Raw genomic sequence first — 72,089 nt, forward strand, 5'->3', positions numbered from 1 at the left:
GTCACGTTGCATAGACCGACCAATTTGATCAACTCCACTTAATCAATCTAATCAATCTTTTAAATCCTTTAACAAGGGCACTTCCGTATTCGCATATTCGAGTCGACCAATAACTAAACGATAACTTAATCAATCTCGTTTCGTCAAACATGTAAGTCTGAGGGTGTCAAAACCTATTTTATTTATTGTGCTTTTATTTTGTATCACTAATGTAAGGCCTATATCAAGAGCACGTTCAAAATCGCCTTAAAAAACCATCTTTTAAAACCGTTTTCACAAAACAGCGGGGATCTGACGTCGAGAATAAACGCAGCAGTAGTTGCGCCTCTTCGAAGAGTCGCAGTACATGCTGCGCCTCTTCCTGAGGCTGCCGCTACTCCTGCTCTTCTTCTTCCTCTTCCTCGATCTTTTGCAATTTTATAATTTCTCTTATTTCTTTCGTGTCTTCGTTCGTTTCAGTATATAATCGTGTTTTATTAACTCTTTTAAATTATCACGTATAATTTTGACCTAAATCCCTTATAATTCGATATTTGCAGGTTTTCGTCATCTATTTCAAACCCGGGTTTTAGAGGTTCGATTCGTTCATATCAATTGTCTGGAATTCACCTTTTGTATATGATTTCAATTCATTCAATTTATTTCGCTTTCGAGTTCAAGTTTGTTCCTTTATTAAATCCGACACGAGTTAGACATAATTATGCAAAATGCTGTAAATTATCACCTTTAATTCGTTTTATGACGGTTCTAGATGCATGTAATATGCTAAATCACTTCAACTTGAGTCATATATCAATAATCGACTTTAAAATTACCAATGAATGATAACAACCTGCGATTCTGACTTCACAGCTAGAGTCCAACTTGAGAACATACGTAGGAAGTGTTGCGCCTCTTCCAGAGGATGCAGCAGGTGCTGTGCCTGTTCTGGGTTGGCCTCTGTCCCTGAACTATTTCTCGCTTTGACGTAGTTCCTAATTACGTAATTAATCAACTATTAATCGTATTATCACCTTTAATATGCCATATTTTATTTTTCTTCTTCAAAATCCCGTTTTGAGCGTGCTTTGGACGTAGATCAACTAATCCTTTGTAATTATTGTAGTTCTAATTATTGTAATTTATTCATCGCATTTATTTATCTTGTATGATTTATTTGCTTGGTTTCCACATGTAATGAATCTAACATCTACTTCGACCCATATTGAGTGCTAAATTACGTGTTAAACGACATAGTCTAATTTCACATGCTAAGATTAATCCGTGTTTGTTGCATTGCATGCATTACATCGACAACATATCAAATATGAACGATTTCCCTAATCATTAGTAGAGGCCGCTATCGAGGCGGGCAGGATTAGGTGTTCGATTAAAGAGCTTCCTAATACGTACTCTTACCCCTTACTCCAGATCTCTGTGAACATTCGTGTTCATTGGCAGCACGAGAGTCATTCTAGACATAGAATGCTAAGGGTAACGAGTTCTTAGTGTCTATGTCATTACTTTGTGTCTTGACTTGACATGAGGTATTCGAACGATTCCAATTTCCCATAAAATTGGTGGCGACTCCACAAATGCAGGCTCATTCAAGCCCTTCCGCGCGCGCCGCTGGTGGCCCATGTCCACAGTTTTGCGACTCCGCTGGGGATGATACACTTACGTGTTACCCAGGGTGAAACTTAAACGAGGTTAGGGAATATTTTATATGAGAGAGTTGTCGGATTTCATTACTCGACTTTCTTAGGTCGTTTTATTCGGCCTTCCTAGGCTTAACCCAACCCATTCATCCAATCGTCCCATTTGGACGGTCCAAATTCTTATCTAGGCCTAAGGATATATAGCGATTGACGTCAACCATACCATGGTACATACTCATGTTTGTATCAAGGGCTTTCACTACTCGAGGGAATGGAATAGGAATCGACCTTACTCATGTTTCGCACGGACCTTTCCACACACCAGGGTTTGATTGCTTGGTATGGCTGTAGATACCCGGTATCTGCTGAGACTCCAACAAACACCCGATGATTATCGGACTACAACATGTTTTGGAATCGCAGCGTTTGATCGACAGTTTGTGTACAACTTTATGTCGGAAAACTTAAAACGATTTCGAAAACAAAACTTTTCAAAACATTTCAAAAATACCTGGAGTGTTTAATGCACGGCGACGGGGTCGCAATGACACTAACTAGAGTCAAAACCGACATCGGACCAAAAACCGACTCGAAAATTCAAATCCCGACTCCAACAACGAGTCAAACCGAGTCAAACACAAAAACCAAAACATTTAAACCTTCTATGCTAAGATTTCCCGGATTTATGAATGGTCAAGTACCAAACATATGACTACAAATCCTAGGATAGAACAAATCATGATTGCGTTTGTTGTGAAAGCGACAACACAGCTCGAAGACCCGCGACGTGGCTCGCGCCTCTTTGAGCAGCCCAAGTGGCCACGTCACTCAAAACTCACACAACCACTCATTCTCCTATAAATACCCCTCAAATACCACCCATTTGAGACTTACGCGAGTGTCCGCCCCCTCTTTTCTCCCTTAAAATTCTCGACTCGACTTCTAAAGTCACAATCCGACGCGTATTTATGACCTACCGATCGTAAACACGAGCCTTACACATTGTTTGGTACCGTCATCGTGTATTAAACCACTTGACCGACCACTTCGACCACTACACCATCACTAAACATTTAAAACACTCTTTTACTTACCAAAACGGTTTTAAACCGAGTTTTTTCTGATCAAACGAGTTGTTACACTTACGTCGGTCACTCGCCATAACCAAACATGTAAGTATGAGGGTGTAAAAATCCTCTTTTATTATGTTTTCATTTGTTTCATGACTCTAACATGCTAAAACATGCATAACATGAACCAAAACATGGAATAAACGAGCCAAAACTAATTTTTGGTCTGAGGCAGAAGCCCCTTAGGTCGCCAACTGGCTCGCGCCTAAATGGGGTACTCAGACCATAAATCAACCGTGTTTGTTCTCGTCATTTCCCTTAATCCATTTTTCATATTTGTAATCGGTTTTCACCATTTCAAGTATTTTCGAAACCTTTTTGTTTCATTTCACATGTTTTAACCATAAATTATTTTTCACCCTTGGTTCTTCATACCATGGCGGTTAAATTCGTGTTTTGGTGATAATATTTGGTTAATGACATTTAGAAGGTATTTTAAAGCCTTTTATTTCATTTCTTCACATTTTCAAACAAACATACTAGTCACCAACACAAAATCATCCTTGGTTCTACATACCATGCCGGATTTTAACCCGGGTACGATGACGAGTATCGACTAATTACATTCAAAGTGGACTTAAAACAATTAGTCCATAATCATTTTCAAAACTATTCATGTCAAGTTTGTCAAACCGAACCCGACACCGAATATTATCAAATAATGATGATTATTCGAGTCTAGTTCTTCAAATCAACAAATGCGGTCTAAACGACCCCTTCAAATCAAACCGGGTTCAAATACCCAATTTTAACACGTTTTATAACGTTTTCTAAAAGGTCAGAACACGGCATATAAACCGTGGGCTAACCCGCGCCTAAACAGGCTCCCAATTTCTCATTTTTAAAACCAGAGGGAGGCCCCTTACACCGCCGGCTGGCTCGTGCCTTTTATAACCGTCTGGTACAGGGCCTGTTCCCTTCCAGCATTAGTCTAGGACGATCCCGACTCCGGTTAACCCGGATATAGGACGGATCAGATGACTATTCAAACCATATTTGCAAAATGCCTTACTAAGACAAATGGATCATGTTATGCACCCTAAACCTAATACGGTAAATGGATGTTTAATTTCCGTCTTGCATGCAAATCAATCATTAATCCAACTCGACATCTTATACTTGATACTTGGATTAAATCAACCGACTTAGAAAGCTCTCACATGTTAGGTTTAAATTATTAGATGCGCATTCATGCATTTAAACCGTTTTATCAACTTTTGCATTCAACCAACCAAGATCGATCAGTAGAGGCCGCTAAACGCGGGCGGGATTGGGTGTCTGATTAAAGGGCTTCCCAATACGTACCTTCACCTCTTACTCAGAAACTTTGGATAGTGGACGACCTTATCCAGGGCGTACGAGAGTCATCCTAGAGATAGGATGCTAAAGAGGGACGATTTCCTTATCTTTAGTACCTATGTCAAACGCTGCTTTGTGCTTCGATTTGACCGAGGTATAAAGTGGAATTCGAACGGGTTCCAGGCATCCCACAAATGCTTGGTGGCGACTCCGAACATCTCTAATCGTTTCGAGACCCTTACCGAGACGAAACCGACCGATCTAAAACGATCCGGTCGAAAGCACCTTTACGCCGCCGAGCGTGGCTTTCAAAAAAGACCGCTGTCATTGTCTACAGATCGGCTGGGCATACGCAGGTGGGCCCATGTCCACAGATTGGCGACTCCGCTGGGGAAAACTAGGACACTTACGTCTTTGTGATCCCTAGATGGTGAGAGTCGAACGAGGTCTTGGTTGGAATGCATTAATTGATATTACGGTCACGGTCGGGTTTTTTGTCCGGGCCCACAACCTAACCCTTTTCGACCAATTGGCTCGTCTCGTCGGCGTGAGTTTTGTCATCCCCGCGTTTCAAATCCCGATTGAGTCAAGCATACCATTGACGTTACACATTTCTGTTTCGTCAAAGAGCTTTCATCACTTTCGAGCACGAGGCTAGGGCACCCTCATTACACATTTTGTTTGGACTGGTATCCCTCTCGCAAATCGGGGTTTGATTGCTTGGTGTGTAACCCACCCTTTTAAGCCAAAACCCGTGTCAGCATAATGCATAATATAATGAACTGTGAGTGCTTATGTGCTATCTGATCATAAGTCCTTCTGTGTCATTTTTAAAACTTTCAAAAACCCCTTTTCGCGCCGTTATAATGGTCATTTCAAATCTCGGTCTTTCGCCGACCGATGCACGCCTTTCTAGGCCGTCGTAATGACGATTTTCAAACCTGGTTTTGTATAACCATGTCAACACGCCTTTCTAGGCCGTCGTAATGACGATTTTCAAACCCGGTTTTGTATAACCATTTCAACCCGCCTTTCTAGGCCATCGTAATGACGATTTTCAAACCCGGTTTTGTATAAACATTTCAACACGCCTTTCTAGGCCGTCGTAATGACGATTTTTAAAACCCGGTTTTGTATAACCATTTCAACACGCCTTTCTAGGCCGTCGTAATGACGATTTTCAAACCTGGTTTTGTATAACCATTTCAACACGCCTTTCTAGGCCGTCGTAATGATTATTTTCAAACCCGGTTTTGTATAACCATTTCAACACGCCTTTCTAAGCCATCGTAATGACGATTTTCAAACCTGGTTTTGTATAACCATTTCAACACGCCTTTCTAGGCCGTCCTAATGACGATTTTCAAACCTGTTTTTGTATAACCATTTCAAATCACCTTTTTACGCCGTTATAATCGCCGCGTCTAGACACGGATTTTAACCCATTTCGCGCCGACAATGGCTTTCTTTCAAAACCCGAGAAAAGCACACACCCTTTTCTCGAGACACTTTCGGGATCCCGAGGACCACGCACCGTCCCCGAGACCTTTTCAAACATTTCAAACTCGATTTTCAAAACATACAATTTTGAATTTCAAAACCGTCTTGGGAAACAATGCACTGTTTTCCGAGCCGACTCAAACTCAAACCGTCTTTTGCAAATAAACTTAAGACAACCCCTTTCAACTGATCAACTTACGAAGATTTCTATCTTCGGAAGCCGCCCATTAAAGCGACAAATGAATCTTTTTGGAAATTCCTATTTTCGAAAACTTCAGTCCAACATTCCAATTCCGCCTCGTGTCTATCGAGTCAAAGCAAACATACTTATGGGTCTTTAATTATGAGTCGTCTCGCCACGAGACCCGTCCAATGGCGTCACGCCGTCATGTTGGACTCGTGTCAAAGGTTCGGTCAAACACCGTCACGTCATAAATCGAGTCAGCACCGAGGGACCACACACGGTCACCCCGTCTTGTTGAGTCGATCTTTGTCTCGTCCTTTGTGTTATCTGCGTTCAGTCTTGGAACCGTGTCGGATTGAGTTGTAATGTGAGCCGTTTTTCTGCCTCAGAGCCATGGCCCCGTCTTCAACTTCGTCTGTCAACCACAACAACAATGATAACAACAGAGATGTCACAACTGATCAGCTAGCCAGCCTGCTTACCGCTCTTAAGGTCACCCTGGATCGCGTTGAGACCCGTATCGACGCCCTCGAGAACAAGGAAATTGGGGAACATAATACCCCACCTCTGACTGAAACTGATGCTGAAACTCTTGGAAGAACAACTCCTAGCCCGGGGTAATAATATCCACCTTGAAAATAACCGAAGGTTCGAACCTATTGGGGACCAGTTACCTGACAACTTCACCCTGACTGATGTGCCTAATTTCAAGGGAGTGGAGGACCCACTCAACCACATCCGTGCTTTCAAAGACTACATGGCCATTAAAGGGGTCAAACAGGAGCTTTTTACCAGGATCTTCCCATCCTCTTTGGAGCCGATTCCTCGCCAATGGTACTACTCCTTGGACCCGAAAAACCTTACCACTTGGGATGAGATCGCAGTTGAGTTTGCCAGACAGTATGTCGACAATGTCGAGATCCAGGCCAACACCCGTACTCTCGAAGCGCTAACCCAAAATGACAAGGAAGGATTCACTGAGTTCCTAACCCGTTGGAGGAGGGTGAGCACTCAGTTGGTCAGTAAGCCGAGTGAATCAACTCTGGTGGAAAAATTTGTCAACAACCTCCGCCCGGTTTATGCCAACCTACTGAGGTATCAGAATATCAAAACTTTTCAAGATCTGCAGATTCTGGGGACACGTATTGAGGACGACCTCCGAAAGGGTGTCTTAGCAAAGACCACTGGCAGGGGTTATCAAGGATCCACCTCAACCGGATCTCGCCCTTACGGTCAGACAAACAAGATTGATGAGGTTAACCTCGTTGAACCATCTACCAAGAAAACTGAACGCCCCCAGAGAGTGTTCACCAACATAGGGTCGACTTATGCAAGTGCCCTGAAAAGGCTCATGGACCAAGGGAAGCTACAATCGATCGGGCCCACCCCGGACCCGGCCGACGCCAAGAAGTCCCGATTTTGGAACCCCAACGCCTACTGCCAGTATCATCGAGGGAAAGGGCATGATACCGAAAATTGCTTCAAACTCAAGCACCTCATTCAAGACATGATTGAGAAAGGATATTTGTCTATACCCCCATCAACTAAGCCGAACAACAAAACGAACCCCCTGGGAATTCACGCCATCTCTGACAATGAGCCGACCCTGGACTGCTCTCATCTCATCTTGCCGATTGACGACGAGGTGAACGTTCTGGAAAAGGATACTTCAGACGGAGTGTTTGTGTTCAGTGCTGCCACCATGCTCACTATGTTTCAGCAAGTTGAAGAGGCCATAGCCAGCCTCTCTGAGAGAATCACCCGACTCGACGACGCCTACCGTCGACTCATCTTCAATCCACCAACACCGCGTCCAAGGGAGAATTCCCCAAGCATTCAAAACTACCCGCCCCAGGATGGATTGCTCCCGCGACCATTCTGGCATAGACCTCACGAGAATCACCTTCAAAATAACTACCCTCAAAATAACTACCCTCATAAAATCGCCCTCACAAAAATATTCCCCACAAGAACTACCCGCCGAGGAATACCCCTCCAAGGTATCCTCGAGACCCTGAAATTAACGGCATATGGCGGGATGATGTTGAGGATGTCTATGTCATCCCGGGGAAGGAAAAGCGGACGAAGGAAATCGGACATCTCACCCGATCCGGACGTCCCTATCAGAATCCGAGCAACCCAGCGGTCGTTCCAACAACGAATGACCAAATCGTCCCAGAGGTGGATACTCAACCAAAGGCTCCCGAGAACTCAATCCTGAAACAGCTCCAGAAAGCAAAAGCCGAAATCTCAATTTGGCAGCTGATCGCAACGTCTTTTGAGCATCGACAGGCCTTGCTGCATGCCTTGGGAAAATTAACCGTGACCTCCACCTCCTCCCCAGAAGAAATAGTGGCACACATGACGAGAGACGCCCCTGATCTGAGTAACCCGGTCGTCTTCTCCGACGAGGATATTCCCCTGTTCGGAGCCAATCATAACCTGGCCTTGTACATCACCGTACAATGCCTCTAAAAGAATATACCAATGGTCCTCGTGGATGACGGTTCCGCCGTGAATGTCATTCCTCTCAAAACTGCCCACAGGCTGGGTATTAAGGAATCTGATTTAATCCCAACGAATCAAGGAGTACGCGCCTACGACGGCACTCGTCGCAAGGTCGCTGGGCTTGTCACTTTGACCGTCGCAACCGAGCTACTAGAAAGACAAACCAGTTTTCAAGTGGTCGACATCGATGCATCCTTCAACATGCTCCTGGGACGTCCCTGGATTCACGCCGTCAAGGCAGTCACAACAACGCTCCACCAAAAGATCAGGGTCTCCTTCAACGGGAAAACGATCACGATACCCGCTTCCCCAATCAAAGCAGTTATGAGAAGAGGGGTAGCCTCCCAAGCCATTGAGGAGGACGACAATGAAATGTGGGATTTCCAAGCCGTGAATGCCATAACTGATGAATTGACAACCTCTGAGGGTGACCCGTTCGCCAACCTCACAATCAACCGTATCATGATGCGTCAGGGTTATTTCCCGGGTTTGCCGCTCAATCCACTAAAGGACCCATTGCCTCCCTTGAAACAGGCTAAGGTCCCCAACATTCCCTTTGGGCTGGGATACGAACCTACCAATGAAGACATCCAGGAGATGAACCTCCTAATCCGAAAACGCAAAAAGCACGGAGTCATCCTCCGTCCATACCACCTGACTCTCAACGGATACTTTGTCCCCGAGGGAGAGTCCGAGCTCTACCACGGTTTTCTGGAACCAATCTATGACTCTGTCGCCAAGGCTAGATACCCGGGAGTGGAGGTCTTCCAGGACTGCTACTTTATCCCCGACAACATCGAAGCTGCGTCAACTGAGTCCAAACCATCACCATGCCTTGACGGACAAGCTATCACACTCCTATTTGGGGAAGATAACGTCAAACACCTCGACTATGAGGACATTATCAACATCGCCCTGAAAGACAAACAATGTTATACAACCGCCTTGATCTCCGATACTGACCCGGAGAAGGCTACCCAGGGCTGGAGGAAAACCATCAAGTGGACCGATCGCCAAGGCCGCATTCTCAAGATAACAACTGGAGAAGGCCCTATGTTCAAGGAGGGAAGTGAGGAAGGATCTGAGTCTGAGTCTGAGTCGAAGTCAGAGTCTGTCATAGCTCCTAACACTCCTGATGTCCCAGTCAAGGTCCCCTTCCCACTGTTTTATCACAAAGTCGTGGCTGATTCAGAGGCTGAGTCTACTAGGGTCTCCCCTACTCCCATGAAAGGTGACAACCTGGAGTCTGTTCCAGGGGCCACTTCCTCTATTGTGTCGCCTCTGACTGACCACGAAATGTCTGTCTTTTCCGAGATTTTCGCTCGTGTCAACTTAATGAACGCTAAGTTTGCTTATGACTCGTCTCAATTTAACTGCAATGCAATTCTGAATGACTATGAGGAATTTGACTTAAGTGACTACCCACCTCACTTAGCCAAAGAACTTGACAAGCGGGAAACCAGAACCCCCATCATTGAGGAAACCGAGCCTATTAACGTAGGAACCGATAATACACCTCAAGAACTTAGGATAGGGACAACCCTGGACCCCTCGGAAAGACAATAGTTCATTGACCTCCTCCACGAATACAATGACATATTCGCCTGGTCTTACAGAGACATGCCTGGGATTGACAGAGAAATTGCAGAGCACCGGATACCCATTAAACCCGGGGCTAAACCTGTGAAACAGAAGCTACGCCGGATGCGTCCTGAATGGGCCCTAAAAATCAAGGAAGAAGTGGACAAACAGTTCAAGGCTGGGTTCATCAAAATGTCTGAATACTCGGATTGGGTGGCCAACATTGTGCCCGTGCCAAAGAAAGACGGAAGAATTCGGGTTTGCGTCGACTTCAGGGATCTGAACAAGGCGAGTCCAAAAGACGACTTCCCTTTGCCACATGCTGACATTCTGGTGGACAACACCGCCGAACATGCTCTCCTATCGTTCATGGACGGGTATGCCGGGTACAACCAGATTAAAATGGCTGAGGAAGGTATGCACAAAACTGCGTTCCCTACACAATGGGGTACATATTGCTACACGGTCATGCCTTTCGGCCTCATCAATGCCGGAGATGTAACACCCCCATACTCCAAGTGCCTTACCAGGACCACTCAGGTATGAAGACATTACTATCTCGGTTACCCGAGACAATGATAATCAAATAAACAATGAAGAAACAACGTTTAAATATAAATACTTAGCGAAGAGTTACAATACTCAAAACCAAACCAAATGTATAATACATGTCCTCAAACTGACTGTTCTAACTGAAATATAAATAACTAATAAGCTACAGCGGAAGACTCCTATCATCAAGTCGTGGCAATCCCAGCTATCCCAGTACTCATCTCAATACCTGCTCAATATCTGCTCACCATCCCCGAATGGATCACCGCAGGTTTACAAAACAACACCGGGGTCAGTACTAATCACATAATTCAATATATACTAACAATAAGATAAACAGATGACTTAAGCGTCACACACACACAATCACGCCAAAAAATCATCTCAATCACGATGTCGATTGGACCACCCCGCCAGTGGGGGACCGCAGCCGTACCCACCAAATCCCCGCTCCACATAGTGAGCGATAACCCTGTCCATTAATGTGCACATCCCTTCTGTGGCGGGTTCCACAGAAGGCGAAACTAGGGCGTGAAGCCACTCCCGCAAGTGACCCCACTCAGCCGAGGGACTAATACTGAGTAGGAAATCCTACCTGGTGACCCCACAACGATCACAACCACAATCACAATACAATTACTTTATCAAACAACCAAACACAACACATCAACCAATATCCCATTATGGGACTAATACTGAGTAGGAAATCCTACCTGGTAAGCACACAATCAGACGGTCTCTACTGCTGAATCAAAAGGCTTCCTCTATGAACCCTCCTCCTATCATACAACATATAAAGGCTACCAAATCACATACTACACATAAACCCCCAAATCTCTAAATTAGGGTTTAACAAAAATAAAGGAAATACAACAAAAAGGGTACATAGATCTTACCCTCGACGCAAGGAACTCAACGGTATAGTCAACGCTAAGAACTGACCTTCCAAACTCCGGGTATTGCTAATAATGCGATTAGGATGAAGAACTTGCTTGCTTTCTCTCTTAAACAGTAATTTAGGTTTTGCAAAAGTGATTTAGAATAATGACGACAAAGCTTATATACCTTAATCGCATAATTAACAAAACCCGAGAAAACTCCCCGTAAAACCGGACACTCGATCGAGTACCCGAGGTACTCGATCGAGTACCCCCTTACTCGATCGAGTACCCTAGTTACTCGATCGAGTACCCAACAGGTCAGAAACTTTTCTAAAACGCCACTTACCCTTACTCGACAGAGTAAGGCCTACTCGATAGAGTACCTCAAGACTTATAAATACGGAGTATTACAGTCTTCCCTCCTTAAAAGGAACTTTGTTCCCGAAGTTCAAACCACTACTAAACAAAGGTACTCCCATACATTCCCGACTCAACAACCAAAACAAAATTCAACATAAAACGTGTTACCAACCCAACTCATCCCAACACACATACCGACACAACATACAAAGGGTATGCAACTCTTAAAAACTGTTCGCGATCATCTCCTACCCCCCTAAAAGAAACAAGGTTACGTCCCCATAACCATACATACCAGATCAAAAAGGAAAGGGTAACGCTCTTTCATAGCCTCCTCTGGCTCCCATGTAGCTTCCTCGGTCTCGTGGTTAGACCAAAGGATCTTGAGCAGAACTGTCTCACCACTCCTAGTCTTTCTAACCTTTCGGTCTAGAACCTGCTTAGGCACCTCAAGATATGATAAGGACTCATCTAGCTCTAAATTTTTGGCCTCTAACACATGTGACGGATCACTCACATACTTCCGCAGCTGCGACACATGAAACACGTTATGCACTCTCTCTAATGCAGCTGGTAAAGCCAGACGATATGCAACTTCCCCAACTCGCTCTAAGATCTCATAAGGCCCTATAAACTACTGAATTAGCTTGCCTTTCTTCCCAAATCTCATAACCCCACGCATAGGAGACACTTTCAGAAGAACCTTATCCCCAACCTGAAACTCTATATCCCGGCGATGTAGATCTGCATAACTCTTTTGTCGATCTGATTTTGCTCTCATCCGTTCCCGATCATCTTAATCTATTCCACCATCTCATGCACCATCTCTGGTCCTAAAACCCTTTGCCTCAAAGACTATCGTCCCAACAGATTGGACTCCTACATCTTCTCCCATACAAAGCCTCAAACGGTGCCATACCAATACTAGTGTGATAGCTGTTATTATAAGAAAATTCTATCAAGTCCAACCTCTGTTCCCAGCTACCACCAAAGTCCATCACACAAGCTCGCAACATATCATCAAGAGTCTTGATTGTTCTCTCGTCATCCGTCGTCTGTCGCAGGATGAAATCTGTACTCATCTACAAAGTTGTTCCCAACGATTCCTGCAACTCTTTCCAAAACCTCGATATAAACCTCGCATCTCTGTCAGACACTATGTCCTTAGGGACTCCATGTAACTTAAGCACGTTCTTTCGATAGGCCATAGCCAGTTGTGCCTTAGTCCATGTATCTTTCATTGGAACAAAGTGAGTGACTTGGTCGATCTATCCACTATTACCCAAATCATGTTGTTACCTTGTTGACTCTTTGGCAAACCCACAATGAAATCCATGGAAATGGATTCCCACTTCCACTCAGGTACCTCTAAAGACTGAATCTTACCTTGTGGTCATCGCTGTTCCCCTTTAACTCTCTTGCATGTCAAACAACGGGACACAAACTCAGCTGTCTCTTTCTTCATCCCAGGCCACCAAAACGTTTTCTTCAAATCCTTGTACAGTTTGTCACCACCCGGATGTACTGAGTATGGTGTACAATGGGCCTCTGTCATGATAGTCTTTTTCAACTCCTCATCATTAGAAACACACCACCTACCATCGAACCTCAAACTACCATTAGTATGAATAGAAAACTGGGACACTGTCCCTTTCTCTACTCCAGCTCTCCACTCCACTATCTTAGGATCCAACGCCTGTTTACCTCGAATGTCATCATAAAACTCAAGATGTACTGTCATATCACCCATGGCGTCTCCTTTCTGCATCATATGTATCCCAAACCTTGCTACCTCATCTCTCAGCTTCATCAAAGATAGAGCTGTACACAGAGAATGTACACTCTTCCTACTCAAAGCATCAGCTACAACATTGGCCTTCCCTTCATGGTAGATGATTTCCATGTCATAATCGCAAATCAGCTCCATCCACCTCCTCTGTCTCATGTTCAACTCCTTCTGAGTGAAGATGTACTTGAGACTCTTGTGATCAGAAAATACCTTAAAGATTGCTCCATAAAGGTAATGTCTCCAAATCTTGAGAGCAAACACCACCGCACCCAACTCCAGATCATGAGTAGGGTAGTTCTCCTCATAAGGCTTCAATTGCCTAGAAGCATAGGCAATCACTTTACCGTTCTCAATCAACACACATCCCAGCCCATTCTTTGAGGCATCTGTATAAACCTCAAAGTTCTCGGTCCCTTCAGGCAATGCTAAGACAGGAGCTGTGGTCAAACACTCCTTTAATGTTTGGAACGCCGTCTCACAACTCTCATCCCAACGAAACCTGTTCTCTTTCCTCATCAACGCTGTCATAGGTCTAGCTATCTTGGAGAAATCTTTCACGAACCGCCTGTAGTATCCAGCTAAACCCAAGAAACTCCTAACCTCAGCAACATTCTTCGGTGCTTCCCACTTTGTCATTGCCTCAATCTTCGCCGGATCCACAGCTACCCCATCTTTAGAGATCACGTGCCCCAAAAAAGCAACTTTCTCTAACCAGAATTCGCACTTGGATAGCTTAGCATACAACTCATGGTCCCTCAAAGTTTGCAACACGATCCTTAGATGCTCCTCATGCTCCTCCCTAGTCTTGGAGTAGATTAAGATATCGTCGATAAACACCACTACGAACTTATCCAAGCGCCTAAAGATCCTATTCATCAAATCCATAAATCGTAGGTGCATTAGACAACCCAAACGGCATCACCACATACTCATAATGGCCATACCTCGACATGAAAGCTGTCTTTGGTATGTCCACCTCTCTAATCTTCACCTGATGGTACCCCGACCTCAAATCAATCTTAGAAAAGACTGATGCGCCACTCAACTGATCAAACAGGTCATCTATCCTTGGCAAAGGATACTTGTTCTTCACGGTCACTCGGTTCAGCTCTCTGTAGTCTATGCACAACCTCAGACTCCCATCTTTCTTCTTTACAAAAAGAACTGGTGCTCCCCACGGCGATACACTAGGTCTAATGTACCCCTTGTCTATCAGATCATCCAACTGCTTTCTAAGCTCCTCCATCTCCTTAGGACCCATGCGGTACGGTGCCTTAGAAATTGGCCCCGTCCCTGGTTTCAACTCTACTGTGAAATCTATCTCTCTTCCCGGCGGCAACCCCGGAATCTCCTCTGGAAAAACATCGGCAAACTCTCCCACCACTGGTATCTCATCCACTGCCGGACTCTCTATCCGGTCATCTCTCACATGGCACAAGATCAAAGGACATCCCTTCCTCAGATAAGACTTCAAAGTAACAGCGGTGATAACGTGAGCATCCTCCTCAGCTGCTTTCTTCTCCATCATGAATAACTTTCCACTGGTCTTCTGCCCACCTCCCTGGACAGTATTGGCTGAGGTGGTCGGCTTAGCACCCGACCCTTGATTGTTGTTGTTGTTCGACGGTGGTTTCTGATAAGAATTACCGCCGTTGCGGTTGCCTCCACTCTGGTAACTCTGACTTCCCCGGTTTGGCCATGATCCAGCCGGTCTGTTGCTCGCGTAGCTCTGCGCAGGTCTCTGGTTGTGGTTGCCTTTCTTGTGATTAGATTGGCCACTACCCTCGCTCTCAGACTTCCTCTTCTCATCACCTGACCTCTCCTGAGCCATCTCCACCAACCTCTCAGCTCTCCCAGCCCTCTCATAAGCTTCCTTAACATCAGTAAGGACACCCACGGGTAACTTATCCATAATCTTAGGGGTCAACCCTCTCTCAAACCTCAGTGCCAAATTCTCCTCACTCAAACCCATGTCCTCAGCATACCTAGACTTATCATTGAACTGCCTGTAGTACTCGGCCACAGACATCTCAGCGGTCATCTTAAAACTGTCAAACTCTTCTCTCAACTTACTCCTCACATGCTTCGGTACAAACTCCTTTCTCACAGCCCAACGAAACTCCTCCCAAGGTATAGCAGGTAAACCTTGGTTTGTATATATCTCCTTAGCACTCACTTTCACTGTATCCCACCACTTGCCAGCTGCCTCCCTCAGATAGAACGCAGCCTGTTCCACTCTCATCTCATCAGGACAGTGAACCAAATCTAGTATGTTCTCCATCTCTCTAAGCCAACTATCGAGAAGGTTAGGCTCCCCAACTCCCTTATACTCTTTCGGGTTAAACCTCGCTATATAGAGGCTGATTTTAGAATGATCAACCTCCTTCTCCTTATCCTTATCCTTATCTTTCCCCACAGTCTTTAAAGCCTCAGAGAGAGCATCCTGATGCTCCAACATCTTAATGATGTCATCTATGTTCATAAGCTCAGCTCTCGCATACAAAGCAGTCTTCTTGGGCGGCATCTTGAAACTATATATAAGAAAGGGTAGACATAAACACACGTACTAAACCTCAAAACACGAAAACACGCTGCCCAGAACCTACTCGATCGAGTTCCCACACACACTCGATCGAGTAACGGCTACTCGATCGAGTGCCCAACATACTCGATCGAGTACCCAAACATCAGACCCCAAACAGACCTTCTGATCTTTTATATACTCGACCGAGTGACCCCCTACTCGATCGAGTACCCCTAGTTACTCGATCGAGTACCCAAAAACGCGATTCTGGACTCAAAATCGTCAAAAACCCACCCGATCGAGTCAGTCCCACTCGATCGAGTCATGCTAACTCATAAACGCTACCCGCATGCTATATCATATGCTAACATGCTAAAAACTTTATAAACCACATATTATATCATAACTAAGCATAAAATGCTACGCATCCTTTCGTACGATCTACGAGATCATTATATCATGCTATTAAATGCCACCTTATAAACATCCAACATGTTATCACTCCAACAACGAGTCTACATATATCATTAATCTTTCTTTCACATCTCAACCTTCTACTTCAATCATCCAACAATTAACACACTTCATCACATTCTTACACAAGCTAACCAAGCAACACATACGACCTTGACATACACCCCCCATGTGACCGGTTCAAAATTGTAGGGCAAGTTCGCGACTTTAGGACGTCTCCCAAGCCTTTGCATTAGCTCCTACAACTTTTACCCCGGGTTCATTTTAATTGACTCCCTATGTTCATTAGGTTCATTGGTTACAGGTTTCAGGATCGTCGCTCTGATACCATTTGTAACACCCCCATACTCCAAGTGCCTTACCAGGACCACTCAGGTATGAAGACATTACCATCTCGGTTACCCGAGGCAATGATAATCAAATAAACAATGAAGAAACAACGTTTAAATATAAATACTTAGCGAAGAGTTACAATACTCAAAACCAAACCAAATGTATAATACATGTCCTCAAACTGACTGTTCTAACTGAAATATAAATAACTAATAAGCTACAGCGGAAGACTCCTATCATCAAGTCGTGGGAATCCCAGCTATCCCAATACTCATCTCAATACCTGCTCAATATCTGCTCACCATCCCCAAATGGATCACCGCAGGTTTACAAAACTAGGGCGTGAAGCCACTCCCGCAAGTGACCCCACTCAGCCGAGGCCACGCCTCGCGAACCATAGACAACGATCACAACCACAATCACAATACAATTACTTTATCAAACAACCAAACATAACACATCAACCAATATCCCATTATGGGACTAATACTGAGTAGGAAATCCTACCTGGTAAGCACACAATCAGACGGTCTCTACTGCTGAATCAAAAGGCTTCCTCTATGAACCCTCCTCCTATCATACAACATATAAAGGCTACCAAATCACATACTACACATAAACCCCCAAATCTCTAAATTAGGGTTTAACCAAAATAAAGGAAATACAACAAAAAGGGTACATAGATCTTACCCTCGACGCAAGGAACTCAACGGTATAGTCAACGCTAAGAACTGACCTTCCAAACTCCGGGTATTGCTAATAATGCGATTAGGATGAAGAACTTGCTTGCTTTCTCTCTTAAACAGTAATTTAGGTTTTGCAAAAGTGATTTAGAATAATGACGACAAAGCTTATATACCTTAATCGCATAATTAACAAAACCCGAGAAAACTCCCCGTAAAACCGGACACTCGATCGAGTACCCGAGGTACTCGATCGAGTACCCCCTTACTCGATCGAGTACCCTAGTTACTCGATCGAGTACCCAACAGGTCAGAAACTTTTCTAAAACGCCACTTACCCTTACTCGACAGAGTAAGGCCTACTCGATAGAGTACCTAAAGACTTATAAATACGGAGTATTACAGGAGCAACCTATCAAAGAACCACTACCACTCTCCTACATGATATGATGCACAAGGAGGTAGAGGTATATGTCGATGACATGATCGTCAAATGAAAAGAACGGGACGGCCACATCAATGCCCTCCGGAAATTCTTCGCTCGTCTGCGGAAATATAACATGAGACTAAATCCTCAGAAGTGTGAATTCGGGGTCACCTCCGGGAAACTCTTGGGACATGTCGTTAGCAAAAGAGGCATTGAGATTGATCCAACCAAAATCAAAGCCCTTCAACAAATGCCTCGGCCTAGGAACGAGAAGGAGATTCGGGGATTTATCGGTCAGTTTCAATACATCAGCCGATTCATTGCCAAGCTCACTATGATCTGTGAACCGATATTCAAGAAGCTTCGCACCTCCGATCACACCGATTGGGACGACGACTGTCAGAAGGCATTCGACAGGATAAAGGAAATCCTATCCAAACCTCCTGTCCTCATGCCACCTCAACCCGGGATTCCTCTATCCCTATACCTGACTGTTACCAACACAGCCATGTGAGCAATGCTAGCACAAACAGTTGCCAACGAGGAGCGAGCCATCTACTACATCAGCAAAAAGTTCATTGAATACGAGACGAGGTATACCCAACTGGAAAAGATATGCCTTGCCCTAGTATGGTCAACAAAGAAGCTGCGGCATTACATGCTCAGCAACACGGTCCACATCTACTCCAAGATGGACCCGGTTAAATACATCTTCGAAAAACCCGTACTAAACGGAAGGCTGTCTAGATGGACACTCATGCTCTCCGAATTTAACCTCAAGTTTGTATCCCTCAAGGTTATCAAGGGAAGAGCAGTCGCTGATTTCCTAGCAGAAAATCCCGTCAACGAGGATCTAGCGACCGACACATGGTCACTTCCTGACGAAGACATCCTTTGTGCCGACTCCGACGCATGGGACCTATACTTTGATGGTGCATCTAATCTGAGGGGCTTCAGAGTAGGAATCCTTCTAATATCACCAGAGGGAGAACATGTTCCGATCTCGGTCAAGCTAGACTTCGTCGTCACCAACAATGCCGCTGAATATGAAGCATGCCTCATCGGCCTACAAGCAGCCATCACACTTGGCATCAAGAGATTGAGGGTCCATGGTGATTCCTCACTCATCATAAATCAGGTATTCGGATCATGGAAAATCTGATCTGACAGCTTAGCTCCCTACCGAGCAAAGATCAATCAAGAGGTCGAGTTCTTCGACCAAGTCGACTACTTCCACTTGCCGCGAGAGGAAAATCAATTTGCTGATGCCCTGGCAAAACTTGCCGCACTCGTCAACATACCTGACGACATGACATCGATGCCCCTGTGTGTCGAGAGAAGGAGCGAGCCAGCTCACATTTGTGCCATTATCGACGACGAGGAAAACCATGATGAACCTTGGTACCAAGCCATCCTCAATTACAAAACCAAAAACGAATTTCCTCCCAACTCAGATCAAAGAGGACAAAGAGTCATCCATTTACTCGCATCACAATTCGTGATAAACCAAAATCAACTCTACAAAAGAACACCCCAAGGAATTCTCCTCCTTTGCATTGACCATCACAAAGCCAAGAAAGTCATGGGAGAGGTTCACGACGGAGAATGTGGCCCTCACATGAGTGCAATGATGCTTACACGGAAAATCATGCGGCTAGGTTACTACTGGACCACCATGGAAGCCTATTGCCGTAACTCCGTCAAACATTGCCATAATTGCCAAATCTTCGCCAACATACAACACATACCACCATCCCTTTTATACACCATGACATCACCCTGGCCATTCTCAACCTGGGGCATCGACATCATCGGGAAAGTCAACCCGATAGGCACAAAGGGGCATTGCTTCGTCCTCGTCGCCATCGACTACTTCACCAAATGGGTGGAAGCACAGTCATATGCAGTCTTGACCGCCAAACAAGTGGCCAAGTTCATTCAAAACAACATCATCTGCCAGACGGGTACCCCATGAAATCATCGGCGATCAAGGCTCTCACTTAGGGGCGGAAACTTAAGCTTTCTTTGGACAAATACAAGATCAAACGACATCGATCATCCCCCTACCGTCCCCAAACTAACGGAGCGGTGGAGGCAGCGAACAAAACTCTTGTTACCATTATCAAGAAAATGCAAGACAACTACCGCGATTGGCCGAGCAAACTCCCATTCGCACTCTGGGGATACCAAACCTCCATTCGAACACCGACAGGCGCCACACCCTTCTACCTAGAATACGGTATGGAGGCGGTTCAACCGTTAGAGTTAGAGGTCCCATCTCTACGCATCCTACTGGAGAGTCAAGTCCCTGAGGCGGAATGGATCCGTCGAAGGTACGAACAACTCACTCTTCTAGACGAACGGCGACTCAACGCCTTGCACAATGTCCAGCCATACCAACGACGTATACAACGGGCATTCAACAAGAAGGTCAAACCCAGAAACATCCAGGAGGGCGACTTGGTCCTCAAGTCAGTTCGAGCACCATTACCCGTCGATCCGAGGGGAAAATTCAAACCCAACTGGGCCGGGCCATACCTGGTCAAGAAAATACTTTCGGGGGGCGCAGTGAGACTGAGTGACCTAGACGGGGACGACTTTACAAACCCGACCAACCTAGACCAACTCAAGAAATACTACCCTTGAACCCTATCAACCAACAACCTAGCCTAGTTTTGCAACTAGCAAACACCTCAACCCTTTTCAAGTCAAGTTCCTCAATATGTTCTGATTTGAAATTGCATGTTTTATCGAGTCTAAGCTGCGGCACCTTGCCCGTTTCAAATGTCCTTTAATCCGTCAAAGGCAACGTCCATTTGCACTAAAACAAAAACAAACCCCCTGAACTACGAGCATGGTTTGATTTCACCTCTTCAGGTGGATACGTACGCAGTCCCTCTTATGCCTGAGGGATACAACCACAAAACCCAATTCAAATTCACAAAACATTCTGAACTACGAGCATGGTTTGATTTCACCTCTTTAGGTGGATACGTAGGCTGTCCTTTCTTACACAAGAAGGATACAACCATTCCCACAATCAAGTACAACCATTCCCCACATACAAAAAAAACATCCCAAAAAAAAAGAAAAGGGAAAACCATTCCCTTTCCCCACAAAAATACAAAAATGAGCCTTTCTCCCTTTCTACAAAATACCACTTTCCCAAGTGCAAATGTTTAAGATGATTCAAATCGAATTACCTTTACCAAAACGGATGGAAGAAACAAGCGTTCACAATTTTCGACACGAGCAATCCTCTTATTTAATTAATAATGGGAGGGATTACAATTCCAACAACAAATAAAGCTCGACGAGTCTACAACTTGTCGTAGCTAAGGTGTCAACTAACACACCTCACATAGTAAAACTAGCACAAAACACACAACAACTAGCTAGTACAACATAATAAAAGCCTACAACAATAATACAACATAATAATAAAGTGGGTAATGGAGGTCTTCACTCTTCCATTCTACCCTTGCCTCAAGACCCCATGTTCGACCCAAGACAAGCCAATGCACGGCCCACCATATTCTTGGGACCGGAACTCCTCCTCTTCGGTGGTCTCATCATATCGGAAGTAGCTCCATCAACATACTCTTCAAAGAAGGCACGGTTGGCCTTGCCAACCTCTCGATATTTCAAGTGGACAACCTCGTCCTTACGAAACTTGGACCTCTCTTCCAATGACGGAGCACGTGATCACTTGACATAAGCGGGAGTCACCCATGTCGTGGCAACGGGGTTTGGCACCTCCCAAAGTGGCCGAGTGGCCCACCACCTTTCAAAGAATTCCACAAGCTCGGAGTTCCGGAAAACATTCTCTTGGACAAGAGTATCTTGAGCGGGCACCTTTTGTTGATGCCCCATTTGCCTCATGAGCCTTTCGGGATAAATGAAGGAAACAACCTTCAAGCCCACCACCATCAAAGAACGAGGACTAGCACCCGAAGCGGGCAACCCCGTGATGGACCTCAAGTGCCACCAGGGCACCACCCAACGGATATGAGGACCACCCTCCTCCGCCAATCTTGTGGCCGAATAAGCCTCGGTGGAAGCGAAACTATCCGGGTACAACTTCTTCCTCATGGTAAGATGACAGAAGGAATAAGAAGAAGGATTAACCGGAGGCTCTACATACCTTAGCCTCTCCAATAGCCACACTTGGAGGATCCTTGGCGATCCAAAAGAGGGAGCTTCTCCACAATAACTTTCCTTGTCCAAAGCTTGGATAATCTCTCCAAGCACCAACCATGATGGATCTCTACCATGCTCCATTTGCTCAATCACATGGATGAGGGTCATGCTACCATGACATCTTGGCCCCTCCTTCTTCAAGACATCAACAAAGAGGTACACATGGTCAAGGCAAAATGCAAGAGCCCTTCTCCTAGCAACCTCCGATACATTAGCATCTAACCGATTCGAGAAGATGTTGATAAGAGCCAACATATCCACACCATGTGGAGCAAGAAGGAAGTTGACTTGGCTTGTTGACAAGCCCAACATGGAACGGAATTTCTCCTTGTAGCACAACCGAGTCGGAGGAAGCACCGGAGCACAACCCGGCCACCCACCAATGACTCCAACTTCTTCGGCAAGAGGACAAATTTCACCTTTCGGGAAAACGAAAACATGATGTTTCGAATCCCAAAACCGAGAACATGCTTCAAGAAACGAAGGTTGTACCTTGACTTGACGAAGCACCAATAATTGACCAACTCCCATGCAATCGAGTTGATACTTTTCGGGAGGCGACAAATCCCGACACCATTGTCGCAATGAGTTCTCAAAAGCATCCATGAAATATTTTTGTGGAAGAAGAAGAGGTTTTGTAGAGATGTTTTTCGTGTTTCGGATGATGAAACAATGAAGCGCAAACGTCCCTATTTATACAAAATGATCAGCGCATTTTTCAGAGAAAGGGGAGAGTCGGCTTCCATCGCCGAGCTGCTCGCGCCTCTTTGAGGCTTCCCCAGGATTCCCGCTGTTGACTTGTCCCTTTCAACATTTTTTTTCTCCTGACACCTCAAACCTCCCGCCAGGAACCTCGCGCCTCTTCGGGATGATCCGGGAAATTTTGTGTTTCTTCACACTCACATTTCCTTGTTTTCGTGTTTTACGAAATCCGACACGGTTTCCATGACGCAGCTTTAAACATACGGTTTTTTTCTTTCTTTTTTTAAGGGGAGGGCTAGTCGCCCCGATCCGCGACGGATCGTTTCCACGTCAGTCGAAATTCCGAAAATTTTTCGCTTTTTCGCAAATCAAAAATCAAAATCGAAAATTGATAACACGACATCAATTTTCCTCAAAAATTCAAGCACTCACAAATTCGAGTCTTGACCTCTAAAACCAAACATACTCGCAAATATCCTTTTCTAAAAATTCTTTCCTGACGGTCTGAGTTTGAATTTTTCGAGTCAATTTTCAATAATTTCGATGCAATTTAATTCACGACACGAGTTAATTGCTCAAATTTTCAAATCAATTCCTTTTGAATTCCAAACGCGAGGATTTGTCACGGAGTTTTCAAAATTTTAAATTTTAACTTCAAGTCATCTTGGTTAATTTTGGTTTTCAATCAAATGCTTTTACGTGTTTACGTTTACGCGTGTATGCTATCTGTTGCCTGTTTTCTACACTAACGATGCAGGAACTGGTACAAAGCAAATGGAGAATCAACAGCCGACAGCGCTCCTCCGAAACACAACACAAAAAGCCAAAAATCACAAAACAAACTACAATCCAAAAACACATATATACAAACCGCCTTATGCAAAATACGTCGACAAACGTCTATCATACAGACACTGGCCTAAAACAAACGTCTATCATACAGACACTGGCCTAAGACAACGAACTGACGGCTATCTGCCACCTACCGAACTAAGCACCTCTATCCTCTCAAACGGAAAAGAAAGAGAGCAACATAGGGAACAGGGGAGCAACAGCAAAAGTAGAGGTGGTTACCATGACGGTAACACCTCGTTCCTGCTCCACGACAAAACGAAAAATGGTGCCTGGCAGATTTTGGACGACGCGATGATCGAGGCTCGTAGCTCAGCGCGCTACCCCGACGTTGGCCTCCAATCATCAGAATTCGAGGATGAAAAGGGATCAGGGCAACGGATACTACCCCGATGTTGAACCCCACTCAGCTGAATTCAACAACGACCGAAAGCAACAACGTGGGATAACACACTCGTGCTGAACCCCACTCATCGGACGTCCGGACCTCCGCAGGCAACGACCAACGATCGATACCCGATCATTGGCCGGGCAAAGGCCGCCAGGCAGAAACACAACCAAGCCTGTAACAAAAAACAGTCGTCTCTTCCCCCCCGGGATCGTGTTCCTCCTCCAAAACCTCAACAACGGACCCCATCGGTGTTGGGAAATGTGTCCTCAACAATAGTGCGATCACATGATTTAATTATCATTATTAAATCTCATTACAAGAATACGTAAGGGATGATGCATAATATATATAGTCAACTGGTCCACACATATCGGTAATGATTAGCTGGCTAGAGTTTGACATTACTGTCGTGCGACGGTGGTGACCAGTTGATCCCTTGAGGTCACACCTAAAGGACGATTCCCTTAATTGAAAAGGTTAATTAATTGTATACCGATACAGATTAATTAATTCCTTAAAATTGAACAAATTATTATCATAAGTGAGAAAAGTGACATCTTATTATAATGTGATTAAATGAGATTTTATTTAGTAATTTAAGAAGTTATATTACTAATATTAATCGGTGTTTGCGAAACACGCGAGATGAGAATGATAAGTTAGTTATAATTATAAGATATTGTGAATTATACTAACTAGTAATTAAATGACCATTTTATGAGAAAGTAATTTTATATTACTAGTCAATTTGTTAAATATGATTTATTTAATTTGTAAATGATATTTAATTTGTTAAATATGCATTTTAAATTAAAACATGACATAAGACATGTCACATGACATACAATTGTACAATTGACAAAAATAAAATGGACTCCATATTACAACATGTAAATCGAAATATGGGTGAGCTTGTGAGAAATTTTGTCTTGTTCATTTGTCTATGACACTTGATGGTGACTTGACCATGCAAAAGCCTTACACCAATTTGTCTTGTGAAGACAAAAAGAAAAAAGAAAAATTGGTCCATATACTCCACACCAACCGGTTTTGGTGGAAATTGTAAGAGGATTTTTCTTATTTTTATCATTCTCTCATGTTTTATGAAAAACAACTACTTCTCTCCCTTGTTCTTCATGAAAATTCATTTTTGTGAATCAAATTTGTTTAAATCAAACACTAATAATACTAGAAGTAGTATATGAGTATTAGTAATAGATTTTAAGGTAAACTACATTACAAACATCTAGTACATGTTAGTTTGTGGGATTAAGGGATAGTCTTGGGTGCTACTAATTGGAGGGCATCTATTTTGAAGTCATATATGTTCATCCATTTTGGAAAGCTCAAGAACTAACAAGAAGGAGATCTTGTTGGTGCCCATTTGACCGAAATTTATTTGGTGAGAAATTGATTTTCTTATCTCTTTTGTTTTAGTTTGCATGCATAAGATTTGTAATTAATTTTATGACTAAATTAATTTGAAACATATATGAATATGTTAAATAATGAGATATAGATTTCTAACAAGCGGTATCAGAGAGCACAAGGTTGTTTGCATGCTAATCGGTTATAGTTTTTCCGAGTTATACGATTAGCATATAAAACTTGTAAATTTGTGTTATTATGATATATCACGAAATTAATTTATGCATGTTAAAGTTTCTGATCCTAAAATGTATTTAGGAAATTTTGGTTAAATTTATGGATTTTATTGTTCATTTTATATAATATTGGCATTAAAATGTGATTTTTATGATAAAAATGTCATTTTTGGACGAAAATTAGCTAAACTTCGAATTTTCCAGTAGTTTTTGGATATGTTTTCACATATATTATTTTTAGATGATCTGGAAATTTTAATAATTTTATGAGTTCTTATGCTCGAAATATGGATTTTTCATGATAAAAATCGAATTTAAATGAAAAATAGGTTAATATGAGAAATATTTCGAATCTGGTCATAGAAATTTAGTATGTTGTCACATGCAATTGTACAAGATGTGTGTAAAATAATAGGCTATAATGAAGTCTTCATGCATGATTTATGGATTGTTGATGAAAAATAGCATAAATAGTGACTTAATTAGTGAATAATTGCTAAAACATACTTCATGACTAAGGAAAAACGTCACATGTTGCATTTTATTATCGTTTTCAGATCTAAAATTGAAAAGTTGATGAATATAATTTTTCTCATGTTTTTATGATTTTTATTGATAAATCTGATAAACCGCAACATTGTTTTTCCCGATAACTTTCGAAATTTTTAACCTAAGTTTTTGAACATTATGAGTGTCATGGTATTTTTTCGAGAATGTTCATGAGTTTAAATTTCAAATTTTGAATTTATTTGAGATTTTTGTGATTTATTTGAAGTTTATGGCATTTTATTGTAATTTTGAGTCCATTAATGAACAATTTTAAGAAATATAAGTTAATTATAGTCAAATAGTTAGTGGAGACTAATTTTGAGTCCTAAGAGGTTAGGGTAATTAACTTGTGCATAAATAAATATGAATTTATTTAATTATCGTGATTATAAAACGTTGAATCACGCAAATCCGTAAAAACCGTGTAATATACGATATTGGCTCCTTAAAGGCGATTTAGCATAAAATTGGGCATGTTCATACATATTATAATGCTGCATTTTATTTATGATAGTCATAATTTTATTTTATGTAATTTTTGAATTATGTAATTTTTACTTAGTATGGCCTTAGTTTTTAATTGGTATTACCCGAAATGTATGGGAATATCGATTCGGTTGTAATTTATTGTGATCTCGTATCACCGTTTTGTAATTTAATAGATTTATTTTATTTTAATTACAAATGTATAATAGGAAATTATGTAATTTGTTATGTAATTTTATTATTTCGGAGTTCCTTGAAGACGGTGTCACTCAAGGAAGACGATACATAAAGACGGTGTTACCTCGAGATGCGTGCCTCAACCGAATTTCAAGGGACCAATGGAGTTGGTTTCCGAATATGTAATAGTTAAATAGTTTTTTCTATTTTAGGAAGGCCATACTAGGATTTTTTTTTTTTTTTATGCTTTGCATTTTATTTATATGTCGCATGCATCGCTAAATCGCCATAACTAAAACATGTATTGTCATTTTAATCAAGTTTATCGACCGTGTCAATTAGAATTATCGTAGTTCACCGCTTTAGTTCACTTAAAACGTGATAGATAATAAATTGACATGACCTCTCGCTAAAATAATCAATTGAGACATAGCCTTACCAAGTAGTAGAAACCATGAAAACCTATTTCGCGAGGGAGTGCACTCGGCCCTACCGGGGTACAAACCTTGTTACGTAGGGGAAGTGGGTGATAAATGTCTATCCACCGAATTCATGTTGATGAGGGTTTCTTCGGCCATACCGTGCCCAAGTTGATGTGGATTTGGATCATGGACACATTTTTTCGAAATTTGGATTGAGCTCAACGGAAGTATTCGTGACCGTAGTCGCATGTGTTTCGGGCTAAAGATAAATGTTAATGTAATTTTATCGACCAAGAGTTCAAGAAGTAGAATCGATTAAAGCGTTAATCCACCGAGTTATATTGATAAGGGTTTCATCGGCCCTACCGTGCCCAAGTTAATATGAATTTGGATCTTGGAATCATTTATCATAGTTGGGTTGAGGTCACTATATAAATGTTTTACTTGTTATTTACACGTATTAATAAAACGATAAATGTTAAGTTTTCCACTATTCCGTTATTATATTGTTCTATTTCTTTACCACAATTCATATACGATATCATTTCGATTTTTGATTCAAATCTCCATTAAAACATCGTAACTAAAGACAAATATGAATTTGCTTCTAAAACCTCAAATGAACCATTGCTAAGGATCTCTTGTAAAGAGTATAGATAAAAGTTATTCATTATCAAACAGGTTTTTGATACTTGACTAACATATCTACTTACAATGAATTGTTTTTCATATACTTAATTGAATTAAGTACCTTGAAATGATAAATTGTTTTGGTAATTAGTTTTGTCAGAATTCGTAATTGACCAAAATAACGCAACCACTTCAAATGAAAGTTTTAAAGACGAAAACGAACAAATGAAGAGTAATCTTCATGAATTCAATTTTGTTTCTCAAAGCAAAGACTCATTGAAATGAGTGGGAGCATTCTCTTAAACCGTTAGGATGAGGACGAGGTTCAAGAAGTAAAGATTATAATAGAATTGATACAAGGTAATGTTAAAAGTAAAGTTGTTGAGAATGACGATACTAAACCTATCAATCCCGACCGATAAAGTTTTCACTGTCTTAAATGTTGGACACTAGAAAGAAAACTACCCCAAATTATTGAAGAATCAACAAATTAGTTGTGGGACATCTAATGGGATCTTCTTCTATAAATGTTTATTTGATTAACATAAATCTTGCTAGAACTACATCGTCAATATTAGAAACCAATGGAGGTTTTCATCATTATGTACGATACATAAGATGATTATAATATGACGACTAGCATCAAATAATATCCAGAGATAGAGTCATTGTGTAATAAATCTAGTTTTCGGGTTTGGAGTTGTACTTAATTGAGACTATTAAGTACATAAACTCTAAATAAGAATACAAACTTGTTAAGATACAAAAGAGGTTTCACTTTTGTGACCCTATACACCACGATTTGATGTATGGCTAGCCCATTATCAAGGTGATTATATTCTAAACCAAACTAGAATGATATATCATAAATATGATGCAAGACTCAAATTGGTAACCCAAGATTAAACCTTAAATTTTGGAATGATTAACGCAAAGAGTTATCGAGTACTCTTGAAACCATTAGATCTTATGGTTTATGCGTATCTTGTATTCAAAGCAAGATATCTCGTGCTTTTTGGTTGAAAAGGAGATCGAGGTTGTAAATCATTGATCCAAAATAGGTTGATCATTTTTACCAACGATTTAAGTTGACACTAAAATGTTCACTTAATAAGGTAAATAGAGAAATCTTTGAAGAAGTTCAAAGTATTCAAAGAATCACGATTTAGTCGTGATGGGATTATCAAAGTGAAGACCTTGATATAAGCCAAAGTAAATGTGATATAGTATCACAAGTTAATCTCTCTTAGCACCCATTATGAAATAATGTGTGGTTGGATAAGAAATCAAACGCTATTCGATATGGTTTGGACTTCAATCAAGTTACTTTGAGTTACTTGATCCTTTTGGGGATTTTATCATCTTGTCTAAATTATTTTTCCACTAAATCAAATCATATGAGATACGAAATGGTAAGGGTACCATGCTTGTAAGTTTTCACAAGAAACAAATGCTCATTTTTCCCTTTTCAATTATCACGAGTACGACGGGTTTGCGGCTCATGAAGCTGTCTTTCTAAAATACAAGTTTATTTCTAGAAGACAGAGTGGGAGAAATTATTCAAGAGCCACAAAGAATGCCACAGAGAATGTTATGTCGCAAGAAACTGGTCTTTCTTGACTACATGAGACGTTTTGTGTAAGATGTTGTTTCTTTAAAACCTAGGAGGTTAAATTCGTCACTTGTTGAAAATGATGAATTCATGCTACTTTTATGAAAGTAAAGAGCTTATAACTTACAAAAGAAAATGTTTGATTCAAGTTGATTACTTCTAGAAAGTAATGAACATATGACTTACATGAGAGTGTTTAAGTCACAACTCACTACAAGGCTTAGAACCATGAAAATCCGAAATTAAAAGGCTTGATTAGTGTCAAAGGGTTTTTGCACTAATAAAGAGAGATTTCAAAGCAAGATTGGTGGCAAAGAGTTTTGCACTGGTTGAAATGCTTAAGTCTATTTCGATCTTCTTAGGGATTGTGTTTCATTATTATGAAATACATAGCGAGTGAATCAAAAACCCACTTCTTCAATTAGAAGGAATGTATTCAATACATGTCTTGAGTTTTATAGATTCTTGCAATCCTAAGATAATGTGACACTTAAGAGAGAATCTTAAGTAGGACATCAATGAGTTGGAATCAACATTTTGATCATGTGATAAAACTTTTCTCAATAAGTCGAGAAGTTGTGTTTATGCATGAAGTTTAGTGGGAGTTACATAAATTTTAATTAGTCTTATATGTGGATGACATATTGATCATTAAGAATGATTTAAGACTTTTGGAGTATTATAATACATCTTGAATATCCGGATTTATGAAGATAAATCCACATGATATTAGCGTCAATAAGAAGTCTTATGTTGATAAGATTCATGGCTAGTTCAATTAAATTGAACATATTTGATTGATTCCATTTGCTTCCGCTGCTGGATCAATTAAATAAGTAATGATGTATAACACTTCATATGCTTCAAGTATGATGAATTGTTTTCAAAATCGAATTTAAGTAATCTTTACCAAGTAAGCCATAAAGATTACCCTTAAGTGCTTACAGAAGCATTAAGGAAGTAAAGCAAAGTGTTTATGATGCAATTTTGTGTAAGGGTGTTACACAAGTGACAATTGACAATTGAGATTGCGCATGGTTTCCGACAAAACCATAATCAAAACACATTAGGATGGTTAAGATACCATTGTGACTATGTTATTTAAGAAACATATTTTCTAGAATCGTTCTAGGCAATAAAGAACAATGAGAGATATTTATAACGGAAATTGAGTACACTTGCAATCATGGGATGTGCAAGAAGGATGAGTCCCGCACACTGTGAAAACAGTGGGAGCTATTCTAAGGCTAGAAGGCCTATGTCTTGATTGGATCTCGACACGTACTCAGAAAGTTTTATAATGCAAATGTATACATTACAAAGGAAAACGAGTATGTAGTAAGGTTGAGTAAGGTACAAGAAGTTGATAAAACCTACTAACCAAAGCCTTCTCATAGGCTAAACATGATGAGTCATGTCATTTCAATTAAATTGAGATAAACAACTACATTCAAGATCAAATTAGATTATAGAATATGAAATAGTAATCAGGCATTGACTATTCATATGTGATAATCGCATTTGTCGTTCGAGTTTTACTTTAAAACTCTTTTATTATACTTTGTTACATCCAAACGGGTTGTAGAGACAACATTGAACCCCGTTAAAGTGAACCTGGATTAACATAGTATTAGACCATAGTCGCTTGTATGAGGTGACGTCTCGAAGTGACTAGAGTGTGATGCGATTGATGGCAAGTTCAAGTGCCATAGAGTCATGTGAGATGACTAGTCGATCACATAGGCAGACTGTTAGGAACACTTTGTCGGGCAGTGACCGCTTATAGAGTTCTGGCAAATTTATATAGCCTGGTCGTGGCGAGAGCTACTATAGTATTCTAATGAGTCGATTCTTTTGACTAAAGACTGTTCGCCTAAGGTGGCACAGTTTCAGATTAACTTTGATTTGTGTTACTACGACCTTCGTAAATGGGGTCAAATGGGCATATTTTGGGTTATGATGGCTGTGGCTAGTCGAAGGGAATAAGTGCGATAAGAATTGTCCACCTCCTTGTCAGGGTTAAAACAATATCTCAGGGCCACTCGAGGAGTAATGAACTGGAAATGCGTGGCCACGCTCGGAAGGTATCTATGATAGATAAATCCGGTCAATTAGTTATTCTCCAGATCGAGGAAACCACTCTCGATATGATCACTTGCAAGTACGACCCGAAAGACACCTTGCATTGAGTGGGAGATAGTAATAGGACAAGAGAATTGGTGACGCACACTTGTCGAGGACAAGTGGGAGATTGTTGGGAAATGTGTCCTCAACAATAGTGCGATCACATGATTTAAATATCATTATTAAATCTCATTACAAGAATACGGAAGGGATGATGCATAATATATATAGTCAACTGGTCCACACATATCGGTAATGATTGGCTGGCTAGAGTTTGACATTACTGTCGTGCGACGGTGGTGACCAGTTGATCCCTTGAGGTCACACCTAAAGGACGATTCCCTTAATTGAAAAGGTTAATTAATTGTATACCGTCTGATTAATTAATACCTTAAAATTGAACAAATTATTATCATAAGAGAGAAAAGTGACATCTTATTATAATGTGATTAAATGAGATTTTATTTAGTAATTTAAGAAGTTATATTACTAATATTAATCGGTGTTTGCGAAACACGCGAGATGAGAATGATAAGTTAGTTATAATTACAAGATATTGTGAATTACACTAACTAGTAATTAAATGACCATTTTATGAGAAAGTAATTTTATATTACTAGTCAATTTGTTAAATATGATTTATTTAATTTGTAAATGATATTTAATTTGTTAAATATGCATTTTAAATTAAAACATGACATAAGACATGTCACATGTCACATGACATACAATTGTACAATTGACAAAAATAAAATGGACTCCATATTACAACATGTAAACCGAAATATGGGTGAGCTTGTGAGAAATTTTGTCTTGTTCATTTGTCTTATTCATTTGTCTATGACACTTGATGGTGACTTGACCATGCAAAAGCCTTACACCAATTTGTCTTGTGAAGACAAAAAGAAAAAGAAAAATTGGTCCATATACTCCACACCAACCGGTTTTGGTGGAAATTGTAAGAGGATTTTTCTTATTTTTATCATTCTCTCATGTTTTATGAAAAACAACTACTTCTCTCTCTTGTTCTTCATGAAAATTCATTTTTGTGAATCAAATTTGTTTAAATCAAACACTAATAATACTAGAAGTAGTATATGAGTATTAGTAATAGATTTGAAGGTAAACTACATTACAAACATATAGTACATGTTAGTTTGTGGGATTAAGGGATAGTCTTGGGTGCTACTAATTGGAGGGCTTCTATTTTGAAGTCATATTTGTTCATCCATTTTGGAAAGCTCAAGAACTAACAAGAAGGAGATCTTGTTGGTGCCCATTTGACCGAAATTTATTTGGTGAGAAATTGATTTTCTTATCTCTTTTGTTTTAGTTTGCATGCATAAGATTTGTAATTAATTTTATGACTAAATTAATTTGAAACATATATGAATATGTTAAATAATGAGATATAGATTTCTAACAATCGGTCCCAAACAATACCCTGCGATAAAAAAAAAACAACAAAAAAAAACGTCAGCCGAAATTTCGGCATTACGACGGCATGAAATGGGTAAATCCCAACAACAAACAAACCTGCAATACAAAAACAAGGGGCAATCCCGCCCCAAACCATTCACAAAAAAAAAACACAAAAACGACTCGCCCCTCTTTTCAAGCAAAAGACGAGTCAAAACCACAAAAACGGCATTTCAAGACTCATACAAGGTCCGCCTACAACCTAAAATGCATTCCCGACACAATGGGGATTTTACATTCCCGACACAATGGGGATTTTTCTACGGCTCAAAAAGGCAATTCATACGCTAATTTGAGCCCAAACCGGTTAAAATTCAAAAACGACCGCAAAAAGGCAAACGTGATTTTATCACGCCTCATGGAGACCCAAATTACCAATGAGGTCCATTTCAAGGCAAACTGACTAAATTCAAGCCCAAACAGGCGCTTATTTGGTCAGACGTAAGACCGTCGCAAAAGGCAAAAATCCAATTTTGCCCACAAACATCCAACGAAGGTCCTTAGATGGCAAATACGGGTTTTCCCAACTACAATGCAACCCAGTGGGACCCACTACCCAAGCAAATAAACTTGGCATTACAAAATGAGGCGGTCTCTCGCCTCACTCACGCTTTTTGAGCATAGGGAGCGGGAACGGGGACCAAAATGCAAACTAAAAGCACCCCTATACTCCTAAACAGGTTTCTAACCTAAGGCAAACATCAATTCCACTCGAAATTGGCTCAATCAAAAACGCCCAAGTCGATTTTTAGGGCAAAATTTCGCCCTAACTTAATCAAGCTGAAGATCAACAAATTTGAAAGGATTCAAGAGGAAATACATACCTTGAGATGACATTGTTGATAATGATACGAATAGGGGCAAGCTAGAAGGTCCTTCAATGGCGATTTTGCGGGATTTTGAGGTTGAAGATGAATAATGAATCATCCGCAGCTCAACCTCGCGTCTTTTTAACAGAAAAAAGGGAAGCCCCTTTGGTTCGCCAGGTGGCTCGCGCCTCAATCAGGCGTCCCTTGCTTTTTCAGCGAAATTTGGGCTTTGGCCCAATTTCCACACAACAAATTCGGATTTTCGTTGACGATATTGAATGTCGTCATTTCCTCGAAAACAAACAAAACCAAATAGTGAAAATTCAAATTCGCTATTTTCAAAAATTTCAAACAAACGGCGATCAAAACCGCCAACTTCAAAAATAATGGTGAAATCAAATTCGCTATTTTCCTTCAATTTCCAAAATAATAGCGAAAATTCAAAATCGCTATTTCCTCAAAATCCGAACGACGGCAATTAAAACCGTCAATTTCAAAAATAATAGCGAAAATTCAAAAACCGTTATTTCTCCAAATTTCAAGCAACGGTGGCACACAAACCATCAATTTCAAAATAATAGTTGGAAATAGAATTCCACTATTCTCACCACATATGTCAACGGCGGCACATAAACCGTCACTTCGATCAATAGTGAAGATTCCAAATTCACTATTTCCATCACATGTCAACGACGACACATAAACCGTCACTTCAATCAATAGTAAAGATTCCAAATTCACTGTTCCTTCAATACCAGCAGGGGGCTTCCTCGCGGAACCCGCTCATTTTCGAAAATAGTGATAGTGAAAATTTGAATTCACTATTTCCCCCAGCGGCATCACGAGTTCGCTACGTTCAAACAAGCCCATTCGATGCGACTATTCCCATGGTCCATTAACCGACCGTTACATTTGGCTGGCGAGCCTTTGTCCGCAACCTTTCGAGGACAGATCCCGAAGATGCCTCGGGTACATTTCCTTACCATGGCTGGCGAGCCTTTATCCGCAAACATTCAAGGACATATTTGAAGATGCCTCAGGTATGACTCCTTCCCACGGCTGGCGAGCCTTACAACGCATCGCGGCTGGCGAGCCCTCTTCACATACGCACCACACCTGGCGAGCCTTACAACGCATCGCGGCTGGCGAGCCCTCCTCACATACGCACCACGGCTGGCGAGCCTTACAACGCATCGCGGCTGGCGAGCCCTCCCCACATACGCACCACAGCTGGCGAGCCTTTATCCGCAAATAAGCAAGGACATATCCGAAGATGCCTCAGGTATGACTCCTTCTTATGGCTGGCGAGCCTTTGTACGTAGTCTAACAGACTTTAAAGGACCCGCACGGACAGTCGACAGACTCTAAACTGTTCCCGACGACACGTCCCTGACTCGTACCCCCGAGTCGCCTTGGCGTCGCCCTTCCCGACGGCAGGTCCTTGGCCCGAATCCTTTCGAGCCGCCTCGACGTCGCTTGGGTCTTCAGGTTGTAATCTTCGATTGAGCCTGGGGACTCTACTTTGACTTTCGTCCTGTCCAAGCCTCAGTCAAAGTGGGGGCTCTGTAGATACCCGGTATCTGCTGAGACTCCAACAAACACCCGATGATTATCGGACTACAACATGTTTTGGAATCGCAGCGTTTGATCGACAGTTTGTGTACAACTTTACGTCGGAAAACTTAAAACGATTTCGAAAATAAAACATTTCAAAACATTTCAAAAATACCTGGAGTGTTTAATGCACGGCGACGGGGTCGCAATGACACTAACTAGAGTCAAAACCAACACCGGACCAAAAACCGACTCGAAAATTCAAATCCCGACTCCAACAACGAGTCAAACCGAGTCAAACACAAAAACCAAAACATTTCAAACCTTCTATGCTAAGATTTCCCGGATTTATGAATGGTCAAGTACCAAACATATGACTACAAATCCTAGGATAGAACAAATCATGATTGCGTTTGTTGTGAAAGCGACAACACAGCTCGAAGACCCGCGACGTGGCTCGCACCTCTTTGAGCAGCCCAAGTGGCCACGTCGCTCAAAACTCACACAACCACTCATTCTCCTATAAATACCCCTCAAATGCCACCCATTTGAGACTTACGCGAGTGTCGCCCCCTCTTTTCTCCCTTAAAATTCTCGACTCGACTTCTAAAGTCACAATCCGACGCGTATTTACGACCTACCGATCGTAAAGACTAGCCTTACACATTGTTTGGTACCGTCATCGTGCATTAAACCACTTGACCGACCACTTCGACCACTACACCATCACTAAACATTTAAAACACTCTTTTACTTACCAAAACGGTTTTACACTGAGTTTTTTCCGAACAAACGAGTTGTTACACTTACGTCGGTCACTCGCCATAACCAAACATGTAAGTATGAGGGTGTAAAAATCCTCTTTTATTATGTTTTCATTTGTTTCATGACTCTAACATGCTAAAACATGCATAACATGAACCAAAACATGGAATAAACGAGCCAAAACGATTTTTGGTCCGAGGCGAAGCCCCTTAGGTCGCCAACTGGCTCGCGCCTAAATGGGGTACTCAGACCAGAAATCAACCGTGTTTGTTCTCGTCATTTCCCTTAATCCATTTTTCATATTTGTAATCGGTTTTCACCATTTCAAGTATTTTCGAAACCTTGTTGTTTCATTTCACATGTTTTAACCATAAAGCATTTTTCACCCTTGGTTCTTCATACCATGGCTGTTAAATCCGTGTTTCGGTGATAATATTTGGTTAATGACATTTAGAAGGTATTTTAAAGCCTTTTATTTCATTTCTTCACATTTTCAAACAAACATATTAGTCACCAACACAAAATCATCCTTGGTTCTACATACCGTGCCGGATTTTAACCCGGGTACGATGACGAGTATCGACTAATTACATTCAAAGTGGACTTAAAACAATTAGTCCATAATCATTTTCAAAACTATTCATGTCAAGTTTGTCAAACCGAACCCGACGCCGAATATTATCAAATAATGATGATTATTTGAGTCTAGTTCTTCAAATCAACAAATGCGGTCTAAACGACCCCTTCAAATCAAACCGGGTTCAAATATTCAATTTCAACACGTTTTATAACGTTTTCTAAAAGGTCAGAACACGCCATATAAACCGTGGGCTAACCCGCGCCTAAACAGGCTCCCAATTTCTCATTTTTAAAACCAGAGGGAGGCCCCTTACACCGCCGGCTGGCTCGCGCCTCTTATAGCCGTCTGGTACATGGCCTGTTCCCTTCCAGCATTAGTCTAGACGATCCCGACTCCCGGTTAACCCGGATATAGGACGGATCAGATGACTATTCAAACCATATTTGCAAAATGCCTTACTAAGACAAATGGATCATGTTATGCACCCTAAACCTAATACGGTAAATGGATGTTTAATTTCCGTCTTGCATGCAAATCAATCATTAATCCAACTCGACATCTTATACTTGATACTTGGATTAAATCAACCGACTTAGAAAGCTCTCACATGTTAGGTTTAAATTATTGGATGCGCATTCATGCATTTAAACCGTTTTATCAACTTTTGCATTCAACCAACCAAGATCGATCAGTAGAGGCCGCTAAACGCGGGCGGGATTGGGTGTCTGATTAAAGGGCTTCCCAATACGTACCTTCACCTCTTACTCAGAAACTTTGGATAGTGGACGACCTTATCCAGGGCGTACAAGAGTCATCCTAGAGATAGGATGCTAAAGAGGGACGATTTCCTTATCTTAGTACCTATGTCAAACGCTGCTTTGTGTTTCGATTTGACCGAGGTATAAAGTGGAATTCGAACAGGTTCCAGGCATCCCACAAATGCTTGGTGGCGACTCCAAACATCTCTAATCGTTTCGAGGCCCTTACCGAGACGAAACCGACCGATCTAAAACGATCCGGTCGAAAGCACCTTTACGCCGCCGAGCGTGGCTTTCAAAAAAGACCGTTGTCATTGTCCACAGATCGGCTGGGCATACGCAGGTGGGCCCATGTCCACAATGGCAACCCACCTTTTAAGCCAAAACCCATTAAATGCACTCAGCATACCGTTATAATGGCTGTATGAATGTTTGTATCATATACGTCATCACCGTTTTGTAAACAAAACCATGACAAAATTTTGTAAAATAAAATCCGTTTCAAAACGTAAATATTTTCAAAAATGGCCTAAAATAGCGCAAAATAAGCCGAAACTCTGTCCAAATGTCGAGTCAAACTTCGGGCCTCAAACCCATCTCAAAACCCGTGCAAAAAAAAACAAATAACCAAAAAAAAACGTTTTAATCAAAATATTTTCAAACCATGTAAATGTGAAAATGTAAATTCAATTGGGCTAAGTTAGAGTCAAAATTCAAACCGAATATGTCCTAGTCGGAACTGTGTCGAGTCATAAACCCATCTTCCTTTACATTTTGGGACTTTTCAAATTGAAGTCAAGTCCTAAGGCGTCACACCATCATTTTGGACCCCTATCCCTAGTCAGTTAGGATCTAGACATTTCCACTCCTCGACTCACACACGGAGGCTAACACGTCGAGTCATTCCAAAATTCGTCTCCTGAATTCTCTTAATGACACGTTCGGGTACACACATACCCAAACCTTGATCTGCCTTACACACATCACGCCAACTTCAATCCCGTCAATAAATTCAACCATATAAGGGTCACTCCGTCGAAGTTAACACTCGAGTCTAAAATTAAAGTCAAGCACCGTGAATTCAAACACCAGAAGTCGCTCATGACGTTTCACGAATTCACATGTCAAGTCTAGATTAGTCATCTTATCCTCATAATTACTTGTCCCTTCCTTTGTTTGTTGCCTTAGTATGCGTGATCCCATGTCGAATCGAGTTGTAATGCGCGTTATTTCTGTCGAGTAGGAATCCAGCAAGTTCCGTCAATCAGCAAAGTCACAAAGCAGTTCAAGCCACAAGCATCGTGTCTCTCCCAGACGTTTATGCCATTGTCCTACGAGTTCAAGCTATAGTGGAAAATTTGAGCATTCGCGTCCTCACACTCGAAAATGGGATGGTAGAAAGGAACACGCCACATAAAGAAACCTCTAGTCCAGGTCGTCCAGAGCCTACCTCTTACAGTAACTGTCGTCCTAGAAAGCCGCAAACAACCGAAAAGAAACCTGGGAGGCATCAAAGGGTGCTTTTTGATTTAGGCATGTCTTATGTCGATGCTTTGAAGAGACTCTCTGCCCAAGGTAAGCTACATCCAATAGGTTTAACTCAGGATCCACCTTTAGAGAACCAGGTGAATCTCTGGAAGGGCAACAAATACTGCCTATATCACCATGGTAGAGGCCATGATATTGAAGAGTGTTTTCTCTTGAAACACACCATCCAATATATGATCGTAGAGGGCAAGCTTCCAGTGCCGCTTTCTATCGAGCAATTCGAGAGGATCAACTCTCTTGGGTCTAATAACACTAAACATGGAAAAGAATCAATCCTAGACTTTTCTCATCTCCTCTATCCTCGTGATGACAAAGAGATCAAAGCGCTTGAGGAGGACGATATCCAAAGTGGAATCCTCATGCTTTCCATTGCCTTCAACAATAAATTTTCCAAGTTAGAAGGAGCTATTGGTAATCTACACTCTCGGCTTTCCAACATGGAGAACCAGTTTGCTGAAATGGGTAAGAAGCTTGAAGCCCAACCTCTCAAGATGAAAAGTGTCCAGACAAATCCTCAACCTCACAGTCCTAAAGAGAAAGCAACAAGTGAGCAGTCTATTCCTAGTTCTTCTCATCCAAGAATCAAAATAAAAAAAGGCAACCTCGTGGGGCCTTCGTCAAAGAAAACTAACAACTCTCCAAAGTCATTCACAAAGGCTTCCGACAAGAAGGATACACCTCTTAGGAAATTTATCGACATTGGTATTACATACACCGATGCCCTTCAGAGACTCTTGGAGCGGCGAATGTTGAAGCCTATTGGTCCTATACCAGTCCTAGAGAAGAAGTCCAGGTTCTGGGATGAGAATGCCTACTACAAGTACCATGGAGGTAAAGGGCATAATACAGAAAACTTCTTCAAATTAAAGCATGTGATCTAGGATATGATTGAAAGTGGTAAATTGTCCCTCTCAACTTTTAACCCACAAGGCAGCTTAGGCAATCCTCATTGATATACCACTTATCAAGAAACTCTTCTTGACTGTTATCCTTCCAGTGTTCCCAATGATGAGGATGAGGTGCTCAAATGGGTGAATGATCAAAGTTAGACGCCAAAGCCAGTTGCTGGAAAAGAAAATGTTCAAGTGTGGGCTGATGATTACGAGTCTGGATCTAAGATTGCGTCAAAGTCCGAGTCCGAGTATGAGTCTTAGGCTTTCTATCCCATAATTTTTATAGCGTCTTTCTTAGTTCCATTTCCATTCCTAGTGACAAACTGGGGGCTGTCCCACGAGTCACGTGTCTTCTCGAGTATATGTTAAATACGTTCATCATTCATTTGAATAAAAGTACAATTTCCAATCCAGTTATTCTTCTTTTCCTTTACCATTTCCTGTGACAACAAGAATTGATTTGAGATATTTTAAAACGAACGACAAAACATGTAAGTCGATGTGAGTACACTTAAATGATGTTCCATTCCAAGTTGTAGGGGACCCGAAACTCCGTGTCCATTTTCTTACCTATTCCATGTCTGGCAACAGAAATCTCACTATACCCCAGTTTAGGACGAGCCTATCTCAAGAGATTCTAGGACGAATCCAAACCATCTCCCTTGTTAACGATCCATGATGGAAGGCGAGCCCATTCCCCAAAATAAAAAACCTGTCTACTAAAGACCAACCTATTTCACACCAAAGGTGCTAGTCTGACCCAAATCCATGGTAGGAAATAGATCCAAGACGATACGAGCCATAACCAAAGAAAAAGGCTCAACCAAGAGAAACTGGTGCCAATATCCAAGGCCGTAGTTGTGCAAAGGCTCAATCAAGAGAAACTGGTGACAAATATCCAAAGCCGCAGTTATGCAAGCAAATCCAAGACAAATATTCTAGGCCGCAGTTATGCTCGTAATCCAAGACAAAATAGTCAAAAGAAGGAGGCCCAATCAACCATGTCAATATCTAAAGTCAAAGTTATCTTCAAAACACAAATCAAAAATCTGAGCAAAAGCCGATATATGTTCCAAACCGAGAACCTGAGTCTGAATCAGAAACGAGTATGAAATCAAATGATGAATTCTATCAAGACATCGATGAAGATGGTCAGCTAGCACCCTCACTTAGCCTTTCACATACCCTAAGTCCTTCTCGAGACCGTTACAAGGAGATAGCTAGGAATTTTGAGAATCCTCTCAAGCTCGTGAAGTATACCCATCCTTTAGGGCCAAGACATGGAAACTTGATCCTACGTCATTTTAACCTACCTTTATGTGCTTAGGCTACATCAAGCCAAGAGACTCCATTTTCAAGCCATATTACAAGCCATAATCCCATCGACCCTCAACTCCACAAAACAAAGCTCCAGAGATTTGCTCATCAAAGCCTCTTATTTCCGAGCCCCATATTCCAAATATCCAATCCAGTTTCACCTTGACCCAAACAAGGAGTCTTCGAATACTTTGCTACCTAGAATGCGACATACCCATATCATCCTTAGGGTCCACTAAGTGTGCTCACACGACAAGGAAATTTTTACAAAATTAGTTATACCTCTTTGTTCTGTGATCAGAGGGAGTTATCTCAAATTGATTCTTCGAGTCACCAAAGGAAAATACTCTCCTGACCCAGTAGCTTAGGCATCAAACCTGAACTACGATCTGGTTTGATTTCACCTCTTCAGGTGGATAAGTAGGCAGTCCTTTCTTACACAAGAAGGATACAACCACAACACCCAAATAAAATTAACCAAACCTCAGAACTACGATCTGGTTTGATTTCACTTCACGTGAATACGTAGGCAGTCCTCATGGACACAACTATCACAACCATCAACTTCCAACCTCAATTACCACGCTAAACATGAACCTTCAACCTCAATTATCGACACCCATTTTACAACCATCCCTTTCCATTTCAGCCTTCCAGCCACAATCTCCATTTCTACCTCTTTACTGGGGGCTCCTTCTTGTCTCCCAGTGTTCTTTTTACCAAAGTCTAGAGTCATCTTCTCATCCCGTGGGCTTCTCTTCCGAGATACCACTCTTCCTGACTACAACGAAAACGCGGGAAACTGACGGAAAAATTAAGCCCATACTGACGGCCTTTCCGTCGGTATTTCAATTTCCTGACGGAAATTCCGTCAGGAATCAGGGTCAGCTTATTTCGTCAGTAAAAAACATGTCCTGACGGAATTTCCGTCAGTCTTTCAAAATACTGACGGATCTGTGATGGGAAATCCGTCCTTATTTTCAGGCAAAAGTGACGGAATTTCCGTCAGTTTTTGAAAATTACCGACGGAAATTCCGTCGGAGGTCATGACACGTGGATTTTCTGTGATTTCAGTAAAAATGGGGATGTTAGCTAGTGACGGAATTTCCGTCAGTAATTTAAAAAAACTGACGGAATTTCCGTCAGTTCCTGGACACGTGGCACTTTTGTGTCAATTCTGGGAAAATGAAGGGGAAGAGCAGTGACGGAAATTCCGTCAGTTTTTTTAAATTACTGACGGAAATTCCGTCGGTGGTATTAAAAAACAGGCAAACAGTGGTGAAAGACATCTAAATCGATTCTCATTTGTGTCAAGCTAGTACTTGGTCTGGACAATGACAAAGGTCTTAAATGGATTCTCCAAGTTATCGTGCCTCAAGAGGAGTCTCTTTTACAGCAAACAATGGTGAAAGACATCTAAATAGACAGTTGATCCATGGCTCATGCCTTGCTTTTATATACCGACATCATTCTTGCAAATATTCTACCCTTTTGAACTGATACGCGTTGTCACCCACACTTGGCTAGGGGTTGCGCATACTTAAGCAAAGTCTGTCATGGTCATCCCTGTGTCGCATCAAATCTAAGTTAGTGCCGCGTCAGTCAAACCTAAGTCTACATTTTGCGTCCTGGTGAGTCGATGTCGTGTCGAGTCATGCATCTAGAGCCCATTTGAATATACATAATGCATTACAAGCAACAAGTTCCCCTTTTATTTAAACAGTTTTATAAAGAAACAAATTTTGCAAAATCCATGTGCTTCCTCATTTAAGGTTCATGTGTTGATTGCTTACATGCATATGTGTTTTGTGCCGTTTAACTATTAGATCACGTTCCTGTGTGGCTACTAACCCTGCAGGTAAGTATAAGAAGGATAGCTCGCTCCAACTGGGGGCTTCGCCCAAGTCTTCATCCTCCCCAGCGACAGTCAAGACACTTCCCAGCAGTATTCACAGTGATGCTCAAGGTTTCTTCCACGACAATTAAGAAGACTACAAGAGTTCATGATCACTGAATATAGTTCATGGGCTTCACCTCTTTATCAGAATTCTGCTTGCAATGACCCAAGCGGATTTTCTCTTCAACTATGCTAAGGACGCGTCGTTTTCAATTTATTTTCTTCAGCGATGCTAAGGACGTGTCGTTGTTGATTTAGTTTCTTCAGCGGTGCTAAGGAAGCGCCGTTGTTGATTCGATACTTTTTATCTTTCTCCCCAGTGGTGCCAATAACGCGCCGTTGTCGATCCTAGCGAGAGTTTGCTTGAGGACAGAGACAGGCAGATTCCCCATAGTCATCGATATGTTTCCCAGCGAGAGTTTGCTTGAGGACAGAGACAGGCAAATTCCCAGAGTCATCGATATGTTTCCCAGCGAGAGTTTGCTTGAGGACAGAGACAAGCAGATTCCCAAAGTCATCGATATTTTCCCCAGTGAAAGTTTGCTTGAGGACAAAGACATGCAGATTCCCAGAGTCATCGATATATTTCCCAGCGAGAGTTTGCTTGAGGACAGATACAGGCAGATTCCCAGAGTCATCGATATGTTTCCCAGCTAGAGTTTGCTTGAGGACAGAGACAGGCAGATTCCCCATTGTCATCGACGTTTTCCCTCGCAGAGTTCATGAGGTTGCTTGAGTCATCGATATGATCTATTCTTATGCCTGGCGAGCTTCCTTACGTAGTCTAATGGACTTTAAACGACCCTCCCCGATAGTCGACAGACTCTAAAATGTTCCCGACGACAGGTCCTTGACCCAGACCCCTTGAGCCGCCTCGCATCGCCATAGTCGCCAGGTTGTAATCTTCGATTGACCTGATGGCTATACTTTTACTTTCGCCTTGTCCAAGCCTCAATCAAAGTGGGGGCTCTGTAGATACCTCATTTATGCACCTCCTGCCAACCACCCAGTGATGATTGGGCTGTATGTTTGATACGCGGAACGATTTTGTGAAAATTCATAAGTTCATCGACAAGTGATAGCTCAAACACTCTAGTCAACCTCATAGTCGTCATCTAAGCACCGATACGGTCGTTTTAACAGTAATTAGAGTTCATTTGGAGTCCGAGTCAAAAACCGCTTTATTTTCTATAAACCGTTAAAAATGCCGAGTCGGAATGTTCCAGAAAATTCTAGAATTCTCTAGATATTTATTCCTAGTTTAATTTAATATCTTTAAGGAATTATATTCCGTATATTGTGTTCCACGGAATAAGGAAGTGTATAACTACCGAAACTCTATAAAAAACGCGGAAATCTTTCTTGCTGAGGAGGAAACCTCCAGGCAAATCACGCCGCAGGTGCTGTGCCTCTTCCAAGAGTCGCAGTGGCCGCTGCGCCTCTTCCCCAGCCCTCTTTTCACACTTTACAAAATATTTCCGTGATTTGTTTCCGTATCCGTGCCATACCTAAACTCCTTCGTGTGTTTAGTATAAGTAGAGACCTTCGGCCTCCATATTTGGTACGCGAGTGTCCGCCCTTCTCTTCTCTCTTTGCATTCTAGACCACGCTGTTCGCTTTCGATGCCTACGTGCTTGACCAATCGACCACGTAAGCTCAGATCATTCTGAGTCCTAGCCACGTTGCATAGACCAACCAATTTGACAAACTCCACTTAATCAATCTAATCAATCTTTTAAATCCTTTAACAAGGCACTTCCATATTCGCATATTCGAGTCGAGCAATCACTAAACGATAACTTAGTCAATCTCGATTCGACAAACATGTAAGTCTGAGGGTGTAAAAACCTATTTTATTTATTGTACTTTTATTTTGTATCATTAATAATGTAAGGTCTATATCAAGAGCACGTTCAAAATCGTCTTAAAAAACCATCTTTTAAAACCGTTTTCATAAAACAGCGGGGATCTGACGTCGAGAAGAAACGCAGTAGTAGCTGCGCCTCTTCGAAGAGTCGCAATACATGCTGTGCCTCTTCCTGAGGGTGTCGCTGCTCCTTCTCTTCTTCTTCTTCCTCGATCTTCTGCAATTTTCTTATTTCTCTTATTTCTTTCGTGTCTTCGTTCGTTTCAGTAAATAATCGTGTTTTATTAACTCTTTTAAATTATCACCTATAATTTTGACCTAAATCCCTTATTATACGATATTTGCGGGTTTTCGTCATCTATTTCAAACCCGGGTTTTAGACGTTCGATTCATTCATATAGATTCTCTGGAATTCACCTTTTGTATATGATTTCAATTCATTCAATTTATTACGTTTTCGAGTTCAAGTTTGTTCCTTTATTAAATCCGACTCGAGTTTGTCATAATTATGCAAAACGCTGTAAATTATCACCTTTAATTCGTTTTATGACAGTTCCAGATGCTTGTAATCTGCTAAATCACTTCCACTTGAGTCATATATCAATAATCGACTTTAAAATTACCAATGAATAATAACAACCCGCGATTCTGACTTCACAGTCAGAGCCCAACTGAAGAACAGACGCAGGAAGTGTTGCGCCTCTTCGAGAGGACGCAACAGGTGCTGCACCTGTTCTGAGTTGGCCTCTGTCCCTAAACTCTTTCTCCCTTTGACGTAGTTCCAAATTACGTAATTAATCAACTATTAATCGTATTATCACCTCTAATCTGCCATATTTTATTTTTCTTTATCAAAATCTCGTTTTGACCATGCTTTTGACATAGATCAAGTAATCCTTTATAATTATTGTAATTCTAATTATTGTAATTTATTCATCGCATTTATTTATCTTGTATGATTTATTTGCTTGGTTTCCACTAGTAATAAATCTAACATCTACTTCGACCCAAATTGAGTGCTAAATTACGTGTTAAACGACATAGTCTAATTTCACATGCTAGGATTAATCCGTGTTTGTTGCATTGCATGCATTACATCGACAGCATATCAAATATGAACGATTTCCAAAATCATTAGGAGAGGCCGCTATCGAGGCGGGCGGGATTAGGTGTTCGATTAAAGAGCTTCCTAATACGTACCCTCACCCCTTACTCCAGATCTCTGTGAACATACGCGTTCATTGGCATCCACGAGAGTCATTCTAGACATAGAATGCTAAGGGTAACGAGTTCTTAGTGTCTATGTCATTACTTTGTGTCTTGACTTGACATGAGGTATTCGAACGGTTCCAATTTCCCATAAAATTGGTGGCGACTCCACAAATGAAGGCTCATTCAAGCCCCTTTCGCGCGCGCCGCGGGTGGCACATGTCCACACTCAAGGACTCCTTCCTTGACATTGTTCTTGAGCTTCTATTATGTGGATGATCCTCCAATACCCAAATCACCAACCTAGGTGATCTCCTTTGGATGCACCCAAGATTAAACCCAAAAATCCTAATAAATACTAACTAGATAATTAGTAGGATAACCTTGTATACTATGTAATATTATTACACTAATAATATTAGTTTATATGTATTATAGTTTTGTGAATTATTTTTGATGATGATCAACAATTTGATCAAGTTTTTGATGAGAAAATATGAAGAAAATAAGGTTTTTTTTCTTTTTCATTTTCTCTTCAATAGGCACAACCAAGGGAGTAATTTTGACGATTTTTTGGTCTAAAAATCATCCTTGTAAATGTGTGTATAGGGTGGTATTTATAAGCAAGGTAATGTAAAGAAATGAACACAATTGTTAGTAGGTTACACCTAACCACTTGTTGACTATCAACATACCATTTAGTTGACACATGGAAGAAATTTTGGGTCCATTTCGATTTACGACATTTGTCTCACAAATGCTTATAAGTCCAGTATTTAGTTATCTTATATAATTAAATATTAATTTGATTATTTAACACTTAAATAATATAAAATTAACAAATAATGTTCACGCAACTTTTAAGTATTATTAGACCATTTTATCAATATAAAATGTACCCCATAAGATTCTATTAGATAATTTTACAACCTCTTATAAGTTCTTTTTATTTTTTTATTTTTTTTATTTTTTGCAATAAAAGCAAGCCCAAATTATTCATCCATTAAGGGAATAAAGAGGTCAATCTTACAAAGTATAACCAACAACACTTCCAAAATAGATTACTAGCTAAAGGACTCTAGAATTTCTTCCTCATAGGAAGAAAGAAAAGCATATAATAATATTATACTAAATAAGTATTGGACTCTCCTCACAATGTAATCCTCAGTATGTTCAACATCTCGGAAAATATGGGAATTCCGTTCTTCCCAAATGTTGTAAGCTAATGCAGTAAGACAACTTGATATCCACTGAACTTTCCAATGGCGTCTAATCCTTCTTCCAGCTAGCCAATGAAGTTCCGTTTTTAAACTATCAGTCCATCCCCTAAGCTTCATCCATTGCAATAACCTATGCCAAATTGATGCAACAAACTGACATTTGAAAAACAAGTGCTGATGAGATTCATTTGCAGCTTTGCACAGAATGCAACGATTAACCATATGCAACCCCCTCTGACTCAATTTATCAGTGGTGGCTAGTTTATGCTGCATAGCCAAGATCACCAGTACACTATGCTTAGGAAGAGCAACCCTATTCCACACAGTCTTCTCCCAACTGATTTTGTTATCATGATCCCTCAACTGTTCATAGATTAAGCTGAGTTGCAACTTCCCTCCTGCAACACAATTGGACAGCAAAGTACGAGCATTGTCAATGCCACCAGTCTTCTCCAATTACATATCTCTTACCTTCAGAATGCACACATATCATATAAAATTAATTAATTAAAAATTAATTAATTAATTAATTCTAATTTATATTTATTAATTAATTATCACATAATAAAATAATAAATCCTCTTGGCCCGAGTTCGTAACCCGTTATCAAATTATATATTTACTAGACTTATTAAAAGTCAATTAATATAAGGAATTAAATAAATCGTATCGTATACAAATAATTAATATTTCCAATTTGGGCGTCATCCTATAGGTGTGACCTAAAGGGATTAGTTGATCATCGCCATCACACGACAGTAACGTCAAACTCTAGTCAGCCGAGCGTTACCGATAAACGTTAATCAACTGACAAATATATCAAATAAATCCCTTATATTCCTTGTGCGAGATTTAATATGTAAACGCACTATTGTGGAGGACACTCACTCCAAAAATCTCCCACTTGTCGGACACAAGTGTGCGGTACCAATTCTCTTGTCCAATAATATCTCCCACTTAATGCAAGATGTCTTTCGGGTCGTTCTTGTACGTGATCATATCATAAAGTGGTTTTCTCGATCCGGAGAATGACTATCTGACTGGATAATCTACTATAGATCTCATCCGATCGTGGCCACGCATTTCCAGTCACCTCTCCTCGAGTGGCCTTGAGATAAAATATGACATGGGTGGACAATCCCTTTGACCTATTCTCTTTGTTCGATGCAGATCACAATGACCCAGTAAATGCTCATTGGTCTCCTTTTACGGCGCGACCTAGAGCAAAAACCTAAGCCACCGGAAAATCGCACCAACTCAGAAAAATAGTCGCCAGTCTAAAGAATTGACTCGAAGGAATAAATAGAAATCCTCGCCATGACCTAGCAACAAAAGGACTCTATAAACGGTCATTGTCCGACAAATTGTCTCACAATCTGCCTATGTAATCGACCAGTCATCACTATGACCAAATGATAGTCGAACTTGTCATCAATCTCCTTACAATCTAGTCACTTCGAGACGTCACCTCATTAAGTAACTAGGGACAAAATATAGTGTTAATCCAGTTCACTTTAATAGGGTTCGACGTTGTCACTACAACCTATTTGGACAAAACAATGTAATTAAATTCAGATATAAAATCTGAATACAACGATAAATGTAATTGTCATATATGAAATAATAAATACAATATCTTAATTATTACATATCACATAATTTACAATAGTTCTGGCATTCGTCTCAATCCCATAGAAACTATATGACTATCATGTTTAGCCTGAGACAATTATTTGGTTAAAGGATCAACGATGTTGTCAGCTGTCCCAACCTTACAGACTGTAATTTTCTTCCTTTCAATTAAATTCTAATTACATGAAATTTTCTAAGTACGTGTCTAGACTTGTTACTAGACTTGGGCTCTTTTGCCTGAAAAATTGCCCCACTGTTATCACAATATAAAGTGATAGGATCCTCGGCGGTCGGAACTACTTTCAGTCCTTCTAAGAATTGCCTAATCCAAACAACTTCATTCGCAGCTTCAGAGGCTGCAATGTACTCAGCTTCCGTTGTAGAATCAGCAGTCACAGACTCCTTAAAACTTCTCCAGCAAACCGCTCCTCCGTTCATCAAAAAGACAAAACCAGCCTGGGATTTCAAATCATCCTCATCGGTTTAGAAACTGGCATCCGTATAACCTTTTACACGTAATTCGGATTCTCCTCCAAACACCAAGAATGAATACTTAGTCCTTCTCAAGTACTTAAGAATATTCTTGACGTCTATCCAGTGACTCTGACCTGGACTTTTCTGAAAATGACTCATCATACTCAAAGCATACGAGACGTCTGGATGAGAGCACATCATAGCATACATGATCGATCCAACAGCGAAAGCATAGGGAATCGATTTCATGCGTTCAATATCCTAAGGCTCAGTAGGACACTACGACTTACTCATAGTAATCTAACTGCCTATAGGTAGAAAACCTCTTTTGGAGTTTTTCATATTGAATCGGTCAAGAATCTTATCGATATAAGCTTCTTAACTCAAACTAATATCCTTTTAGATCTATCTCTATAGATCCGGATACCCAAGATGCGCTGAGCTTCTCCCAAATCTTTCATTTGGAAGTGATTTCCTAACTATATCTTGACAGAAGCAAGCATATCTACATCATTCTCAATGAGTAAGTTGTCATCCACATATAAAAGCAAGAAAACAAATTTACTCCCACTAAACTTCATGTATAAACATGGTTCCTCAACACTTCGAGAAAAACCACTCTGTTTAATAACATGATCAAAACGATGATTCCAATTCCTTGACGTTTGATTAAGACCATAAATGGATCTCTTAAGTTTGCATACTTTGTTAGGATTTTTAGGATCCACAAAACCTTCAGGTTGTGTCATATACACTTCCTCTTCCAGAAACCCGTTCAGGAATGCGGTCTTGACATCCATTTGCCATATCTCATAATCATGAAATGCAGCAATGACTAACATTATCCGAATAGATCTAAGCATAGCTACTGGTGCAAAAGTTTCGTCATAGCGTAAACAATGAACCTGGGTAAAACCTTTTGCTACCAATCTAGCTTTGTAGATATCTCTATGTCCATCCATGCCAATTTTAACCTTAAAGATCCGTTTACACTGAAGAGGTCGAACATTTTTATGTAAGTCAACCAGGTCCAATACCTGATTATCGTACATGGAATCCATTTCGGATTGCATGGCCTCGAGCCATAACTTAGAGTGATAACTAGTAATAGCCGCTTTGTAGGTTTTAGGTTCATCACTTTCTAAAAGTAATACCTCATAGTCACCATCTCCCTTGATAACACCAAGATATCTATCAGGATGGCGACTAACCCTCTCGGACCTCCTAGGTTTAGAAACAATAATATAGTCAGACGTAGAAGGAACATCTTCCTGTACCATCACATCAGTTTGTGGCTCTTGAACTTCATCAAGTTCAGATTTTCTCCCACTCTGTCTTCTAGAAATAAACTCTTTTTCTAGAAAGACAGCTTCACGAGCCAGAAACACTTTGTTCTCGTTACTATTGTAGAAGTAATATCCACAAGTTTTCTTAGGGTAGCCTACAAAAATACATTTGTCAGAATGAGGTGCAAGATTATCATCAGACTTGCCCTTGACATAAGCATCACAACCCCATACTTTCATGTATCGCAAATTCGGGACCTTCCCTTTCTATATCTCATATGGAGTTTTGTTAGTTGCTTTAGTGGGACTTTGATTAAGTGAGCGTATAGAAGATAAAATGGCAAACCCCCAAAATGACTTAGGTAACTCAGTTTCACTCATCATTTATCAGACCATATCTAATAAAGTTCGATTCCTCCTTTCAGCCACACCATTCAGTTGTGGTGTGCCAGGATGTGTTAACCGAGATAGAATACCATAGTCCTTAAGGTGATCTCTAAAGTCATTGCTTAAATATTCCCCACCACAATCTGATCGTAATGTTTTAATATTCTTATTTATTTGGTTTTCAACTTCATTCTGAAACTCCTTGAACTTGTCAAAAGCTTCACTTTTATACCTCATTAAGTAGACATACCCATATTTACTCATGTCATCGGTGAAAGTAATGAAATAGTCATAATTACCTCTAGCAGTGATAGTCATTAGACCACATACATCGGTGTGTATTAAACCCAACAACTCACTAGCTCGAGATCCCTTTCCTAGAAAAGGTGCACAAGTCATCTTGCCAAGAAGACAAATTCGCATATGCAAAATGATTCGAAATCAAAATGTTTAATTATACCAGTCGACACTAGCCTTTTAATGCGTTTCTCGTTGATATGTCCTAATCGACAATGCCATAAATAAGATAGATCGGGATCACCTGTTTTGAGTCTTTTATTATCTAAATGATAAACATCATTGCAAGTGTCGAGAATATAAATACCATTGAGTGAAATAACTTGGCTATATACAATCCCATTAAGGGAAAAAGTACAACACTTCTCTTTGATTACAAAAGTAAAACATTCTGCGTGTAACACAGATACTGATATTATATTTCTAGACAACGTTGGTACAAAATAACAATTATTTAGAAACAACTGCAAACCCGAAGCTAAATCAAGTACATAGGTTCCTACTGAAACGGCAGCTACTTTAGATCCGTTACCCATTCGGAGATCAACACCACCCTTGTTTAGCTTCCTTACGCTTTTTAGGTCCTGCAAGTGATTACACAAGTGAGAACCACAACCAGTATTTAATACCCAAGTTGTATTTGAAGCGTAATTTATATCTATCATAAAAGATTCGGTTTAGAAGTTACATGTTGGCTTCACAATGCCAGCTTTGATGTCATCTAGATATTTGGAGCAATTACGCCTCCAATGTCCCTCGTTATTACAATAATTACAAGTGTCTTTAAGATGATTACCCTTCTTAGGTTTAGGCTTGGTAGAGCTATTCGCAATAGCCTTACCTTTGCCCTATACCTGTACGGGCTTCTTACCTGCATTCCCCTTAAACTTCTTCTTCCCCTTCACATTAATTGCAAGAACGTCCTTCTTCGTACTCCCACTCAATACCATGTCCTTCATTGCTTGCACAAGCAGAGAATGGTGCTCATGAAGATTTTTCTTCATGTTTGTCATATTATAATTTACCCTAAATTGGGTAAATACTTTGACATTTGAAAGAGAGTGGAGCACTCGGTCCACCACAAGCTCATCAGGGATCTTACATCCCAACCCGTCTAGAGTTTCCACGTACTCAATCATTTTAAGTACGTGTTAACTCACAGGTTGTCCATCTTTGAAGTTAGCCTCAAAGAAACGAACAGCAGTGTCATATTGAATTATCCTCGGGGCTTGAGAAAATATTGTAGAAAGCCTCGAGAATACTTCATGAGCATTGTGGAATTTGACGCATTGCCTTTGTAAGGCAGGATCCATTGTAAAAATCAAAACATTTTATACAGCAGCAGATTCTCTTTGATATTCATTAAAAGCCTCCCTTACATCGGCAGTGGTCCTAGAACTAGGTGAAGGGGGAGAGGGATCGACTAGGTAGCGTAATTTGCCATCACCTGCGGTATCTAATCGAAGTTGTTCTTCCCAATCTTTAAAATTACTACCGTCGGCTTTTAAAACATATTTGTCCATAAAAGAACGAAGCCATGAATCTTTAGATATTGTGTCGGTTTGACTAGTAGAAGCCATTGTGATTACTACAAAGGAAATGAAAGAAAATTAACATTTATCGTTTAAACATTTTACTTGTAAAACTATTTTAACAAGTTCCCATTTATATAATGATCTCCCACTGAATTATATAAATGATTCAAAGATCCATCTTTATATAAACACGGGCACGGTGGACCAATTCAACCCATATTTATATAAATTTGGTGAGTCAACAATTTTGACTGATTCTACTATTAGAACTCTTGGTCAACGGATTTTCTTAAAAATCTATCTATTAGCCCCAGAATTAAATATGGACACGGTGGACCGATTCAACCCATCCTAATCTCGTTGAGTCCAACCAATTTTCACGCGTAATAACTTTTATTACCCTACTTACCCAACGTAAAAAGAGTGTACCTCGGTGATCCGAACCTACCTCTAATGAAGAAGGGATTCATAGGTGCTAATATTGGGTAAGGCTAATCTCAATTTTTAAAGTTGAGAGATCTTATCAATTTAATTGTCTATCACTTTTAAGTGAACAAAATTGGTGAATGCTAGACAATTATATCGATAACAACGAAAATAAAAAACATGTAGTGACGATTTGTCATGAAAACTAGCAAAGTAAAACAAAAAATCCTAATATGGCCACCTAGTTAATCCTATTAACTTAAATAAAAATACACTTCGGAAACCAACTCCTTAGTCCCTTGAGTCTTCGATAAAATGGCCTCCTTCTTTAGGATTTCGGAATGCCTTTCCGAAATTCACCGTCGTTATGAAAACTCCATTTTTAGATGCTTCATTTAACTACTAATAAATAAATTACATACCAATTTCCTATTATACAATTTGTAGCATAAAAAACTATTAATTAATTACAAATTGGGCGATGCGAAATCGCAATTAATTACTAAACAAGTCGATATTCCCTTACATTACGGGAAATACCAACTTCTACCTATGGCCATATTAGGTAAAATTACATAATTGAAATACTAAAAAACCATTTATCCATATGAATAATAAAATTGCATTATGTAAAATGCCATGCCAAATCGTCCAACTTACCAACAATGATTATTTGAACTTGCTTTGACGGAATTTTAACCATTAAAAAATCATAATCAATTCTTAAAACAATTTTAAGATTTACTTATCATACTAATCTGGTCTAAAATCATAATAATTATTCACACTAATTATCTTGAAATAATATGGGCTTAAAACACACTTTATAACAAAAATGAAATAATAATTCATAATTATTATGGAAAAATTCCATTTAATTAAAATATTTAGAGAAAATTAAATTTTAAATTTTTTTACATTCTGGTCCTTCACCAAAATGACATGCATTTGAAATTTTGTGGTTTTAAAATTTATTTAAAACAACTCTACAATTTTCTCGGTAAACGGCAATTTTTACGACTTAATTCTAAATTAAATCATAAAAATAGAAACAACCTCAAAAAAAATTTGTACATTTTGGAACACTTTCCAGGAGCTAAAAATCAAAAAATTTCGAGCCCAAAAATTAAATAAATATTTATTTATAAAATAACCATTATTTACCAATTTTTATCAAATAAAAATCAATAAACTACCCAAATTAATCACATTAATTTAAAATTTTTATTTCTCATAAATAGAACATGTATGTGGTTATCTCTAAATAAATATGCATAAAATTAACATGCAACATAATTTATTTAACTATTAATTAATTTTAGTGCATCTTTACTCAATTTTATGCCATTTTAAGGTATAAGAAGTAATTTTAAGTGATTAAATATTACAAAAAACAAATTTTATTAATTTATCTCATAAACTCATAAAATCATCTTATGACTACATGCATGTATGTAACAATGCTCTGATACCACTTAGACCCTCATTAGACACTTCAAATGATATAAAAATTACTATCTAATTTCATAAGATGGTCTAAATCTACATGCATGCAAAAGTATACAACATAAAAGATTGCATAAAACCATATAAGAAGAATTTTTTTTTTTTTTTTTTTTTTTGCAAGAATGGTAGTTCTCATATATTCCAAAAACAAGAGGAGTACATGAGTTTCTTACAAAGAAATATAACCTCTATACAAAGACAACATCTATAGCTCCCCTATCTATTCAAGTAAACCTATATATCCCTCCTAATCTACAAAAATAGGCCGCTCATTCAGAGCTACCACAACTTCAGAGTATAGAGCATCATTTACAGTATTTAGAATCAAAGTATTCACTATTAGTTGAATCTCCTTAACAAGTTGAGTAATGATTTTTCTTTTCCTTCAAAAATTCTCAAGTTCCTTTCACCCGAGAGAGATGAAACTAGGGTGCCCAGGTTCTGACTAGCCCTTTGGTGTTTCCAATGCTTCTTTTTGCATCTGCTATTGGTCCACATGAGAAGTGACACCAGGTCAGTACAGGGAGTATTGAGATTTAACCAGTGCTTGATGGAGGATAGCACTGCAGATGAGTAGGCACAACTGAAAAACAGGTGAGTGCCACATTCAGAAGCTTGCTTGCATAGATCGCATCTATTCACCATCATTAACCCCTTCCCATTAACTGATCAACAGTGGGTAACTTCTTCTGAACTGCCAGCATCAGAGTTACTCTATGCCGGGGTAGCATTTTGCCTTTGGAGATAGCTTTATAAACTGGCTGGACAGGAGAAGTCTCACGCAGCATAGCATAGGCTTTCCTCAGAGAAAATTTGTGATTGACAGTGCATTGCTCTAAAGCTTCCTTAGCGACTGCATATTTCCAAACTTTGCAATACTGAGTCCTTCCTTGTTTTGTAGGATACCTCCGATGCAATCGAATGATATTCCTTAGCATCCGAGTCCAAATAGTGCTTTGGTTTGTTAGGTAAGCGCAAGTCCAAAGATTCCAGTTGCCCCTCTGCCATGATCTAGGCACCAGAGCCATTTGAGCATAATAGCCTGGTTCCATTTGCCTATGTCTTTAATCTGAAAACCCCCTTCTTCCCAGGGAAGACAAATGCTTTGCCAGCTTTTGAAAATAATTCTCTTAGTATCATCAGTCATGCCCCAAAATAATTGCCTGCAAAGCTTAGTAATATTGCTAAGGACTTGCTTGGGCAGAAGAAGGCCAGTACACCAAAAGTTGCAGAGACCAAACACTGCAGAATTTATAATTTGTATTCTACCAGCATAAGAGAGGTGCTTTGTAGAATACTTGCCTGCTAACAATTGAATTTTAACCAGCAGACCATCATACATTTCAGCAGTGAGTCTAGAAGAATGAATTGGAAGCCCTAAATATCTGAATGGGAATCTCCCTTCCTTAAGACCAACACTGCCAAGGATTTGATCTTTAATGCTATTAGACACACCTCCCAAGTAGGCCTCAGTCTTCTCCAGGTTAGCATTGAGTCCAGACCATTTAGAGAAGGAAGACAGAATATTTACAACATGCTGAACAGAAGGTAAGTCACCTCTGGTGAAGACCATAAGATCATCAGCAAAAACCAAGTGCGTGAGGCCAAGTCTAGAGCATTTTGGGTGATAAGAGACATTAGGCTCTAAGCACATTCTCCTTAAGCTCCTGGATAGCACTTCCATGCTTAGGACAAAAATAAAAGGAGAAAGAGGATCCCCTTGACGGACTCCACTTTGACCTTTAAAGAAGCCATGATGGTCGCCATTAATTTTTAAAGTGAACCAAGATCCAGAGATGCAGCCCATGACCCATTTGATAAACATAGGGGGAAAGTTAAGATCAGTAAGCATATTCTTGATAAAAGCCCATTGCAAGGTGTCAAAGGCTTTACTTATGTCAATTTTTAGCATACATCTAGGAGTGAGATACTTCCTACAGTAACCTTTAACCAAGCTCTGAGTGAGCATGACATTCTCAAATAAGCTTCTACCACTTACAAAAGCAGCTTGCTCCTGTCCAACAAGTTTTGGCATAATGCTTTTGAGCCTATTGGTGAGGATTTTACTAGCAGTTTTGTACACAACAGAGCAACAAGAGATTGGCCTAAAGTCCTTGACAGACTGAGGTACCTGCTTTTTAGGGATTAAGGTAACTAAAGTGACATTTGCTTGCTTAGCCATAAAGCCAGTTCTGAAAAAATCCTCAATGGCTAAACAAAAATCAGGGCCAACAGTATCCCAAGCTGCCTTGAAAAAACACAGAAGAGAACCCATCAAGTCCAGGACTTTTATTGGAGTCAATATCAAATAATGCCTGTTTAATTTCCTCTCTGCTAACAGGCTTGATCAAATCAGGGTACTCATCCTCCTGCACACACGGCCCACTGGAAATAATTTCAGTGTCAATGGGAAGAACTTCCTTGGAGCTACCCAGCAACTGGTGATAGTATTCCACAAAAGCATCCCCAACCTCCTGCAACCCCTTACACTGCATGCCACTGAGGTTTTGAATGTCCCCAACCATTTGACATTGCTGTCTCTCCTTGATCTTAGCAAAGAAATACTTGGAACAAGTGTCATTTTGAGTAATATTTTGAACTTTGGCTCTTTGAGAAAGGATTTTATACTCAGCTTCCTTTAACTCACAAAATTCTTTAGAAAGAAGCTTCTCTTGCTCTATGAGAACAGTGGAGGAGGGAGAATCCCTGAGCATACTGAAACACTGAGATAGCTCCTTCCTCTTAGAAGTAACCCTTTCAGTAATGTTAGCAAAATGGGCACTATGAAGCTGCTTAAGGTGATGCTTAATATTTTTGAGCTTATCCATTAATCGAAACATAGAGTTCCCATTCAAAATACTCTTCCAATTCTCAGACACAATCCTCTTAAAGTCTGGGTGTTCAGCCCAACAATTCAAAAATTTGAATCTTTTTTTGGGCAAATCATCATCATGAAAATAAAGCATTGCTGGACTGTGATCAGAGATACATGGGCTTAGGAAGGCAGCAGTAGTTTGTGGATAGGTGGAAATCCATCTATCATTTACTAAAACACGATCAAGTTTAGAGTAGACTCTAGTAGAGGCATCCTGTTTATTGAACCAAGTAAAGCCACATCCTGATCCATTAAGATCATCCAATCCACTTTTTTGAAGACAAGAGTTAAAATCCACTAATTCAGAGAGAATAGGGGGAGTATTACTAATCTTTTCATCAGGATGTCTAACCACGTTGAAATCTCCCATTACTGCCCAGTTGTCCACTCTGCCAGCAAAGTGATTCAAGGAATTCCAGAGGTCAGCTCTTTTGCCACCCTTATTACTACCATAGATCACAGAGAAGAAAAATTTCCTCCCAGTGGGTAAATGATACACCTGACAGTGCACAACTTGGGAGTGCTCTTCAAGGATATCCACTTTAGTAGTACTTGGGTTCCAAAGAATCCAAATGCGACCATTCTTATGTCCATTATAATTGCAGAAGGAGCAATATCTACTGAAAGAAGTTCTCAAAATCTTAGTAGCTTTCTTAGCCTTAACCCTTGTCTCAATTAAGCCAAGAATATCTACCTTATTCTCCCTAAGGAAATGCAAGACTTCACTATGCTTAATAGGCTTATTAAAGCCTCTTATGTTCCAGGTGGATATTATCATTATGAACAAGAATCAGGAGGGTCCTCCACTATAGGGTTCTGGCCAAGATGTGAAGTAATCAGATGATCTCCCAGAACTAAACATTGCTCCTGGTTCCCATGAGATCCTCCATCAACCTGTGCATCAAGACCTCCTTGTGCCACTGACATAGGGACCACTGGTTCAGAATCATGGGTCACCAGTTCAGTAGTGACCTCAGGGGATTGTCCAAGGCCATCAGCTATGGATTGCTCAGGAACTTCTCCTTGGTCAGTATCAGATAGGGCACTAAAAGAATTTTCAGTGGCTACAGAAATGTTAACAGTCATAGATGAAGTGCCTCTCTTCAAGGCTATTTGAGGCTGCTCCACTTGACTCTTCCTGGTGCATGCTGAGTGCATTACAGCAGTGACAGAAGAGGGAACCTGCTCAGGAGGAGAAGGGGAGGAGCCTAGCCGAGGGCATTCTGAGCTCTTCTCCTTCCCTAATGAGCTGGTAGCCAAGTCTGTAGTTGCTGTGGTACCACCTAGCACACAGGGCTTCTTTTTCACATAAGTTGTTCCTTGAACAGGTTTAGAGACTACTCCTTTAGGTTGAGCTGTTTTACTTTTGAGTCTTTTGCAAGATTGCTTGAGGTGTCCCATCTTACCACACTCAGAGCAATAATGGGGAATCCATTCATACTCCACTCTTTGAGTGGAAGGGCCAAATGGGGTGTTAAGAGAGATCTCCAAAGGAGGGTCCACTGCAATGTCCACTTCTATCATTACTCTAGCAAAAGAAAGCTTTTCTTTATTTGTAGTGGGCACATCAGCAAACATTGGCCTACCAATTTTGCTAGACATCTTACTAAGGACACTAGGGGACCAAAGATAAGGGTCCAGATCTGGAAAGAGGACCCAGATTGGTACCAGGGAAACTTTTTCCATTTCAAAGGAGAAGGATGGATGCCATTGTTTCAAGATAAGGGAATATGATCCCATTTTCCAAGGACCATCTCTCAGCACATTGTTCATCTCCTCCTTGGTTGAGAATCTAAAACTAAACCACCCTTTCTTGAAATATTGGACCATAGGAGAGGCTATGTGACCCCAGTTCTTGGTTACAAAGTCTGTAACCTGTTTGAGGGTAGGCTTGGATCCCAGAAGATGTCCCATGAGAGTAAACTCCCAAAGTTTGAGTTCATCAGCAATGTCTTCCATAACAATGTCAATTTCCCCAGATCCCTTGCTTTCCTCGTGAAGAAAGAGGGGCATCCCAGCACTATTTTTAGGCTTAACAACCTCTGACCACTTAGGTTTAGGCCCAGATTTCTCAGGAATAGGATCACCCATGACTATCCCCTCCCCTTTCGAATTAGGGTTGTCAGAAGCATTCAGACCCATCCCCTCAATTTCCGAGTTAGGGTTAACAACAGTCAAGATTGGGGAAGAACTTGTAGGAACATCACCAGAAATTGAAAGATTTTGACCATTCAAAGAATTAACAGTAGTAGCAAGATGATTGACAGCATTCCCAGAATTTATCACTCTAGATGTGGAATTTGAGTTAATTGTTGATGAAGAGTGAACAGCAGCAACAATTAAATCATTGAGAAGAACGGGTTGACGAGTCGGAGTTACCTGGGTAGAAGCAGTAGCATCAAGATTAGGAGAATTGGCCACAAAAGTAGTATCAGTGTTTGGGGAAGAAGAGTGCGAATCCAATGGTGGCCTTCCTTTGGGAGGACGACCTCTGCCGCGCGCCATGGAAGCTGGATGAAGGTCCGTAACAATGGCGAATTACAGAGAAAACCCAGAGAGAGAAAATCTTCTCTCTAGCGCGCGAGTATATCCATATAAGAAGAATTTCCTTACATTGCTATTGGAAATATTTGGGCACAACTCAAGGACTCCTTCCTTGATGTTGTTCTTGAGCTTATATTATGTGGATGATCCTCCAATAACCAAATCACCAACCTAGGTGATCTCCTTTGGATGCACCCAAGATTAAACCCAAAAATCCTAATAATTACTAACTAGATAATTAGTAGGATAACCTTGCATACTATGTAATATTATTACACTAATAATATTAGTTTATATGTATTATAGTTTTGTGAATTATTTTTGATGATGATCAACAATTTGATCAAATTTTTGATGAGAAAATATAAAGAAAATAAGTTTTTTTTTTCCTTTTCCTTTTTCTCTTCAATAGGCACAACCAAGGGAGTAATTTTGAGGATTTTTTGGTCTAAAAATCATCCTTATAAATGTGTGTATAGGGTGGTATTTATAGGCAAGGAAATGTAAAGAAATGAACACAATTGTTAGTGGGTTACACCTAACCACTTGTTGGCTATCGACATACCATTTAGTTGACACATGTAAGAAATTTTGGGTCCATTTCGATTTCCGACATTTGTCCTACAAATGCTTATAAGTCCAGTATTTAATTATCTTATATAATTAAATATTAAGTTGATTATTCAACACTTAAAAAATATAAATTAACAAATAATGTTCACCCAATTTTTAAGTATTATTAGACCATTTTATAAATATAAAATTTGCCCTATAAGATTCTATTAGCTAATTTTACAACCTCTTGTAAGTTTAATTAGCTAATTACTTCCGCCTCAAAAATACACACATATCGTATAAAATTAATTAATTAACAATTAATTAATTAATTCTAATTTATATTAATTAGTTAATTATCAAATAATAAAATAATAAATCCTCTTGTCCCGAGTTCGTAACCCGTCATCAAATAATATAGTCACACGACTTATTAAAAGTCAATTAATACAAGGAATTAATTAAATCGTATCGTATACAAATAATTAATATTTCCAATTTGGGCGTCATCCTATAGGTGTGACCTAAAGGGATCAATTGATCACCGCCGTCACACGACAGTAACATCAAACTCTAGTCAGCCGAGCGTTACCGATAAACGTTAATCAACTGAAAAATATATGAAATAAATCACTTATATTCCTTGTACGGGATTTAATATGTAAACGCACTATTGTGGAGGACACTGATCACCCCAACAATTTATACATAGTCAAAATACTTTATAAACATCAAGGGATCAGAAATCATATGGTTCGAAAATCATATTAATGAATAAATCTTTATAAAACCACAAAAAATGCAATAATACATACAGCTACAACAATTAATCAATGCAATACCGAGTAACGTCGTAGTTACCTATACGCTATCCGAATTTATCAAATACTCGTCCTTGTCGGAGTCCTCTTGATAACCTACAAAAACAATAACAAAACTCGTATGAATTAACATATGAATTATTATTATGACGATCTACTATTAAATGCATAAGTGTTATAAAATTTACCCATAGAAAAAGGCTAGATCGATCGATTGGAGCAAGAAAAAGATGAAGAAGTGATAGTGATGGGTGAGCAATGTCACGGCACACTTAGAGCAATTAGGGTATTTTTTTTAGGGTTTGCTTCCCTTATTAACCTATAATGAAATGATAACTAATAAAGGGGTTTATAAGAGTTTAAGGGAGAGTGAAATGAGAAAAAAAATCAACCCTCTTAACCACTTTGTTCCACCGGTGTTTAACAAGGTAAATGGGCCTAAATATCTTCCCATTTTCTAGTAAAATGATTTGTGTAAACTAGAAAAATGTCTTAAGAAAATGGTTTAACAAAACTAGTTAAAACACCTTCTCATTTTAAAACACACGGTCCACATTACTAAGTTCAAAATTTGATTTTCCATTTCCTAAAAAAAAATGTCATTTAAATAAAAGTCGGTCCGTTATAAAATCGGACTGAAAATAAGACATAAAATGGAATAAATTCATCGATTTAACGAAAACCGATAAATTAAAATTAAATCTTTAAATATCATAATTAAAATAAAGTAAATGAGACTAAAAATTTACGGGTTTTACAACCTCCCCCACTAAGAATAGTTTCGTCCTCGAAACTTAAAAGTTAGAAAACAAAATTTAAAGAACAATGCCTTTTTAAAACATTTCAGCTGACAATTAAATTCAAAAAGTCATTGTCGAGGCATAAACAGTCTTTAGCCAATTTTCAAAATTGAATCATTAGAAATCACCTATCTAATCTCATGGAACGAGAGAATACTGTCGCGAATCAGGATTCTGTCGTCCAATATAAGGGCAAGTCAACATTGGGGAAAAAAAATCGAATCTTAAAACCAAACATTAGCAAGTACCGAACTGGTCATTAGACGTCTTTAATGACAAGTCCTAGCATCCAACCAATGTCGAAATCCAAAAGAGGATGTGTAAATTTTACTTCAAAACCATAGGACAAATCCAATGTGTAAACACCATATAACTTTTGAAAGTTTTTCGAAGCATCAAACGACATTATTTGAAACAATTCCGAAATGTTTTCAAACGAGTTTTAAAACATTTTGAAACAAAACCAAGTTTATACATTAATCCAGAGTAGCACTAAATATGAAATTAAAGTTTTGAAATCATAACTCAATATTAAAATTTCCGAGAACCGAACTTTGTAAAACTCAAAACTCTTGTATAAAATGGAAATATTCGAGGGAATAGGTTAACGACAAAAAATAAACAAAAGTTTTCAGACTTAAGCAAGGGTCGAGGGAATTGATAACAAGTGGAGTGATCCGATGCTCTAGAAAAGAGGAAAGGAGTCAAGAGCCACACAAAGCTCTCTCATGGATAGAAAAACAGATTAATCATCTTGAGATTCTCGGTACAACTCCTCTATGAAACGCCAGCTTTCCTATTTCTATTGTAACCAATTCCAAGCTTAGTAACACCAGGCAACTAAGTTGTCAAGTTCAAAGTTGCCAAAATTCCTAATCTATATCTCCAAGATTATCAATTCGGACAACATTCATCCAAAACCTTACATACTTGCGCAACCTCTCAGAATAGCATGGTAAGAACCCACCAAGTAGTCCAAACTCCACTTTTACTAACCAAAATACCATAGGTTATCAAAAGAGAACTAATCAGGAGTAGAGACATACAACTTTTGAAACATTATGAGGTTGAATGGTTACGTAGCATGAATCTCTTGTAATTATCCTATATGACTCTTGTACTATGATATCCATTTATTAATATATTCTTACATTTTACCAAAAAAAAAAGAAAAAAAAAGAGAACTAATCCATTTAACTGATAAGGCCCTTAAAACTGTTGTAAACTCATCAAATCCGCACTCAAGATATATTCTAAACCCAAAATAGCCTAATAAGGCATAACACACTCAAAGGATTTTACTATTCTGAACTCACCACCAAAGCAACAAGGTTACTAAACTCATAAGGTTTCTCGAGTTATGGAACACCAAACTAAAATCCACCATCTTGTGGATGCAGCCACCTGCACGCCCCAGCCGATCTGTGGGACATACATCGGTCTTTTGAAAGCCACGCTCGGCGGCGTAAAAAAATGCTTTTGGCCGGATCGTTTTTGATCGGTCAGTTTCGTCTCGGTAAGGGTCTCGAAACGATTAGAGATGTTCGGATTCGCCACCAAGCATTTGTGGGATGCTTGGAACCCGTTCGAATCCACTTTATACCTCGGTCAAACGAAGCAGAAAGCAGTGTTTGACATAGGTACTAAAGATAAGGAATCGTCCCTCTTTAGCATCCTATCTCTAGAATGACTCTCGTACGCCCTGGATAAGGTCGTCCACTATCCAAAGTTTCTGAGTAAGAGGTGAAGGTACATATTGGGAAGCCCTTTAATCGACACCCAATCCCCGCCGCGATAGTAGCGGCCTCTACTGATTGATCTTGGTTGGTTGAATGCAAAAGTTGATAAAACGGTTTAAATGCATGAATGCGCCTCCAATAATTTAAACCTAACATGTGAGAGCTTTCTAAGTCGGTTGATTTATTCCAAGTATCAAGTATAAGATGTCGAGTTGGATTGATGGTTGATTTGCATATAAGACGGAAATTAAACATCCATTTACCAAATCAGGTTTATGGTGCATAACGTGATCCATTTGTCTTAATAAGACGTTTTGAAATACGGTTTTTGAATGAGCACGTTAGTCGTCTGATCCGTCCTATATCCGGGTTAATCGGAGTCGGGATCGTCCTAGACTAATGCTAGAAAGGGAACAGACCCTACACCAGGCAACCAGATGAGGCGCGAGCCTATTGGCGATATAAGGGGGGTCTCCCTTGGTTTGAAAATAGGAAAAGAAATGGCCTGTTTAGGCACGGGTCAGTCAATGGTATAAGACCCATTCTGACCATTGAAAAACGTATATAAAACGTATTGAAAATGGGTATTTGGACCCGCTTTGGTTTGAAAGGACCGTTTAGGTCGTATTTGTGTTGATTTGAAAGCGAGACTTGAATAATCGTCATCGTTTTGACGGTATTCGATGTCGGGTTCGGTTTTGCAAGTTTGACATGAATAGTTTTGAAAACGAATGTGAACTAATTGTTTTAAGTTCATTTGAATATAATTAGTCGATACTCATCATCGTACTCGGGTTAAAATCCGACATGGTATGTAGAACCAAGGATGACTTTGTGTTGGTTATTAATACATTTAATTTGAAAATGTAAAGAAATGATGAAAGGCTTTAAAATACCTTCCAAAATGTAAAGAAATGATGAAAGGCTTTAAAATACCTTCCAAAATATAAAGAAATGAAATAAAAGGCTTTAAAATACCTTTTAAATATAATTAACCAAATATTATCACCGAAACACGGATTAAACCGTCATGGTATTAAGAACCAAGGGTGAAAATGCTTTATGGTTAAAACTTGTAAAAGAAAATAAAATGGGTTTGAAAATACTTTAAATGGTAAAAACCGATTACAAGTAGGAAAATGAAAAATAGAGGAAAAGAAGAGACCAAACACGGATTGGACTTGAGGTTGGGCAAGCTGCTTTAGGCGCGAGCCTATGTGCTACGTAAGTAGCCTCTGCCTCAACCAAAAAGTCCGGTTTTGGCTCATTCTTCCCATGTTTTGGACCATGTTATGCATGATTTAGCATGTTATAGTCATGAAACAAGTAAAGACATGATAAAAGTAGGATTTTTACACCCTCATACTTACATGCTTGGTTTATGGCGAGAAACCGACGTAAGTGTAACAACTCGTTTGGTCGGAAAAGACCCGGTTTAAAACCGTTTTAGTAAGTAAAAAGAGTGTTTTATTAAGTCTAGTGATGGTGTAGTGGTCGAGATGGTCGGTTAAGGGATTTAATGCACGATGACGGTACCAAAAAATGTGTAAGGCTTGTATTTACGATCGGTAGGTCGTAAATACGCGTCGGATTGTGACTTAGGAAGTCGAGTCGAGAATTTTAAGGGAGAAAAGAGGGGGCGGACACTCGCGTGAGTTCTCTAATGGGGGCATTTGAGGGGTATTTATAAAAAAATTAGTGGTTGTGTGAGTTTTGAGCGACGTGGCCACCTGGGCTGCTCAAAGAGGCGTGAGCAATGTAGCACGTCTTCGAGGTGTCTTGTCGCTTTCACACAAATGCAATCATGATTTGTTCTATCCTAGGATTTGTATGCACATGTTTGGTACTTGACCATACATGACTCCGGAAAATCTTAACATGGAAGCATTTGAATGGTTTGTTTTTTGTGTTTGACTCGTTATTGGAGTCGGGATTTGAATTTTTGAGTCGGTTTTGGTCCGGTGTCGGTTTTGACTCTAGTTAGTGTCATTGTGACCCCGTCGTCATGCATTAAACACTCCAGGTACTTTTGAAGAGTTTTAAAATGTTTTATTTTCGAAATCGTTTTAAGTTCTCCGACGTAAAGTTGTACACGAACTGTCGATCAAATGCCGCGATTCCAAAGCATGTTGTAGTCCGATAATCATAGGGTGTTTGTTGGAGTCTCAGTAGATATTGGGTATCTACAGAGCCCCCACTTTGACTGAGGCTTGGACAGGGCGAAAGTTAAAGTAGAGCCCCAGGTCAATCGAAGATTACAACCTGGAGACCCAAGCGATGTCAAGGCGGCTCGAAAGGATTCCGGCCAAGGACCTGCCGTCGGGAAGGGCGACGCCAAGGCGACTTGAGGGTATGAGCCAAGGACCTATCGTCGGGAACAGTTTAGAGTCTGTCTACTGTCCGTGCGGGTCGTTTAAAGTCCGTTAGACTACGTACAAAGGCTCGCCAGCCATAAGAAGGAGTCATACCTGAGGCATCTTCGGATATGTCCTTGCGTGTTTGCAGACAAAGGCTCGCCAGCTATGGTGCGTACATGAGGAGGGCTCGCCAGCCGCGATGTGTTTTAAGGCTAGCCAGCCATCGGGTGTATATGAGGAGGGCTCGCCAGCCACGATGCGTTGTAAGGCTCGCCAACCATGGGGTGTATATGAGGAAGGCTCGCCAGCCGCGACGCGTTGTAAGGCTCGCCAGCCATGGGGCGTATATGAGGAGGGCTCGCCAGCCGCGATGCGTTGTAAGGCTCGCCAACCATGGGGTGATTGGTTGATCGACCATGAAAATAGCCGCATTGGATGGGCTTGTTTTGGAAATAGCGGACTCTTGATGCCGCCGTGGAAATAGTGAATTTTGAATTTCGCTATTATTGTTTTTGAAATAAGCGGGTTTCGCGAGGAAGCCCCCTGTTAACATTTGAAGGAACAGTGAATTTTGAATCTTCACTACTCGTTTTGGAATTTGAAGTGGCGGTTTTAATCACCGTGTGTTTGAATTTTGAGGGAAGTAGCGAATTTCGAATTTTCGCTATTACGTTTTGAGTGACGGTTTATGTTGCCGCCGTTGACATGTGAAGAAAATAGTGAATTTTGAATCTTCACTATTACTTTTGAAGTGACGGTTTATGTTTCCGCCGTTGACAGATGTTGAGGAAATAGCGAATTTTGAATCATCACTATTGCTTTTGAAGTGACGGTTTATGTTGCCGCCGTTGACAGATGTGGTGAAAATAGTCAAATTTGATTTCCAACTATTATTTTGAAAATGTCGGTTTTAATTGCCGTCGTTTGAAATTTGAAGAAATAGTGAATTTTGAATTTTCACTATTATTTTTGAAAATGACGGTTTTAATTGCCGTAGTTTGAAATTTGAAGAAATAGTGAATTTGAATTTTCACTATTATTTTTGAAAATGACGGTTTTAATTGCGTCATTCGAAATTTGAAGAAATAGTGAATTTGAATTTTCACTATTATTTTTGAAATGACGGTTTTAATTGTCGTCGTTTGAAATTCGAAAAAATAGTGAATTTTAAATTTTCACTATCATTTTTGTATTTGCAAAATGACGGTTCCTAATGTCATCATTGAAAATTTGAGGTTTGACGGGAAATTGGGCCAAAGCCCAAAATTCCACTACGAAAGTGATGTGACCATTATTTGAGCATATTTAGTCCCCGAATTAGCCTTGTTCCCATGCTTTTTAGTGCATATTTAGGTCATTTATTAGCTTTAGTCCTTTGTTTTGCATATTCTTTGAGGTTTTGTTCCCTTGGTAGGAAAGGAGTGCAAACCTTGCATTTTCAAGGCAAAATAGAGCTAAATTGATTGAATTCAATGACCAAGCATCAAAGAGAAGACAAGACTAGAAGGCCTTTGTACATATTATAGTAGTTGGACAATGATGAGAAAAGATCCTTGCATCTCCGACAAAATCCCCGAGGATTGTTGGAAAAAGAAGGAAGAAAAGAAGAAAGGAAGAAGCTGACTCAGAATCCGAGCGGATTGCCATCAGGATGCCCGTCCAAGACCAGGAATCCGAGCGTCTTTGCCAGAGGGACGCTCGTCCAACAAGGCCACAATCCGCCCGTCCAGCCAATGAATCCGCTCGTCCAAAAGCCAGAGAATCCGCTCGTCCCGTGCCTTGGACGCTCGGATTGTGTTACAGCAACTTTCCATTCTCTCCTTGTTCTATGAAGGATGCGCATATCTCGGAAAGACAGGCAAAAAGGAGACTCGCATATTTTTCTGAGAAGAGCGATTCCTCAAGGACTTAATTGTCATTTAAGCCCTTAGTAAACCCTAATTTGTGTACCTAATCCCCACTATAAATACCCCATTAGTCTAGTTAGATAATCATGTTCTTCTTATCAATCTTTAGTGTAGTTTATATCATCCTAATCTCTCTTTAATCTTATAATCAACTTTTAATCAAGTCTTAATACAAATCTCATTTCCTTAATCTCTCTTTTGTTCATCTTTTATTTTGGGTAATTGAAGATTATTTGGGTTATTATTGGGAGATTGGCAACCTTCCAATCAATCATCAAGTACTTCTACTATTCTTTGCTTTATTATTGGAATCATTAGTAGGTATAATTCTCTTAATCCCTTTTTAATTGTTGTTAATCATCTTCATTTATTCATCATGTTTTACTTTGTTGATATGATTGATAACCTTGCTAGCATGTTCAACATGATAATGAGTGAGTTGTTTCCTTAACTAGGGTTAATGGGTAATTAGGGGAAACCAACATGGGGGATGATTCATGCTTAATTTAATATGTTTTCATAGTTTATTTGCTTGCTTGTTGTGATCTCAACTTATGCACATGTTATGTTTGATGAAATGCGAGCCTATGAATTCTTGCATTTTTTACCCATCACTTACCTTTTCAATGAGACTTGTAAGACATAAACCAACTCGAGTCTCATTAGACCATGCATATAGTTGAGTAGGGAAGATTAAGTCGACTTGTAGGTGTTGTACAATCTAATCGATTCGGCTCCGGGACCCAAACTTTCCTAGGATTGTAAGATATAAACCAACTCGATCCATCACAACAATAATTGCTTGCTTATAATTTGAGAATATGTTTGTATGATCAATTCCCATGAATCCCCTATGACCCCATGACACCCTAGTGCCTTTTATCAATTGTTTACACCCCTTTTTAATCATCTTGCTTGTTTACTTTTATTGCTATTTAGTTTAGTGATCTTCTATTCAAACCCCAAATTGTGACACCCCTAGACACCGCTACTTACAATTGAAAATCTCACTTCAATACCCGTCCCTTGGGATCCGACCTTTACTTGCCTCTTTACTAATAGTAGAGTTGTTTGTGAAGTTATAAATATTGTTTTGGTCTAGGTGCTCCTAACGACAAGTACCGAAAACTAAACCTCCAAGTGAGTCCGACCAAAAATGGCGCCGTTGCCGGGGACGATGTTAACTTGATTTAGATTTTGTTAGATTGTTATTAGTTGTGTCTTTCTTTGCCTCGGGGAAGTAAAACTCCTCAAGGTTTGTTCTAATTATTTTCAAGTTGTTTGATATTTTGCATGTCTAGAAGATCACAAGGTAACTTGTTACCCTTTGATCACGAAATTGAAAGGACTTTGACAAACAATAGAAGACTTGCTAGAGGAACTTTGAGAGGTATTGGTGAGGTTGTAGATATTCAACCAAACACTATTGAGTTCGTCAACCCTTTTGCAAGAGAAGGTGAGGAGAACCCAACACAAAATCCAACACAAAATCAACCCACAATGCCTAAATTTTCATCACATTCCGTACCAACCGAGGAGAACCTACCCAATGGTACTCCCACACCACAACACTTAACCGGAAATTTCATTGCCAAATCCGCATTTATCCAATTAGTCGAAAGAAGCCAATTTGGGGGGATGCCTAGTGAAGACCCTCACTCTCACATGGAGACTTTTTGTGACTATTGTGATGCGATTTCTCAAACCGGTGTAACTCAAGACCAAATTCGATGGGTCTTATTTCCTTTTTCTCTAATTGGCACCGCAAAACAATGGTTGAAAGGCCTTGATAAGGCTACTCTCGGAATTGACTCTTGGAGGAAATTGGCTCTAGCTTTCTACAAAAAATTCCACTCACCGGAAAAGACTAACATGCTAAGAGCTCAAATTACAGGCTTTAAGCAAAGAGATGAAGAATCTTTGTATGAAGCTTGGGAGCGGTTCAAAGGAATTTGTCGCTCATGTCCTCATCATGGACATAGTGAGTGGTTCTTGGTTTAACAATTTTGGAATGGTCTTTATGAAGACTCAAGAAACATTCTCAACATGGGATCAAATGGTATGTTCACCGAAGTTGACGATAATCAAACTTGGAACAAGATTGAGGAAATGGCGGTCCATAATTCACAATATAGAGGACCTCGCAAGGCTACTAGAGGAGGAAAGCATGAAGTGGACTCTATTACTCAATTGGGTGCTCAACTTAGTGCTCACATTGATACCATCAAATTGAAGTTCGAAAAAGTTATGGCTAGACTTGAAGAAGCCTCAAAATCACCAAAGCATCATGTTAATGCCATGACGGCATCTTCATCAATCCCAAGTGGGATATGTGAGAATTGTGGAACTTTGGGACATGACAAAAGTGAATGTAGGGGAACAAATGAACAAGTGAATGCTTTTCAAGCATACAAGAGTGGTACCTCCTATTCCAATTATTACAATGAAAACACCAAATTCCACCCAAATCTCTCATACAAAAGCCAAAATGTTCAAAACCCTCAACCAACATACACCCCACCTCCCATGAGAAACCAAAATCAAAGACCCTTTTTCAACCAAAACCAAGGTTACCAAAATCAAACTCTATACAATCAACAAAATGACCAAGGTTTTGATGTTCAAAAAGCGGTCCTCCAAATGCAAAAGAATCAACAAGAGTTTTTCACTCAAATGCAAAAGGATAGTCAAGCAAAGGAAATCACCATCAACAATATCCTAGCCCACACCAAAATGTTGGAAACCCAATTGACTCAACTAGCATCTTCAAGCTCACAAAGACAAAAGGGGCAATTACCACCTCAAAGTAATCCCCCAAGACATGAAACGGTTAGTGCCATCCACTTGAGGAGTGGTACGAGGTATCAAGCACCAAGGAAGCAAGTTGAGGATGAAGTTGTGGAAGCTAGTGACAAACAAGAAGTTGTGCAAAACTCTAAGGATGGAGAACCAACAAAAGAAGAAGTTTCAAAGAAAAGTGAAGACAAGGTCAAGGAGAAGGAACCCATTGTGATTAGACTTCCTTTTCCAAGTCGTCAAGCTAAGCCCAAATTTGATGACCAACTTGGAAAATTTATGGAAATTGTGAAGAATTTGGAAGTCTCGATTCCTTTCACGGAATTAATCAATCATGTGCCGGCCTATGCAAAGTACATGAAGGACATCCTTACGAAAAAGAAGTCGATCCGGAAGCTGGAAACTATCGCCTTCGCTAAGGTGAGTAGTGCAATCCTTCAAGGGAGTTCACCTCCGAAACTCAAAGATCCGGGTAGCTTCTCAATACCGTGTACCATTGGCGACACAACGATCAACAAAGCCCTATGTGATCTAGGGGCTAGTGTGAGTGTTATGCCGTATTTGGTGAGTAAAAGGTTAGGGATGGGAGAGCTTAAATGTACCAACATCACACTCCAAATGGCCGATAGATCGACGAAGACACCA

The 72,089-nt window shown here is 40.1% G+C and overlaps 1 non-coding gene across 1 annotated transcript; it reads right to left on the reverse strand.

The window, feature by feature from the left end:
- Nucleotides 1-70,520: 70,520 nt before the first annotated feature.
- On the reverse strand, nucleotides 70,521-70,628 carry LOC141615472 (small nucleolar RNA R71). Its single transcript, XR_012529893.1, has one exon. It is a non-coding gene; the product is annotated as a small nucleolar RNA R71 (small nucleolar RNA).
- Nucleotides 70,629-72,089: the final 1,461 nt, after the last annotated feature.

Source organism: Silene latifolia, chromosome 11 (assembly GCF_048544455.1).
Source record: "Silene latifolia isolate original U9 population chromosome 11, ASM4854445v1, whole genome shotgun sequence".
NCBI classification, from domain to species: domain Eukaryota; kingdom Viridiplantae; phylum Streptophyta; class Magnoliopsida; order Caryophyllales; family Caryophyllaceae; genus Silene; species Silene latifolia.